Raw genomic sequence first — 70,460 nt, forward strand, 5'->3', positions numbered from 1 at the left:
CAAGGCTTACCAGTCCCACGAATTCCTGATGGCATATCTTTCCCTCTTTAGCCTTCCTGTGGCCGAAGTCTGAACTTCTTCCCGAGTTCTGGATTTTATGTATGTAATGAGCCTCTCATCAGATTTGCTTCCCCCGCAACCAACTGGTCCCTCGTGGGAGTACAGAACTATGATTTTGGGGCCTGCTCTTGCCTCGTGATATTATCACGTCTCATTCACACACTTGACCCCTCCCACTCAACCTCTCAGTACTTACGGTCACTTTTCCTGTGTGGATCTCTGTGGACATAGAATTTTTATGAGTAAAATGCGCCGCGGTTCAGAGGGCCCTCTCCTGGGTCCTCCCTAGGTCTCTCTGGGAGCTTGTTTCTTTTTCCCCTTTTGCTTATGGCTCCCATCTCAATTTGTTGTTCGGAATCCAATCGGGTCTGCCAGTTCTCCTACACCGTCAGGCCGCTTAATCAGCAGGGTACCCCCTGATTGGAGAAGGGAAACCGTAAATCCAAAATCAGATCACATTGAGGTCACCAAATTTGTTATAAATGAATCAATCAATTTAATAATTGAAGAGAATTTATTAAATAATCAAAGTATAAGTTTTGAAAAAGCCACAAGCAAAACGGTGCTGGCGATTGACACTGAGTGAACCAAATTTGGACTCTATTGCTCCTGTGGTTCACCCCTCTAGGATCCTGTTTTATACATTTTCTGGCAGAGCCGGGTACAGGGGGGATCTTCTCACTCCTCTGTTGATCTTATCCTTTTAGCATATTCATGTGTTTTTCTTTTCTTGCTGCTGGTCTGACAAAAAGTTTCCTGGAATGGGTGAATAATTCATCTTACTGGAATTCTGTTCTGGAATAAACATCTTTGGCAATAAATACTATCTTATTGTTGATGCATAGCGAATGCATATCACTGGGGCCTTGCCAGACAGAATAAAAATCTTTTGGAATAAACATCTTTGGAGACAGCTTATCCTTGCTTGTTATCTGAATCCCTCTTCCCTTATCACCTGGTGCAAATCGCTTTCTCCCCATCACTGGCTTTGGTTACACAAATGCTGTAGTTCTTAATTTTTTTGCACAAATTATTTTGCAACATATATTACAAACCTTACACCTTTGAACCTTTTTGTGTTTTTTTTCCTCAATCTGGCAAAAAAAACCCCAAAACATATATAGGGGACCGCTTTCTTTCCTTTTTTTTTTTTTATTTTTAATCCCATTTCTCAGTGGATTATACTGAGAAACTGTTAGTTCCTGTCCTCAAAAAGGGGTTCCAATCCTTTTCCCCTGGGACCCTGTCCCAGCCACCCGGGGGCGTTTCTCTCATGCCTTTAATCTTTCATTTTCTCTTTTTCCTGGCCACTTTTCTCACGAAAGAACGAAACCACAGTCCTCAAGACTCCAAATCACTTCACCAGTCTGGGCATACTCTGACAGGGTCTCATTTCCACTTCTTGCAAACCCCTCTGTACCCACACCCTGAAAAAATACTCTCAATCCTTCTTTTCTTTTTCTGGATCTTCGTGCACAAGATTTTATGGAGCAAAAAATCCTGCAGATTTAGGGAGGTTTTTTCCCTTTGCTTTATTTTCTCCTTTCTTGTCTCTTTGGGTGTTTGACCTGCAATCTCTAATTCATACCAGGAAAAACAGAGTGAGGCCGCCAAAATCAGGCAGGGGGTCCCTCCTGCTCTGGGTCACCTGGGGTTTCAGAGACAAGGTATATCCCAGCAAAGAGCTCGCAAATTGTGAAAAACAAGGTTCACTTTCTCAGAAGAATTTATAAGTTTAATAAAAAATACAAAATTAACGATTAGGAGATGTCTCCTCTCAGGTCTCCGAAGCCCTGGCTAGGTTTAGAGTGGAGCTCCACAGCAGGAGTGGGGAGATGCCAAGGTGCAGAGAGTGCCTAGAACAGGACTTTGGGGTTCACAACTCCAAGACAAATGAAGCAAGTTGCAACTGGGACCGGAAAAAGGAGTAGGGAGAGGCTCTCGATGTGAGGTTCCAACCACGAATTTATTGCAGTCAAAGAGTTCAGGGACAGAGAGCACGGATCACAGGGGGACAGGGTTTTTTAAACAGGAGTGGTACAACATGGGAACCAATAACAGCTCAGTGGGGCAGGATCCTAAGGGGTGGTCTAGAAGGTTGCAACCAATGAGGGGATACAAACGGGAGGGAGCAAAGCTGATGAACCAACAAGATGTCAAGGAACGTGGAAACTTCTAGAACAAGGGGAAGGGGTAAGCATCGACTGAAAGGTGAGGGGCTGGAACAACCAGGGATTGACACTGAGAGGCTGTTGTGGTTTGAAAGCAAAGCGAGTGAGAGACTCCAAGTCAAAAATACAATTTAGTAAGAAGAAAGGTAAAAAGGTAAAAAGGTAAAAAGGTAAAAAGGTAAAATAAAATAAAATAAAATAAAATAAAATAAAATAAAATAAATGCAATAATACAAAAGACCACTGACAGAGTCAGAATACAACCTGAGCAGGGTGGTGGAGGCAGTCCAGATGAGATGGTCTTCCTGAAGCAGTGATCCTGTAGAAAGGTCTGGTAGCTCTGGTCCTCTGGGAATCCAGTAGGTAAGGGCTGCTTGTCCTGTCCCAAATCCCAGATTATATCCAGGTGAGAATGCTTGGCTCCTCCCCCTGAGCAGAGCATCTCACAGTGGGATGTGTTGGGAAAGATGAATCAGGGAAACCTTATAAATATGATTGCTTAGCAAAAGATTCTGAAAATGTGAAACCTGTAATCGAAATGAAAGCTTACTTTGAGTTGTAGGATACCAAGTCTTAGTTACTATATAACCTAAAGACAATAGCCTAGCCAGCTGAAGGAGAATCCCTTTGGATTGAACAATACCTTTCTGCTGGCTAAGGGATCCAAAGGTCAGTGTAGCAAAACAGAAAAGTCTAAAGAGTAGTTTTTAGAGTTTAAAATATAACACATGGTAATGTAGTAGTTCTTATAGGCTGTATGTAGATTCTATAGGGTTTTGTGTCTTGTAATGGTTGGTCACTGTAAATTAGAATATTCATCACAAAAGGAGATAGAATGGATTGGAACCAGAACCTCACTCTCTGGTCCCTGCGCTCTTGGCTTTCCCTCTGCCCCTCTTCTCTTCTCTTCTCTTCTCTTCTCTTCTCTTCTCTTCTCTTCTCTTCTCTTCTCTTCTCTTCTCTTCTCTTCTCTTCTCTTCTCTTCTCTTCTCTTCTCTTCTCTTCTCTTCTCTTCTCTTCTCTTCTCTTCTCTTCTCTTCTCTTCTCTTCTCTTCTCTTCTCTTCTCTCCTCTCCTCTCCTCTCCTCTCCTCTCCTCTCCTCTCCTCTCCTCTCCTCTCCTCTCCTCTCCTCTCCTCTCCTCTCCTCTCCTCTCCTCTCCTCTCCTCTCCTCTCCTCTCCTCTCCTCTCCTCTCCTCTCCTCTCCTCTCCTCTCCTCTCCTCTCCTCTCCTCTCCTCTCCTCTCCTCTCCTCTCCTCTCCTCTCCTCTCCTCTCCTCTCCTCTCCTCTCCTCTCCTCTCCTCTCCTCTCCTCTCCTCTCCTCTCCTCTCCTCTCCTCTCCTCTCCTCTCCTCTCCTCTCCTCTCCTCTCCTCTCCTCTCCTCTCCTCTCCTCTCCTCTCCTCTCCTCTCCTCTCCTCTCCTCTCCTCTCCTCTCCTCTCCTCTCCTCTCCTCTCCTCTCCTCTCCTCTCCTCTCCTCTCCTCTCCTCTCCTCTCCTCTCCTCTCCTCTCCTCTCCTCTCCTCTCCTCTCCTCTCCTCTCCTCTCCTCTCCTCTCCTCTCCTCTCCTCTTCCCCTACGCTCTTGTCTTGGCTCTCCTACCTTTCGCCCCTCTTCTCTTCTCTCTTCCCCCTGCACTCTGACCCCTGCCACGTTTCTCTAGCTCTCTCCCCTCTTCTTGCCAGCATACCCTCTTGCTCTCTCTCCCTCTCTCTCTCGGACTTCCCTTCAGCCGAGGCTGGTGGCTGAAGGGAAGGCCCTTTCTACCCACGACCCTTGCAATAAAACCACATATTCTAGAATATCTCAGGTTTGCAGAATACCTTGTCCCTGATATCGGATACTTGTACAGGGATGATGAGTTGTGAAGTGGGTCCTTGATGGCCCATTAAACAGAGATAGCTCCTGGAGGGAGTTACCTGTGAGTCATGGGCCAGGCGTTGATGGGCCATTAGCAGAAAACAGCCCAAAGGAAGGGGGCCTGGGAAGACACTGCCTCACTTGGTTTAACAGTTCATGAAGATGGTGATAGAATAAATACTTTGTGTACATCCTTCACTAAAACCCAGGACATAATCCGCCCCTTATTCTATTACCGTCTACATCATATCCAAATCAATACATTCTTACAAAGATATGCATACACATAGAGAATAAAATGTTACACACTGTTCTCACTTAAAATTAAGTCTCCCTGTGGTACACAATGGGTTTCCCCATCTTTCTGCATTACCCACCAAGTGTGACCAGGTCCTTGAGCAAAGACAATCCCACGGATGGGTCTGCCTTTTTCTGAGGTAGGATTAATCCAAACAGTCTTCCCTAAAATACCTTTCATATGTACTGCAGGGACTTTATCTCTATCCACTGTGTGCAAGGGTTCAGACTGGGCAGGACCACCTCGATGGATAGACCCTCGGGTGTTGACCATCCAGGTAGCTTTGGCTAAGTTCATTTCCCAATTCTTGAAGGTCTCCCTGCCAAGTGCCTTCAGGGCAGTCTTTAGTAGTCCATTGCACCGTTCAACTTTTCCAGCAGCTGGTGCGTGATAAGGAATGTGATATATCCATTCAATACCATGTTCTCTAGCCCAGGTGTTTATAAGGCTGTTTTTGAAATGGGTCCCATTGTCCGACTCAATTCTCTCAGGGATGCTGTGTCTCCACAGGACTTGTTTTTCCAGGCCCAGGATGGTGTTCCGGGCAGTGGCATGAGGCACAGGGTAGGTTTCCAGCCATCCAGTGGTGGCTTCCACCATGGTCAGCACGTAGCGCTTTCCTTGGCGGGTTTGGGGAAGGGTGATGTAGTCAATTTGCCAGGCTTCCCCATACCTGTACTTCAGCCATTGTCTACCATACCACAGAGGCTTCACTCGCTTGGCCTGTTTGATTGCAGTGCAGGTCACACAGGTGTGGATGACCTGTGAGATGCTGTCCATAGTAAGGTCCACCCCTCGGTCACGGGCCCATTGGTATGTCGCATCTCTTATCTGATGACCTGAGGCATCATGGGCCCAACGAGCTAGGAACAGTTCTCCTTTGTGCTGCCAGTCTAGATCCACCTGTGATACTTTCACCTTGGCAGCTTTGTCCACCTGCTCATTGTTGCGATGCTCCTCATTAGCCCGGCTCTTGGGTACGTGCGCGTCCATGTGTCGAACCTTCATGGTCAGTCTCTCTACTCGGGCAGCGATGTCCTGCCAAATGTCAGCGGCCTAGATGGGTTTTCCTCTGCACTGCCAGTTGGCCTTTTTCCAGCGATTCAGCCATCCCCACAGAGCATTAGCTACCATCCACGAGTCAGTGTAGAGATAGAGCCTCGGCCATTTCTCTCATTCAGCAATATCCAAAGCCAGCTGGACAGCTTTAAGCTCTGCAACCTGGACTCGACCCACCTTGTCCCTCGGTAGCCTGTACAACTCGTTGTGTGGGGCTCCAAACTGCAGCCTTCCATTTCCGGTTAGCGCCTACAATTAGGCAGGAGCCATCAGTGAAGAGAGCATTTCGTCTTTCAGTCTCCGGTAGCTCATTATATGGTGGGGCTTCCTTGGCATGTGTTACTTGCTTTTCTTCTTCTTCAAACGTAAATCCAAAAGTCTCACCTTCTGGCCAGTTTGTTATAACTTCTGGAATCCCAGGGCGATTTGGGTTTCCAATACGGGCGCACTGTGTGATGAGAGCAATCCATTTGCTCCATGTGGTGTCAGTGGCGTGATGTGTGGAGGGAACCTTTCCCTTAAACATCCACCCCAGCACTGGTAATTGGGGTGCCAGAAGCAGCTGTGTTTCAGTGCCAATCACTTCTGAGGCAGCTTGAACTCCTTCATAGGCGGCCAAGATCTCTTTCTCTGTGGGAGTGTAGTTCGGAGCCTCTGTAACTTCGGCTCCAGAATCCCAATGGTCGGCCTCGAGTCTCCCCAGGCACCTTCTGCCACAGGCTCCAGGACAGACCGTTGTTCCTGGCTGCAGAGTAGAGCACATTCTTCACATCTGGTCCCATCCTGACTAGGCCAAGGGCTACTGCATGAGTGATCTCCTGCTAGATCTGGGCAAAGGCTTGTTGCTGTTCAGGGCCCCAGTGGAAATCGGTCTTCTTGTGGGTAACCAGATAGAGAGGGCTCACAATCTGACTGTACTCAGGAATGTGCATCCTCCAGAAGCCTATGGCACCTAGGAAAGCTTGTGTTTTCTTCTTGTTGGCAGGTGGGAACATGGCAGTGATCTTGTTTATTATCTCTGTGGGGATTTGGCGATGTCCATCTTGCCACTTGACTCCCAGGAACTGGATTTCTTGAGCCAGTCCCTTAACTTTACTTTGTTTAATGGCAAAACCAGCTTTCAGCAGAATTTGGATAATTTTCTCTCCTTTCTCGAAGACCTCCCCTGCGGTGTTCCCCCACACAATGATGTCATTGATGTACTGCAGATGTTCCAGAGCCTCACCCTTCTCCAGTGCAGCCTGGATCAGCCCATGGCAGATGGTGGGGCTGTGTTTCCACCCCTGGGGCAGTCGGTTCCAGGTGTACTGCACGCCCCTCCAGGTGAAAGACAAACAGGCCTGCACTGTGCTGCCAAAGGGATGGAGAAGAAGGCATTGGCAATGTCAATGGTCGCATACCACTTTGCTGCCTTGGACTCCAGCTCATATTGAAGCTCTAACATGTCTGGTACAGCAGCGCTCAGTGGTGGCGTGACTTCATTCAGAGCACGGTAATCCACCGTCAGTCTCCATTCTCCACTGGACTTAGGCACAGGCCATATTGGGCTGTTGAAAGGTGAATGAGTCTTACTGACCACCCCTTGGCTCTCCAGTTTACGAATCATCTCATGTATGGGAATCACAGAGTCTCTGCTAGTGCGGTATTGGTGGCAGTGTACTGTTGTTGTGGCAGTTGGTACCTATTGTTCTTCAACTCTGAGAAGTCCCACCAGAGGGGTCATCTGAGAGACCAGGCAAAGTGTTCAACTGTCTGATGTTTTCTTTCTCAACTGCGGCTATCCCAAAAGCCCAGCGATATCCCTTCGGGTCTTTGAAATATCCATTCCTGAGATAGTCTATGCCGAGAATGCATGAGGCCACTGGACCAGTTGCGATGGGGTGTTTTTGCCACTTGTTCCTAGTTAAACTCACTTCAGCCTCTAATACAGTCAGTTCCTGGGACCCTCCTGTCACCCCAGAAATAGAGATGGATTCTGTTCCCACATACCTTGATGGCATCATGGTACATTGGGCCCCAGTGTCACCCAACACCGTATATTCTTGTGGGTCAGATGTGCCAGGCCATTGGATCCACACAGTCCAGTAGATCCGATTATTCCTTCCCTCTACCTGGCTAGAGGCAGGGCCCCTCTATTTCTGGTCATGGCATATATTGTTCTCTTTCTGTACGTATGTTTCTGAGGTCCCTTCAAGAGGATCAGTCATATCATTATTCCTGTACCGTCTGCAGCTCTGTGCACAAGAGACTGGGGCAACCTTGATTCTAGATGGGCTTCTTGTGGTAGGTGTTTCTCTTTTCAGTTCACGTACCCGGGCTGCTAAGGAGGAGGTGGGTTTTCTATCTCACTTCTTCATGTCTTCTCCATGCTCTCGAAGAAAAGACCAGAAGTTACTTTGTGGTGTGAATCCTCTCTCCCTGGCTGGGGGACGCCTGCTCCTAATGGCAGAGACTCTCATTGGCTCTGGTGAAATATGATAAATTTCTTCCTTAAGGTTTTTTTTTCAGTTTTTGATGGCCTTCTTCAATCAAGCTCAGGACTTGCTCAGGCAGTTGCGTTTCCACAGATGAGACATGGGTACGAACTGGGGCGGTGACAGTGTCCTCGTAAATTCTTAATTTATTAGCCAAGACACCCACCTTGTCTTCACCTTCCCTCTATTGCAGTGTTGCCAGGTAACATGAGTGCATCTCTGGTCCAAGCCGTGCAAGTCTCAGCCACATCCATGATGTGCACTGGACATCATCTGGGTTTTTAGGAAATCTCTCGTTTTCTGAAAAAATTATCTCCAGCACAGCCAATTCCCTCAGCCATGGGATACCTTGTTCTATTGTGCTCCATTTTCCTTGGTGCACTTGGAGGTCTTCTTTACAAAGGTATCTGTCTTTCACACTTGTTAGCAGTCGCTGCCAGAAGCTGAGAGGTTCTTGGGTTTTCCCAATCCCCTGGTCAATGACCACATCCCGGGACAGTGATCCCAGTTGCCTGACCTCAGTTCTATCCAGAATGGTGTCATTGGCTGCAGCGTCCCAGATGCGGAGCAGCCAGGTCAGGATGGACTTGTTGGTCTGGCAGGTGAATTCCCTTTGCAGGTCACGCAGCTCACCCAGGGATAGAGAGCAAGTAATAATCTTTATCTCTGTCTCCTCTGCTGGCTGCGAAGGTCCTGCTGCATCCTCGTCAGTCACTACACAGACTGATTTTCTCCTTGACTTCTTTTTCTGAGTGGTGGCAACTGCTACTGGTTTAGGTTGTTCCAGTTCAGTGATGGTTTGTGTGGAGATGCTGACAGCACCTTTGGTTCCTTTCTCCTCTGTGACAGTCTGCATAGATGTGGACATTGTTGCCTCACTTTTGGCTTCTTTTTCCTCTGTGATGGTCTGCGTAGATGAGAACACTGTTGCCCTGCCTTTGGTTCCTTTTTCCTCTGTGACAGTCTGTGTAGACACGGACACTGTTGAATCACTTTTGGCTTCTTTCTCCTCTGTGATGGTCTGTGTAGATGAGGACACTGTTGCCTTACCTTTGGTTCCCTTCTCCTCTGTGACAGTCTGTGTAGATGCTGATGCTGTTGCTTTGCTTCTCTTTCCCTCTTCCTCTTCTTTAAGGACATGCTGTATCACACCAGGTAGTATTCTGATCTTAAGCATGGTGCAGAAAAAACAAAGGGCTGTGCAAAGAAGACAAAGCAGGACTAACAATAACATAATACTGTCCTTGGCATCCAGAGGGTACTCAATATTTTCAAAAACTGCTGTGTGATGCCTGAAAATCTGGAAAAAATCATTCTTTACTCCTCCCCACAGGGGCTGAGTGAGATTGTTGAGGCCCTAGATGTAGCATCCTAAACCAGAAAACGAATCCAAAACTGGGTATATATTCTGAATGCTGTTTATTGCCTTGGAGTTTATCAAGCAATGGACATAATAGACCAATAAGGCAATTTTAGTACCATACCTTGGTCTACATAGGAGTGTTAAAAATGAAATTTGGGGTGTTTGTCCTATGATGTAGCAATGGAGGGCCATCTCCGTGGCTTTCCTTCCTCCCAGACCACCTTGGAAAAACGGGGAGCCCGTTCCCATGGAGAAGCTCCCGAGCGCCGCACCCCCCCCGTCCCGGGTCGGGGACGGGGCGGGGAGGCCGCGGCAGAGCCGGCTCTGCCACCGACAGAGAGAGAGGAAAGGGGCCGGCCGCCCCGTCTTCCCCCCCCGGTTCGCTGCAGAAAAGCCCCATCCGCGGCCGGGAGCCGGTGGGAAAAAAACCCAAAAGTCTGCGAAGCCTCCCGCACCGGCCGTCCAGCCTGCGGAGCCGCCCGCCTGGCTCCCGCCTCAGTAAAGCTCCAGCCGCGAGGCAGTCGGCCGTCTGGCACGGGGAGGTCCCAACCCCCGCCGCCGCCGCCGGAGCGGAGGGCAGAGGAGCCGGCCGCTTTCCCCCCCAGGCTCAGCACAAAGAGTTCCAGCCGAGCAGAAGCCTGACTGCAGTCAGCCCCGTGCCGGAGCGCAGAAAAGCCCCGGCCGTCCAGCCCGCAAAGCCGCCCGCAGTCAGGCGCCGCCGGTCCAGCGCGGAGAAACCCCAGCCGCCCCCACCCGCAGCCGCGGAGCAGCCTTTCCACAAGCCCCAGCCGTTCCCTGTGCCGGAGCACGGAAAAGCCTCTCCCCAAGCCCCAGCTGTTCCCCGTGCCGGAGCAGAGAAAAGAGCCCCAGCCGCCCCGTCCAGCCCGCAGCCGCCACGCGGTCAGCCGCCTCGGCCAAATAAAGCGTTCCCCGAGCCGGCCGGACCGCTGCCCCACTTCAAGAGAAGAACCCCACACCCACCACGTTCCACCCCCCCACAACACTGCTGCCGCTGTGAAGCAGCATGAGATTGAGACGCCATTTCTGCGGCAAAGACTACCCCATGGCCGCAAAGAGCTCCAAGCCCCCGCCCCGGTGATCCCGCATGCAAATTAAGAACTCCGAAAGCGTCCCGGGATGAAATCTAACATAAAAAAACCCTTATCAAATAAAAACCAAGTAAAATTAAAACGGATAAGAACTAATACTCAGCCGTGTGGACCCTAGAGAATCAGAAGAGCTAATTTCTCCAGTTTTGCTTACTAGCCGTAAGTTAAAAAGACCAAACCAGAGATGAGACCACAGGAGAAAACAAAGAACTGACAGGACTCTGGGGTTGCTTCCCAGGCGAGGGCCAGTCCTCCAGCTCTGTTGAATTGCATGCAGCAGAGCTGATAAAGCCCTCCTCCTCCACGGCGACCAAACCCCTCGGGCAAATATTAATAAGAGCTGATTAATAAAGGCGTTTATGGAGATTAATATTTTCTCCGCCCATTTTTATTCATAACAGGAGCATTAAGATCGGCAGATAGTGCCCCATGTGTATAAAAATATAGAGAGATAGGTATAAGACACATGTAAGCATGTTGAACATCATAGCAAACAGGCGTCTTCTTCAATACAAAACTGTAGTTCTGACTTTTCTCAGTGCCTCTGCCCCACGTTGGGCACCAAAAAATGTCGTGGTTTGAAAGCAAAACGAGTGGGAGGCTCCAAGTCAGAAATATAATTTAATAAGAAAAAAGGTAAAATAGGTAAAAATAAAATAAATGCGATAACACAAAGGACCACTGACAGAGTCAGAATACAACCTGAGCAGGATGGTGGAAGCAGTCCAGGTGACGTGCTCTTCCTGAAGCAGTGATCCTGTAGAAAGGTCTGGTAGCCCTGCTCCTCTGGGAATCCAGTGGGTCAGGGCTACTTGCACTGTCCCACATACCAGCTTCTCTCCAGGTGAGAATGCTTGGCTCCTCCCCCTGGGCAGAGCATCTCACAATAGGATGAGGAGTTGTGAAGTGGGTCCTTGATGGCCCATTAACAGAGATAACTCCTGGAGGGAGTTACCTGTGAGTCATGGGCCAGGCGTTAATGGGCCATTAGCAGAAGACACCCCAAAGGCCATTAGCAGAAAACACCCTTGGGAAAGCACTAGCCCACCTGGTTTCAACAGTTCATGAAGATGGTGATAGAATAAATACTTTGTGTACATCCTACACTGCAACCCAGGACAAAAAGCCAGGGCAGGGCTGTACATTCTGCTTTCCTTTACATATGTCACAGCAAACCCACCCAATCACTGCTTCCTTCCCTTCACCACTGTTTGTACGATTGTGTTCTCTGCATCTCTGAGCCTAAAGGCAAGGTGCAATTGCCTCCACAGAAGGCTGGAAGAGCAATAGGTTGCAGCACAAGTAGCTCTCGTTGAACTGCTTCCTTACGACTTGCCACTGTGTATTTGGCTGGACAGGGAGTCGCAGCCATGCTTTTCTTACAGCCTGTATGGTGCACACCAGCCCTCTGCTCTGTGGCTTTGTTCTTTGTCTTTTGCATCCTGTTGTGCTTCCATTCTCCCAGAGGTGAATCATCATCTACTGTGATGGCAGCGAAGTGCTCGTAAGCATTGTTTCTGCCAAAACAGCTCTGGGTCATGCATTTTCCCTCTTGAGAGCTAAGGAGCCCTGTACTCTGCCTGTCTTGTCTTCTGAATATAAACGGAAAGCTTCTCAGCTACATCTGTACCAGAGAACTGTGACAGGACTGCTGCCCACACAAGCCCAGTGCTCCGTGGCTTTGTTCTTCCCCTGTTGTATCCTGGTGCCATTTCATTATCACAGAGGCAAATCATCATCTCCTTCTCACAGAAAACCCTCTGCCAGCAGCAAAGCGCTCCTAGGTTTTACTTCTGCCAAAACACCTCTGGGTCATGCACTTCCCCTCTAAGAGCTACCTAGCCCTGTATTCTGCCTCTCTTGTCATCTGACTCTGAACAGAAAGCTCCTCAGCTACATCTCTGGCAGAGAGCTGTGCCAGGACTGCTGTGCACACAAGCCTGGTTCTCTGTGGTTTCATTCTTTGCCTTACGTCACCTGGACAGAACTGAAGCCCAGCCATGTGACACTGTTTTACACCACAACGACACAGAGATTCAGAAGGCTGAAAATGACTCCTTTAGTTTTGGGATGTGTCTCCCTTTTATACTATTTTACACAGACCAATTTGATTGGTGAAACAAAGGCAAACCTCTTCAATCACATTGGTCAGACCAGAGGGACATCAAGAAGTTCCTCCTAGGAAAAGGAATGAATAACAAAGTTACAGTTCCAAAAACATTTCTCCTGTTGACAGAAAATTCCCTGGGAAAAGAATTTCAGAAAAGCAAAAGACCTCAGGCATGGAACCAGGGCTACATCTCACCCTTTTCTGTTTAGGAAAAGAAAAAGAAAAGAAAAATGCAAAGTGTTCAGTGTCTGCTAGTGGAGGGACCATCTGAATTATCAGTCACTTCATCTGCATCCAGGTCATCACTTGGAGATTCCTCCGCTTGATGACTTTCATTCTGGTGGCAGTTTTCAGGTTGCCTATTGGCTGGATTCTGCCTTTGCGGTTGCAGGTCAGGATGAACACACTTCACAGGTACCCAGCACACCCCAGTATCCGTGGAGACACACACATACCCATGACCCGAAGTGATAAGGTCATAGGGACCTTCCCACTGTTTGGTGGCCAAATTTCATACCTGAACCTTCACATGAGGCTGAAGTGTCTCGTCTGAAGCCTGTAATGAAAGGTGATGGTTCAACATAAGAGGATTATTTGAATTCTGTGGCACCATAAGGGGATCGATCATATACAAAACTTTTTCCAACTGACTGTGCGGGGTTTCACCCTGCTTTCCCCACTTTTGTTTTTGAAGAACGCACTTTAAAGTATTGTGAGCACATTCTACAACAGCTTGACCAGTCGGGAAATGTGGAATACTAAACTTGTGTGACACCCCCCACAACTGCAGGAACTGCTGCACCTTCTGCGAAGTGTAAGCAGGACCATTGTCAGTGTTCACAGCAGAAGGTATGCCTAGAATGGCAAAGGCCTGCCTCCAGTGGGCAATGACACTGTGGGGCTTTTCTCCCGTGTGAGCAAAAGCCCACATTGCAGAGGAGAAGGTGTCTACAGTGAGATGCACATACTTGAGCCAGCCAAACTCAGCAACTTGGGTGACATCTGCCTGCCAAAGCTCCAAGGCCCTAAGGCCTCTGGGGTTTTCCCCTGCTGGTAAAGGGGCAGCCAGCGCAAACATGATTTGAAAATGTCACGGGCCTCAGTTAGTGTCAACTGAAACTGCTTCTGCAAAGTATGTGCATTCTGATGAAAGAATTCATGCAATGCCTTGGCTTGTGCAAGTTTATCAGGATGAGGTGCCACCCATGTGGGGTTAGCCAATTTGTCAGCCCTGACATTACGTGCTGCTATGAAACCTGGCAGATTGGAATGGCTTCTGACGTGCTGAGTGTAGTATGGGTGAACTCGGGCCTGAATGGCACACCACAAAGTTTTCAGCAAATGAAGCAAAGTAGCATTGCTGACTTTTTCCAAAAGTGAATGAGCCAGTCATTGGGCTATGTCTGCCACATAGGCAGAACTCGTGACCAAACTGAAAGGTTCCTGGGAAAATCGCTCCAATGCCATGACAGCAGCCCTCAATTCAACCAACTGGGCTGAGCCAGTCTCATGACCTTCCAGCTCCTGCCACTCAGATCCATCCTGCCAAGTAACAATGGCTTTTCTTGTCCTTCCCGAACCGTCAGTAAAGATGGTGGGTCCTTGCACCCACTCCCGACTATTTTGGGGCTGCAAAGAAAAATCAGTTAATTTCGGTACCTGCAGTAGCTTGTGGCTGGGCATATGATAAGTGATCTGCCCTGACAAGTTTTATAGAGCACTTTGCAGAGCAACACTGTTTGCAAAGCTCCAGTCAAAGTGGATCAATGCAATTTTCCTGGCGAGCAGAAACAGCTTGCTGAACCTCCTCCAGTGCTCGTTGTGCCTCAGGGGTCAATGCACGAGGTGACTTCAAATCAGAGTCCCCCTTTAACAGATCAAACAGTAGAGGCAGTTGTGTCGTGGTCAGTCCCAAATATGGACGTAACCAAGTAATGACACCCACCAATTTCTGTGCATCATTCAGTGTCTTAACCGAATGCACAAATTGCACCTCTTGGTGTTGAATCGTTTGTTCCAAAATTTTGACTCCCAAATACTTCCAAGGAGGTTGCTGTTGAACCTTCTCTGGAGCCACCTGCAGCCCAAAGGAATGCAAAGCATTGAGCAGCTGAGGCTGTATCCTCAGCAGCCAGTCCTGAATGGATGCTGCCACCAGGATATCACCCATGTAATGATAGAAATGGGCATCAGGAAATTGCTTATGAACTCCAGACAAGGCCAAGGTCACCTACCATTGGCAAATGGCCAGAGAATTGCACATGCCTTGTGTCAAGACTGTGCAGGTTCAGCATTGTTAATTGCTGGCACTGTGAAGGCAAATTACAGTTTATCATCAGGAATCAAAGGAATTGTAAAGAAACAATCCTTCAGATCCATGATGAGAACCAGCCAATCTGCAGGAAGCATGGTGGGTGATGGCATACCAGGTTGCAGTGTCCCCATTCTTTCCATCACAGCATTGGCTTTCTGGAGGTCGTGTAACAACCTCCATTTCCCAGATTTCTTTTTGATGCAAAAGATGGGAGTGTTCCAGGGACTGATAGAAAACTCAAGATGACCCTGGCCCAATTGCTCCTGAACCAGTTCTCAAAGGGCAACTAGTTTTTCTTCAGGGAGGGGCCATTGGTTCTCCCAGATGGGTTTGTCCACCAGCCACCATAAAGGAGGCATAGGACAGGGTGTGCCCTTCATCACAGTGGCCCCCATCAAAAATCTATCCAAATCCCTACCCCCCAAGCCACTAGTACATCCTGCCCCCAGAGGCTGGCAATAGCTACAGTGATTTAAGGCTGAACCATAGTCAACTGTCCTTCTGAGTTTGTGATCAGCACCGGCCGCTGGCTCACAAAGCATCGTGCTGTACCACCCAATCCTGTGACAGGTGACTCCACAGGATCCAGAGGCCAGTGCAGCAGCCATGCAGAGAAAGAGAGAATGGTCAGATCTGTGCCCGTGTCTATAAGACCTCAAAGGTGAATCTCTGACGGGGTGGCACCAAGGAGGCACAGTGTACACCACATCTCAGGATGTGTGTGGCTCATGATTGCAGTCCAGTGAACTTGAGGCAGCCCGGTAGATCCGAAGCAGCCGTCCCCTTGACCCTGGTTCTCTGTCCTAGAAACAGAAGACTTAAAAGGCACAAAGTTGAGCAATGTGCGATTTCTCGGGAATAGTGATGGGGGAGTGGGTCTCGAGTTTTCTTTTTGCCTGAGATTTCAAGGTGATGGTTTGAGTGGGTCTTTTTCCCCCCTGACCTCTGCTCTCTCTGACCTCTGAAGGATTTGACTCTGTGCTTGGCATGAGAATGAAGTGGAGTCTCAAGGTCTTGGTTTTCTTGGTTTCTCTCGTTGTTTATTATTTCTTATCTTACAAGTCCTTTGTGTCCAGCCAAGATGTTCACAGCAGCTCGGACATGATGTGACTCCCCCCGTGATGGGAGGTAACTCTGCCTTTATACAGATAACTACGTACTTATTATTTACTATTTTCATATCCATGCCTAGTAACTATACTAGAAGGGTCATTACTACTTTGACCCAATCCTGTCAAACTACCTTGTGCCCACATCACGGCAGAAGACGGATGCCAAAGGAGAACAAGAAGAACTCAGGGTTCCACCCTAATTCCTAATTCCTCCATCTTGTCACCTTGCACCTACATTCTAAAAATCCCAAAACTACAAAACTTTCTACCTGGTGATTAACTACTACTATCTGTTACACATTTGTGACTTGTAATTCCTCTCTGTGTTGGATGTTTTTCTCATGGACCAAAATCAAAGACTGTGTCTTCCTGGGCTCTGTGCCAGGCAAACCCCCCTGCACAGACCCCAGACCTTCTTTCTCAGGTCTCAGGCCTCTCTACTGAGGTCTGTGACTTTCCTGGGGCACCCAGAGGTATGTCCTGGACTCCAACAGGTGAGGGTGGAAAGCATAGCACAAATCTGTCCTGTATAACCTGCATCAATAAGTCCCAGATGCACAATGATACCCTGAAGGGTGGCACTAGACCTCCCCATGAAGGAGGCACTTTTGCCCTCACCCAGGGGTCCAAAGGCATCCAGGGGGACTTTGTGCACTTTGCAAGAGTCTAAGACCACTGTTGCTGCCGTGCAGACATTGACTCTGGCTGAGCCATGGGTGCTGGCTGCAGGCTGGCCAAGCAAGCCATTGGCATCAGGACCTGGGGAAGTGTTTGTGTCTGCACATGTTTCCCCCGAGCACTCAGCTTCCCATTTCCCAAACCTGGCAAAGGCTGGCCATTGGTATCGAGTTTCGCCATGCAGGCCTCTGCATAGTGGTATGGCTTTCCACACCAACCACACAACAATGAGAGAGTTTTCCCTTTCTGCTTTTGTTGTCCCTGCTTTTTGTTGGCTTGTGCATTCACCTGCTTCTGCTGCTTGCCCTTCAGCCCTTTTGAGGATGATGGTAGAGCAGTAGCCAAGGCATCCATCTTACAATCTGTGGTGTCTGTATTAGCACAAGCCTGGGCCATGTCTGGTAAGGAAGGGTCTCCAGGGATGGCCTCAATCACCCTCCTGCAATCCACATTGGCATTGCTTCTTGCAAGCTGTTTGAGGAATAGTGCTCTCAAACTGGAATCTTCAACCTGTTTCTCAAAAGATACAGAAAATTTCTCAACAAACTGCAAAAAAGATTCTTAAGTCTCTTGGACTATAGCGACAAACCTCTGTTTTGAGCAGCTAACTCTATGGTTTTCACCAGTGCTGCTATGCCTGTTTTCTGGTACTAATCCATCACGTTGGGACTACCAGATGTCTCAATAGGAGATGAAATAAAGATGTTTGACTCTAGTCAGAAGGCAGTAGAAAATCAGAAGGCTTTATTTACAATTCATTCAGCCCTTATATAACATGCTGTGCTAAGAAGGCACGTTATTGGTCCATAGGACTGACACCTCTGCCATTGGCTAAGTAACAGAAATAGCAAACAACACTTGTTATGGGAAAGGAATATTGTTTACACAAGGTTGTTTTGGGAAAAAGAGAACTGTTGAAAAGTTTCTCTTGGGAAGAGCTAGCAATTCTCAGGCTCAGAAAATATCGGGTCCACATAGGAGGGCTCTGCAGAGAGACTTGGAACGGTTGGATGGATGGGCAGAGTCCAAAGGGGAGATGTTTAATAAGTCCAAGTGATGAGTCCTGCCTTTTGGCCACAAGAACCCCCTGCAATGCTAAAGGCTGGGGACACTGTGGCTGGACAGTGCCCAGGCAGAAAGGGACCTGGGGGTGCTGGTGACAGCCATGAACATGAGCCAGCAGAGTGCCCTGGTGGCCAAGAAGGCCAAGGGCACCTGGCCTGGATCAGGAATGGTGTGGCCAGCAGGAGCAGGGAGGTCATTCTTCCCCTGTACTGGGCCCTGGTGAGGCCACACCTTGAGTGCTGTGCCCAGCTCTGGCCCCTCAGTTTAGGAAGGACATTGAGTGCTGTGTCCAGTTCTGGCCCCTCAGTTTAGGAAGGACATTGAGTGCTGTGTCCAGCTCTGGCCCCTCAGTTTAGGAAGGACATTGAGACACTTGAGTGTGTCCAGAGGAGACAACGAGGCTGGTGAGGGGCTGGGAACACAAACCCTGTGAGGAAGGCCTGAGGGAGCTGGGTTGTTCAGCCTCGAGAAGACTCAGGGATGACCTTGTCACTCTCTACAACTCCCTGAAAGTTGGTCATGCTCAGGTGGGGGTTGGTCTCTTTCTCCAGGCAGCAACTGACAGAATGAGAGGACATAGTCACAAGCTGTACCAAGGGAAATAGAGTTTGGATATTAGGAATAAGTTTTTTATGGAAAGGGCGATAAAGTACTGGAATGGTGTTGGAGTCCAGGGTGTTGTGGTGTGTTCCTAATCCCCTTTATTTCCCTCACAATTGGTTCAGCCCTTAATGTTCCTGCCATCCCTCCTGCCCATCAAGTTTACCCAACCCTCTGTTCCAGACCCTTCCCTGTCAATCCCTAAATATGCCAACCCCTGACCTGTCCATCAGAGTTTTCCCATGCCCTTCTATCCAGAACGTTCTCTGCTCCTTGGTGTCTGATTGGCACTTTGGTTCTGTATCCTCCCCTTTGTGTATCCCATTGGTCACGATTTTCTGTACCTCCCCTTGTATTCCCACCCACAAGGATCCCACTGGTTGCTGTTATGTTCCGCCCATTGTACCACTCCTTGTTTAAAAGCTGCTGCACAGCCATATCTGTTGCTCTTTTCTCCCTGCCTTTCCTTTAGTAATAAGCCTGCTGAACCTCATAGAAAGCCCCTCTCGCACTCCTTTGCTCAGGTCTTTGTCAGTGTCTCCTTGTCTGGCTGGGGGTAGAACACCCCAAAGGTTCAGCTTCAGCACTGCTAGTGCTCGCTGTTCCCCACACCTGCTAGTTTGCTCCTGGCATTAGCCAGAGCCTGGGAAAACCCAAAGGAGCAAACTGACACAAGGCACAGGGAAAACCCATCAACCTGCCCTGGGGCCTCCGAGACCCCTTCTGGGACCCCAGGACAGCATTGCCTTTGACCTTAGTCCATGGGAAAAACTGCCAACATTTGTGGCTTAAATGAGAACAACAACAATTTAAATCAGTTTGTCACAGGCTGAAAATTTTGTAGTTTTGGGTTTTTAGAATGGAAGTAGATAGAAGCAAGACAGAGAATTTTGGGCGGTGTCTTAAGCTCTTCTTCTACTCCATCCTCTGCTGCGACAGTGGCACAAAGACATTGGTAAAGTGTATGTGATGTAAAAATTTCGGTGTCTAGAATTGGTAGTAATTATTGGTACAAAACTGTAATTATAGTACGCTTCAAGAGTTAATTGGATTAGAAATCTTCAAGAGACTTTGAACATCAGGTGTCGTGTTCTTGGCAGCGATGTCTTTCAGCGCATTAAGCCTGGTGTAGGGCGGTGCACAGGACTTTTGAGATAAAAATTTAATAAACACCTTTTAAGACCAAAGCTGCAAGTTCCACTCATCTTTTAACTCTGGCACAGGACTCTGAAATGGAAAAGAACGCCTAATTAGGGGGATCTTGGACTCGAAATACAAGAGAATGGTCTGCCCAGGGAAGTGGTAGAGTCAGCATGACTGGATGTGTTTAAAAAAAGACTGGATGTGGCACTCGGTGCCATGGTTTAGTTGAGGTGTTAGGGCTAGGTTGGAATCGATGACCTTGGAGGTCTCTGCAACCAAGTGACTCCGTAATTCTGTGACCCTGGGCTGCTGCTCCCTCTGCAGTCTCAGGGCAGGGGGGACATGGGGGAAACTGGGCACAAAACCTCATCAGACCCTCCTGCCCCAGTGGGGCCCCCTCAGCTTTCAGTCAGCCCCAAGCTGGGGCACAACTGACCACAGGTCCCACCTGTGCTGGGGGAAGGGACTCCTGTCCCCAAAAAAAAAGTGCAAAGAAAAAAGACCAAACGCTGGAGAAGCTGGTAAAGAAATGCAGCCCCAGGGAAGCTGTTTCTGGGGTTTCAACTATTAATTTTGGCAGGGATTCTTGGGCTGGGCTGGGCCTGGCCAGGTGCCCGGGGCCAGCAAAACCCTCTGTCCCTCTGCTCCTCCCCTGGGCAGGGAACAGAGCACATCAGGAAAGGCTCGAGGGTCTCAATAAAGGCACTGAGAGGTCTCTCACCCATCATGGGCATAACAGACCAGGACCAGGAAGATTAATTGAATTTATTGTCAAACATATCAGAGAGCAAAAGAAAGAAGTACAGCAAATTCTAGAAATTCACCTTCCCTACAGTGTTCTTTCCTTCCTGGACTCCACCTGATCCTCAATTACCTCCCTTCCCTCCACTCCACACAGCGGCACAGAGGGATGGGGAGTTGTTTTCCTTTGAAAGACAGGTGTCTCCTAAGGAAGGCAGAAGCTTCCTTGGCAATGAAAAATGTAAACACTGCCTCTCTGAATTATTATAATTTTGAAATGAAGGAGTTCTCAGGTAATGATATGTGAACAGGAAGAACATACAATAGTTTGTATAAGAAAGTATGTTATACCACAATATACATTAAAAAATTAGTGTTATAATATTAAATAACAGTAAAAATATTACTATAAAATATTCTTTTTTTTTTTTTTTTAAATAGTATGTACAAGAAAGCAGACCCTCAGTGCAGCATTAACAATGAACAGAACATAAACCCAGTCCCGGCCACTCTCGGCCACGCCACTTTCCCTTCGCTGCAGTTCCAGGCACAGCCGGCAGGGGCGCTGGTGGCTCCCAATGGAGCCGGGTATGGAATGAGGGCGATCCACATACTGCAGGGAGCACCGGGGGCAGGATGGATTGCAGAGACTTTTCCTCTCCACACCCCGCCCGGCCTCGGCAGTGGGGAGGAACAGGCACTGAGGTGACCCTGAGAGTGAGTGCAAGGCACAGGGGGCACCTGAGGAAGGACAGCCCTATGCCGGGCTAAGAGGTGAAGCTGGGACTGCCCAGCGTGGAGAAGGTCCTTTCTCCAGCCCCTGTCACAGGGGAGCTCGGGCCTTGCTGCACAGATACGGCCGCTCATCTGAGCAGTTGTGACTCCCGAATGCATTGTCAGCCAGGCACAGACACTCGGAATCGCCAAGGACATGAAACCTGCAAGGAGGAGCAGAGGCAGCGCTGGTTGCCAGGGGAACACCTTGTGCCCCTGTCCCCCCGTGCCCTGCCCGGCTCCCCGGCACTCACCAGGAGTTGAAGTCGCTGCCGTTCCCCAACTGCAGGCGCTGGCCCCGCCTGCGCAGCCCGAGCCAGTAATCGACGTTCCCGCGGAGGCGGGAGAGCAAACCCTGCCCAGGAGAGAGGAGTGGGAGCTGCCCCGGCCCCTCGGGGGGACACGTGCCCGGGGCTCCTTCCCTGCAAGGCCCCGGGACGGGGCTGCACCCCCAGCCCTGCCAGCAGCCAGCCCGGCCCAGGAGCACCCCCAGGCTCCCCTCAGCCGCCCCGCACCGCCCGCAGCCCCTCACTCACCATGGCCTCCTCATCCTTGACAACGGCCAGGGAGGCCCCGAGCTCGGAGCACCGTTCCTGAGCCTGCTCCCAGGTGCCGGCATCCCTTGACAAGTAGTAGCAGAGCCCGTTGTAGCCAACCCAGCCGGAGGGACAGCCCAGAACACACTGGGGAGCCGCAGGTGGAACTGGAAGCTGTGGTGCTGGAGGGGGAAGAGGAGAAGCTCTGAGGATTCCCCTGTGCAGGGAGCAGGGAGCCCGCTCTGCCCCGAGGGGCTGGGCCCAGGCTGCTGCCCCTCCCTTACCTGACTGCACAGCCAAGGCCACCACCAAAGCCAGCACCAGGGACACGAGGAGCACAATCAGCACCAAGGTGAGCACGGGATGAGACCTGAACCACTTGCCTGCAGCAGGAAAGAGCTGCTGGCTGGGAGAACCAGAGGCGGCCCTCCAATCTGCTCCCCCAGTGCCCAGGGAGCACAGGAGGGAGCCCTCAGCCAGTGTGCCCCTCACTCAGCTGGCAGCCAGGGAGCCAAGAGCCTGGCACACAGGCAGGGACACAGGGCTGGGGACAGCCAGGGACACAGGGCTGGGGACAGGCTGCAGCTGCAGAACTGCACAGCCTTGGGGGCAGCTGGGGCTCTTGGTCGCAGCCACCGATGGGGCCGAGCAGAGCACGAGGCCTCTTCCAGACATCAGGAAACAGCCCCACACCTGCCAGCCCTGTCCTTGGCAGGTGACACCGTCCCCTCCCCAGAGGCCACAGGGGTGGCCCTGCACTCACCCAGGAATATTCTGATTTTATTCACTGTTCCTGATTCGTCCTCCAGAGGCTTGTTCAGGAGCCCAGGAACGCAGGAGATTTCACTCTCCTCCAGCTCACAGCTGGCATCTCTCTGCCTGGAACCAACAGCCCCTTGGTCCCGAGACATCAGGAGTGCTGGAAAAGCCATTCGGAGATGGGCCTCGGGAACAGCTCCCCACCCGCGCTGACGGCACACTGAAAGGGACACGGGGAGAGGTCACCGCCGGTCCCGGCCCTGCGGGACACCGAGGCTCAGGAAGGCGCTGCCAGCTCAGTCCCGCCCTGTCCCCGCTCCGCCGACGCCGCGGCAGCTCCTGCGGAGACAAGCGCAGCCTCCAGGAGCTCTCCGGTGGCCGCAGCCCCGGCCCCTGGGGCTCTGCAGCCGCTGCAGCCCAGCTCCGTGCCGGGACAGGCGGGGACAGCGCCTGCGAGCTGCCGGCTGCAGCGGGGACGGGACAGCTGCGGCTCGGAGTCCGCCTGCCCGGGGGGAAGAAGCAGCAGCAGCAGCAGCAGCAGCAGCAGCAGCCCCGGGCCGCTCACCATTGTCCCCCGCATTGGCCCGGGCCGGCGGCTCGGAGCCCGGGGACACCGAGCGCGGGCACGGCCGCTTTGGCTCCTGCCCGGGCACTGCCGGCGGCTCCATTGCAGGGAAGTGTCCCGGGCACGGAGCAGCCGCCTCTGTCCCAGCGACAGCCGCCGGGATGAGCCATCGCTGCTGCTGCAGGCCCGGCTCGTCCCCAGGGATCCGGGCAAGGAGGAGAGCGCGGGCAGCCGCTCCCTCCGCCACCTCAGCCAAGGGGGGACACGGGGGAACCCGGCACAAGGAACTCGCGAGAACCGGCTCCTGCCCCTCACCGCGCCCCCCCGGCCCGCAGCGAGCCCCGAGCTCGGGCACAACCCACCGCGGGTCCCACCTGTGCCGGGGCCCACGCTCCGTCCTGGCCTTGGAGGGGCCAGCGTGGAGCAGGCACTGAGCTGCTCCATGGAGCTTCCAACCCCTCTTCGATCTGTCAGGATGCAACCCAATGTTATGGATTAACACAGTTTGGTTTTTAGTTGAAAAAGAATATGAAATAGTGCTCTGGCAGGACCTTAGAGTTCTTTGAAAAAGTCAGGGACTTAGCAGGGGCCAGTTTTTGGATTGGCATGTGGTTTGAACACAAAACCCCAAAATGTTACCTTTGTTAATACCCATATAAAAATGAGACTGGGTTGGAAGGCCCTCTCTTCCTCCCAGCTGGCTACCAGGTGTCGTCCTTGCATTTCTTGGTTTCAAGTGTTTGAGTCTTTGCAGCAGCTTCTCACGCTGCTTCATGTAAACAATATTGTATTCTTAGAATTTATCTGTATGTTTTGCATTCTTGTTCTCTGAAAGAGAACTTGACTGGTGGTCATAGTGACCAATGGAGTCAGGAGGTTGTAACCTCCTTGGGGCAATCTTGGCCCTCTGTACAAAATGTATATAAGCTTTTGGAGTCAGATAATAAAAGAGCATTCCATGTTTCACCAAGCTGCTGCATGCTGTCCTCTGTGAAGGTCCACACCACGTCGCAACGTATTGTCCCTCTAAAGGCTGGGGTAACATCTGGTGACCCCGGAAGTGTGAGAACGGGGCCCCCTGTCACATCTGGTGACCCTGAACGTGTGGGAAGAGGGTCTCCTGTCGCATCTGGTGACCTCTCTGTGTCTGGACTGCAGCTGGTCACATTTGCTGACCCTTTGTGTCTGAACGGCACATCTGGACACTGTCCGTGTCTGAACGGACTCCTGACGTGGGAGAACAGGTCACACCGGTGACCTCCGACTGCGAGAGAACTGCACGTCAGTGGACCTCTGTGCCCAGAGAGAGACTGTACCTGCTCTGCCTGAGGTATCGTGGTAAGAGATAATGATCTCTAAACCCTCCTCAGATGAGGAAACCCTCATGGTGGACCTTTGCCTTGAGGTCCTGAGGAGAGAAGAAGTCTCCTTTCCTGGAGATGCTCTCCAGAAATTGTTATATTATGCTAGAACTCATGGGTTTTTTTGCAGCCTTGAAGAAGTTTTTTCTACAGCAGAGTGGAAGTCTTTGGGCGACTATCTGCTCCAGGTTTTCTTTGCAGATCGCAGTGTAAAACTATTGGAACTGATAGCCACCTGGAGCAGGCTGGAGAAGGTGTTGCCTAAATTGCAGCTTTCCAGCTCTGAGGACAGCTCCAGCCCCATCGGGTTGGGTGCCAGGGAAGACGGTGGAGTCATTCCTCCTGTTCCTGCCCCTCGGAGACGGGCGGGACAGCCGACCCCCCTTCCTCGCAGCAGCATGGTGGGAAGCCTGCCTGCACTCAGCACACCAGCTGAGGCGGGCACGGGGTCCTCTGTAGAGCACACCCCTTCCCCACCCACACCTTATCAGCGCTGGAGTGTGGAAAACCTCGGGGCTTGTGAAAGCCCCGCGGGACCAGAGAGATCAGTGCTCCCGAGTTCCGTGCCGAAAAAACGGCGGCGGAGGCGAAAGATCGCCTCCCCCACTTCCCCCCCCGTGTTTTCCTGGCCTTGGAGGCGCCGGGAGCGCTCTTGGATCGGTGGGGCGGGGTGTTTTTTGCGGACTGCCCGCATTGTGGATTTTCCATAAAATATTCCTTGCAGCAGGATGGCGCAAGGCTGCGCCGTCCCGGGGCGCCAGGCAGGGTGGCCCTGTGCCCCCGTGGCGGGGACTTGCAGGGCACACACAGGCCCGTGCAGTTTGGCCACAAGCCAAGTGCGCCAGAGCGGGGGTGGGGGCCTGCCCAGCCTGTGAGGGGCGGGACAGCTCTGAGAAGCAGCGGGGCCCGCCTGGGGCGGGCAATGCAGCCTGCCCAGCCCCCGCGGGGAGGGGGCGGCCCCAAGGAGTGAAGGGGCCAGCCCAGGGTCACCCCGCACGTCCCCGGAGCGAGAAGAAACCCCCCGCAGCGGCCGGTGCCGCCCTTGAGAAAGGGTGGGCCGGGCAGCGCGGCAGCAGCGGCTCCGCTTGGGAATGCAGGGCCGGGACACCCTCTCAGCCCCCCCGCTCCTCCCCGTGCCGATCGGGGCACTCCCCCCACGCCTGTGGGGGCAGCGCTTGGCAGGCGGAACACGCCTCCTGCAGCGCTGCCATCTCCCCCTGTGCCGGGTCAGGGCCACACGGAGCGGGCCCCAGCCGCCGGTCCGAAAGCGGCGCTGAGGGACACGCCCCTCCCAGCGCTGCGATTCTGCCCCGCGCCGAGCAGGAGCAGCGTGGCGGAGGCAGCTGCGGCTGATCTGTTCATTTTAAAGGGACAGTGCAATCACAAGCAGGTGTTCCCCCGCTGCAGAGGATCCCGGGATGCCGGATCCTCCTCAGTCTCGGGTGATGTCCCAACCGTGGCTGATGCTGTGGGTGGCCGTGGGTCAGCACAGCGCCCCCTGCAGGGCAGGGATGGATTCCCCAGCTCTGTGGGTGCGGTGAGAAAAGCTCTCACCACTGTCCCTCTGGAACACATGGGACAGGAATCAGAGGTGGGTGATGCCTCATCTAATGCTCAGGCCGGCAAGACTAATGCTAAGACCAACAAGAAACAAAGAAAGAGAGTGCAAAAAAGAGGAATCACTCCTTTGTTTCTTTGTGGAAGGTGTGGACGGCCGAATCACATGGCAGATGTTTGCAAGGCAATCCATGTGAAAGGCCAACCTCTGTCAAAAGGGCAGTGGGGTGCAAAGAGGAAGTGTGCTCGGACAGAAGACTCTTCCCAGTCCCCACAGCCAATGGAGGTTTGTTGGCAAAGTTCAGTCCCACACCCACCTCTCCCTGTCAGTGTCCCTGAAGGGACCAAAATTGTTTAATTTGTGTTTGAGTTTTCTGTTCACAGGACAAAGAGTCGGTGGTGAGAAGGCAGTTGCTCTGAAGTATTGAGCTGCCTGGATTTCACTGGACTGTTGCTCTGATAAGAGACTGTCCTGGAACAATTTGGAACGGACATTGCGATTTTTTCCTTTGCTGTTTGGCAGCTGGAATGGACTGTCTTTCAAGATCCATTCATCACCCTTCGTGACTTGTTTGGGAGCTGATGGACCAGGATCATCTGGAAATTTCAACCAGTCCTGGGACGTTCCTGTGTTCTGCATCAAAACAGAACTCTGGGGACTGGAGGTTTTTATAACACCTCCAAAAAGCCAATCCTCGATTGTGAATCCGAATGATTGTTTTCTGTGATTCATTTGTATCCTGCAGGTATCACTGGCTGATGGATGTCCAATTCCTTGCATGTTCTGGAATGGGTCATTTTTGCCCCATCTGCCACAAGGCGGCAAAATATTGTTTGAAAAAATAAACAAACAATCTATTTTTTTTTTGTTTGAGCTAATTATTGCTCGATTTCAGCCGCAAAAATGGCAATCATTTTTGTATGAGCTCATTGCTCGATTGATAAATGCAGGCAACAATGCTTGTGAATTTGATGGGTGCAGATTTTTGTAAAATTCATACTCTCAGTATTATGGGAGGAATTTGATTGGCGCTTTGCAAGCAGTGTTTTTCTGCCAAATGCTCTGGAGCCATGAGCTGTTGCGAGTGGCAAGAATCCTTTGGATTTCCTTTTTGTGGCCCAAAAATATTCAGAAATTTAGTGCAAGGGCCCACTGTCTTTACAGACGATTTGGGAGGATGAGGTAGGCCAGTGTTCCTTGGAAGGATGATTTTGAGGGCAAAGTTTTGGAAGCCCCTGAGGATGGGCAGCCCATTTGGTTGTATCGGGGCTGCTGTCAGGGCATTTCCACAGTTTTCCCAGAAACTTTTTCATTTAGTCACGGATTTAATTTCTGTGGTCGACATGGCACACAGATGGGTTGTTCAATTTAAAGGGAGTCAGCAATGTTGTTTGTTCCATTTGCTGAAGAACCTTTTGTTGTGCCACAGAGGCCTGGTTCTTCAAAAACAAAACTGGGGAATGCAGGGTGAAACCCCACAAATTTAATTGGCAAAGGCTTTGCATGCCATGGAGCACCTTACAGGTGCCACAGAATTTCACTAACCCTGCAATGTGAAAAGCAAGAAACTGTGACTGAATGAAGGTCAACAGAGGAGGAGCCACTGGTCCTCCCATGGGAACAGAAATTGAACTGTAGTTCATTTTCTTTTTTCCTTTTTTCTTTTTTTAAGGTAAAAAGGGTGAGATGTCGTCCCTGCATTTCTTGGTTTCAAGTGTTTGAGTCTTTGCAGCAGCTTCTCACGCTGCTTCATGTAAACAATATTGTATTCTTAGAAACTATCTGTATGTTTTGCATTCTTGTTCTCTGAGAGAGAACTTGACTGATGGTCATATTGACCAATGGAGTCAGGAGGTTGTAACCTCTTTGGGCCAATCTTGGCCCTCTGTACAAAACGTATATAAGCTTTTGGAGTCAGATAATAAAAGAGCATTCCATGTTTCACCAAGCTGCTGCATGCTGTCCTCTGTGAAGGTCCGCTCCCACGTCGCAACGTGTTGCCCCTCTAAGGGCAGGGGTAACAACCAGGTAACATCGTGGGCAGACGAGGAGGGCCCAGCTTAGGTCCCGCTGCCCACGGGGTGGGTGGCCCAGCCGGCTGAGCCCCTTTTCCCCCGGCTGCGAGGGGGGCAGAGGGGAGGCTGCAGCTCAGGGGCCGTGGCACAGGGGGCCTGGCCATGGCTGAACCCGGTAACAGCTAGCAGCACGAGAGGGGAGGAAAGCCCGGGCTGCTAACATCTAAGGAGTTTTAAGCTCACCTCGGCAGCTGCCGGCCAGGGCTGGGGGAGGATGTTCTCCCCCCACCTTCCTTCTTCGGGCCCCAGGGAGCAGCTCTGAGCGGCCCAGGCCATGAGATCATCGAGGGGTGGAAAAGAAGGCACCCACCAGTCTCCCCCACCGGCATGGCTCTCAAATCTCGACGGCTGCTGCCCGGCAGAGATCACATAAACCACCGCAGGCCTGGGCAAGTGTTAACTCTTTCCTGCCAGCAGATGGAACTGGAACAGCACCAGCCCTTCCCGGAGTGAGAACAGACAAAGTAATTGAAGTATAAAAAGACACAGCATGAAATTAAAGTCAGTGAAAAGAGAGTGAAAAGACTATTTAGAACAAAGGAAGAGAAGTAGCCTAATTTGGCTAGGTGTCTCTAATAAACTGTGGAGAATGGACTATTTTCTTTTCCTGTAAGATAGGAATGCTGTTCGGGGGAGATGTAAAGTTCTAGTTAAAAAATTATATAAAGCTCTTTGCTCTTAAGGAGAAAGAGATTGTTTAGTTATTGAGACAAAGATGATTTTAAAGACAGAAGAAGAGAATCTTTGTTTTATACTAGAGAGGGCATCCTTAAACAGTAACCCTAATAAGCAGACAGTGACCCATATGCATTATTGGGAAAGCTGTTAATGGGTAGGACTTCACAGTCTGCAGGAGTTCCTTTCAGGCTGCTGCAGGTTTGTGGCATGGAAGCCACCAGAGGACTGTTCCTCTTCTGGCAATGTATCCGTAGGACTCTGAGAGGGACTCCTCTCCCCAAAGAACTGATGAAAGACTATTTTAAATAGTGAAACTGACTGAAAGTTACAGGTTTTGTCTCTTTTATGTTATATGTGAGGAAGTAAACTGTTAGTAGAGTGGAGGAGTGCTTTGAAGTTTTCTTTTTGATTTTCATTTTTCTTCTTCTGGCGTGTGTTAATAAATCTGTTGGTTTTATCTTTATCCTTAAGCTTGAGCCTGCTTTGCCTCTCCTAATCCCACTTTACAATAGAAACAGAAAAAAACCACTAAATTTAGCAAACAAAAGCACTACATCCAGGCAGTGCCGGGCGTCCGTCGGCGCTCGGGGCCTGGGGGCCTTTGCAATCCCAACGGATTGATGGAGTCCAGGCCGGCAGTGCCGGCACAGCTTTACCCTACTTCTGCAATTCCTTCAGCAATTCAGTCAAGGGGTGACTCCCCTTGGGTGCCATTTCAGAGCCTTGAATCGAGGGGAAAACGGAGGTTCCCACTCAATTTACATCCCTAAATGATGCGTAAGGAGAGTTTCCCATCTATCCCAAATAAAAAGTGAATCAAGGGGGATTTTCCCTTGATTGAGCCTTCGAAAATGAGGGGAAATGCAGTTTCCTCCACAATTTCCCTCAAGAAAGACCATTCTGGAGGCTTTTGGAAATATTTTGTCAGTCAAGGTCCCTTCAAATGGAGTGTCCCCCTCCATGGAACTCTTAGAATGGCACATTAAGAGGCTGCTCTCAAGGGACGCCCTTTAAAACCAGGCACAGCGATGTTTGCCCTCAATTTGAAACTTATGATGATGAAAATGGGGCTCTTTCCCTCAATTCAAACCCATGGAACAGCACCATAAAGGTATTCGCCTTCCATTTCAACATGAATATAATGGAAAGCAGTGATTGCCCACCAAGGGAGGCAGAAAAAATTATGAAAAAGGTGTTTTCCTTCAGTTGAGACCCGTCAAATCGTAGGTGAAGACGGACCAACCCCATTTCAAATATAATTACAGAAAATTTCCCCCCCTCAATTCAAATTCCTTTTCTTCTTGTAACCCCCTTTTTGGGGGATGGAGGAGCACTGGGGAGGGGCTGGGGGCAGTTCCCCCTCCTCACTGGGCACACCTGGGGCTGCTGCACGGTGCAGAGTGGGGAAGAGTTCCCTCCCAGTCCCCTCCCAGTATCCCTCTCACTGGCCAGCACCGGGAGGGATGGGGAGAGCTCTGGGAAGGAACTGGGAGCACTATTCCTTCCCAGGGCTCCTCAGATCCCTCCCGCTGCTCCTTCTTGTTCACTCCCGCTGCTCCCACTCTCCCTCCCAGCTCCCTCATGGTATTCCCTGTGCTCCCAGTTCCCTCCCCGTGTTCCCGGCATCTCTTCCAGGGCTCCCAGCAGCAAAACACGGCGGGCACTGCGTGGTCTGGTCTGGGAGAGGCGAGACTTGAGGTGTCAGGAGAGAAAACCCGCCTTGGGTAAAGCATTCCCTGCAGAGACTCCTGCAGGAAGCGTCTCCCCCTCTTTTGGCCGCAGAGGGAGCCGAGTCTCCGGCGTTGACTCCAAACCGTTCAGGCTCCAAGCCCGACTGCCAGAAATTGTCTTGGCCCCAGTTCCCAGCACAGCAGTCAGAGCTCACACGGCTGAGGGGGGCAGTGCAGATTAAATCATTCCTGCTCCTGGCTGCCGTTTGATCTCTGACCTACACACTGTCACAGAGGGGCAAAACCCGCACAGAGGATGGATTTGTCTTGCTGGCACAAGAAGAGAAGGAGAAATCTGACAGGAATATTCTTCATCGTTGTGCCCAGGCTTTGTCAAACTCTCCAGCTCCTGCACTTGGGGAAATAACAAGTGGCTTATAAGAAGTGACTTTTCTGTCAGTGAGGATGTTATTATGGATTCATCTTGCAGTGGAAAACAGTCTCCATGCCCTACTGCTCTTTGCATCCCCCAAAGAGTTTGGAGGCTGCTGCCCAGCGAGCTCCTGAGTTGTATCTTCCCTGTCAATCTGATCACCCCCTTGTTTAATTGTAAAAATTAAATAAAATCCACTGAGCGTTGGCCTAGGGTCTCAGGACTTGCATATCTCTTCCATAAAAAAGGGGAAAAAGATTGTTTCTCCCAAACCACAGAGTTAAAACGTTCAAGTTATCTACATATATTTTTAGAAGGAAAATAGGAAAAGTAGAATATCAATTAGTGTGCCAGTGGTGCTCCAGTCTATTTCTGTTCTCTTCTTTCACTTCTGACATCTCCAACAATACTCTAAAAAATTGAAAGATTATATATATATATATAAGAACATTGAATTTCAGGTGTACGAGGAGCAATCTGGCTGCAGGCTTGTGCCACTCCACTGCCTCAGTTCCAGCAAAGGAGCTCATCCCCTCCACAGTTACAAGCCACATCCCAAAGTACTCAGCACCAGCTTTGAGCTTTTTTAAAACTGAACTGTAAGAAAAGCTGCTGGGGAGGGCCGTGCTCCAGGCACATCTGTGGGATTCCATCTGTGCAGCTCCCTAAGCTCAACTCGTGTCTTTTCCTCTCCTTGCTGGGCTCATGCATTTCTTGAGGGGATGGATGGCCCTGCACTGCTCAGAGCATGTATTGACCATCAGACAAACAGCTTCTGTCAGTGTGGAGAGAAGGCCTTGGCACTAGATCAGTTCCAGCCAGGTTTATTACCAAGAGCCAAAGGGAAATCCAGAGCAAGAAGGAGTGAACATGTGCCGGCTACAGGCTTAAGTATGAGGTTCAGCAGCCAAACACCTTGAGGTATGGGGGCAGAGTAAAAGGCAGGTAAGGTCAGTGTCCCATGGGGAAAACAGGGCCTGTCAGTGTCACTGGGTCCCACCATCAATGCAGACATGGGGGAAAGGAGAAAGCAAAGGGCCAGGGGCATTAGGAATGGGGGGAAACCAGGGCAAACAATTGTGTACTGAGCACCATTGGGAAGTCTCCTCTCTCAGGCTGGGTAGGTGACTATGGTCTGTACTGCCAAGGCCAGACCCAAGGTACTATGTCAAGGGGCTGCAGGGACTCCACAGTGGAGTCACCATCCCTGGATGTATTTAAAGACAGGCTGGATGTGGCACTCGGTGCCATGGTTTAGTTAAGCTGTTAGGGCAGGGTTGGACTGGACGACCTTGGAGATCTCTTGGAACCCAGTGATTCTGTGATTCTGTGACCTTGGGCAGCCGCTCCCTCTGCAATCTCGGGGCAGGGGGGACACGGGGGAACCCGGCACAAGGAACTCGCCAGAACCGGCCCCTGCCCCTCACCGGGGCCCCTCTGCCCGCAGCGAGCCCCGAGCTGGGGCACAACCCACCGCGGGTCCAGCTGTGCCGGGGATGTACCCGAAGGGAGGAGAAGAGCTGTGGAGTGGGACGGGGCAGGCGACTAGAGACGGGGCCACGGGATGGGGTGGGCGGTGCGATGGGAAGAGCCGGCGGGCTCCAGGTAGATGCGGAGCCGAGAGAGGAAGAAAAATACAGTGCTTGGTGCCCGCACTCGGCGCCTGCGGGGCTTTGGGCTCTGAGGCACGTTCAGCTTCCTCCCGGGCCGGCCCCGAGCCGGGCACGGACACCTCCCGCCCGAGCAGCGGCGCCGAGCCCGGGGCCGCACGGCCGGCAAGTGTCCCGGGCACGGAGCAGCCGCCTCTGTCCCAGCGACAGCCCCCGGGATGAGCCATCGCTGCTGCTGCGGGCCCGGCTCGTCCCCAGGGATCCGGGCAAGGAGGAGAGCGCGGGCAGCCGCTCCCTCCGCCACCTCAGCCAAGGGGGGACACGGGGGAACCCGGCACAAGGAACTCGCCAGAACCGGCCCCTGCCCCTCACCGCGGCCCCCCCGGCCCGCAGCGAGCCCCGAGCTGGGGCACAACCCACCGCGGGTCCCACCTGTGCTGGAGCCACGTCCGAGAGGCGCCGCCACCGCTCCGGTCTGGATATAGCCCACCTCCGCCGCAGCACTTTTAAAGACGAAGCGACTTCTGGTAGTCTTGACCAATCAGGGGCGGGAAAGCAGCGAGGGGCGGGGCTTGGCCCGCGGTCCGGGGATTGGGCGGGACGTGAAGGGAAAATGCGGCGTTAACGCGGGTGAATCACCGCACGGGAACGCACCACTGTCAGGGGAACAGAAAGAGCCCCCACGCGGCACCGACTGGCGCCAACGCCGCCAGCTGCCCCCATGGCTGTGCATTTCCCCTGGTGCAGCCTGTCCCCAGCCCTGTGTCCCTGCCTGTGTGCCAGGCTCTTGGCTCCCTGGCTGCCAGCTGAGTGAGGGGCACACTGGCTGAGGGACTGACAGTGGGAGAACGGCAGCGACTTCAGCTCCTGGTGAGTGCCGGGGAGCCGGGCAGGGCACGGGGAACAGGGGCACAAGGTGTTCCCCTGGCGACCAGCGCTGCCTCTGCTCCTCCTTGCAGGCATCCTGTCCTTGGCGATTCCGAGTGTGCGTGCCTGGCTGACAATGCATTCGGGAGTCAGAGCTGCTCAAATGAGCGGCCGTATCTGTGCAGCAAGGCCCGAGCTCCCCTGTGACAGGGGCTGGAGAAAGGACCTTCTCCACGCTGGGCAGTCCCAGCTTCACCTCTTAGCCCAGTACAGGGCTGTCTGTAGGAAAGCACACCACACCTGTGCAGATGCTTCTATACTTAAGGAAAAAGTTTCAGTTTACCTTCGAACTAATATGGAAGTTAAGCTACAATTTTCCACGCCTGTCTCATTTTAACTGGCCTGGTGCCTGCACTGGAGCACTGGTTGAATCTTTAGAATGTTTCTCAACTCCTGTAGCTGTTTCTATTGGCTGTTTGCTAATAGAACCCTCCTGGATCGTTCAGTACTTAAGGACGAGCGCTGAGGTCCCTTGGGCTATTTTAGGGTGTCTTAACAAGGTGTCAGAGGTTTCTCTGATACCCGTGCTCAGCTTTTCTTTTCTTTTCTTTTTTTTTATTTTTTTTTTTATTATTTTTTTCCTGTATTTCTGTTATTTTATATTTTATTGAAACCTTTGCTTTAGAAAACACCCCTGAAGAGCCATCTCGTGAAATTATTTTAAGCCATTTCTCAGCAAGGGCTGGTCTCTCAGAGGAGATGGACCTTAAGGAGTTTATAACATTTAACCCTACACTAGAGTTCCTCATGTGGCACTTGAACCACGACTCTGTATAATAAGAAGATCTGTAAGCTTGCCCTCTGCTTACGTGGGCCAGATTTTCCCTTGGTTTTCATTTTTTTAATTTGGGCTCGTGCTGTTTTTTCTGTTGTTAAAGAAAACCCAGTTTTAGGGGTGCAGCGCCACCGAGGGGGTATTGCACCAAATCCTCATACTGGTGAGAGAGTATCTTGGCCAGAACACTGAGTCTGGAACGCAGAGCTGAGTCCCAAGGACCCCAGATTTCCCCACGGAGGAGAAAACTACCGAGACTGGCAGAGCCGGAGTCTGCAGGCAGAGATACACTGTGTGTCCACAGAGGAATGGGGGAAAAAACCAAGGGAGCTGGGGAAAGCCTCAGAAGGCTGTTCGGGTGAGTGAAACAAGTCCCCAGTTTTCTAGTAGTCAGTGAGACTTTTATTTTTATTTTGAGTATAATTTGGTAATTTGAGACTTTAATTTGAGAAGAAACAATTCAAAAGACTTATTAAAATGAGTCTATAAATACCCGAGAAGCAGAAGACAGAGTGGGGTGAAAGATGTGCAGTCTGGAGAAAAAAGAGAAACTTAGTAAGATCACAGAGAGAGGAAACTTGCAGGAGGAGTTGTTAACACACCTCCAAAAGCTGCAGAAAAAACCGGAACCAGTTAAAAAACCAAAGGCAGTTCCACCAGAAATTGAAGTAAATGGGAAAAAAAAGGCATGCTTTAATTCTGTAATTCTGAAAAACAGTCTGTTCCTCACACTGACCCTGAAAAGAGGACCAGGACCTGTCTGGAAAGCCCCGAACTGCTTTTCCCCCTCCTCCTCCTCCTTCTCCACCGTGCAAGAGAAGAAGCCGCCCTGGCCAGGCGGGCTCAGCTCCCGTCCCCTCCGCCCTCCAGTTCCGTCTTGTCCCTCTTGTTCTCCCTCTGGTAACAATCCCCAGAAAAGCAAGTTCGAAAAGCGCCGGGCAGAAATTTAAAAACCGCGCCGGAAAAGATTCCCTTGTGAGCAAAGCGTTCAGAGCCCGCAGCCACGGCGTGGGATTTTTGCCTTGGCGGGCGCTCCAGTCCAGCCCGGCCGGGCCGAGCTGTCACAGAGTCCCCTCCTGCCAGCGGCGGGACACACGGTCCCTGTCGTGGGCCGCGCTCACGGTGCCCGCCTCGGCCGCCTCCTCCCCGAGGGCAGCGGGAGGAGACGCGGGGCAGCCCAGAGCCGCCGGCCCCGGGCGCCCCACGCTGAGGCCGACACGGGCCGGGGCGGCTCTGGCCCGGAGCCCGCCGTGCCCAGCAGGGACAGACAGACACGGCCCGCGGGCAGAGCCGCGGCCACAGAGCCCAGCCGGAGCCGACAGTGAAACAGCGGCCGCGGCGCCGAGGGGCGGCGGGGAACGGGAGCGGCGGGGCCGGGCAGCCTCAGCCGCGATCCCCGCGCCGGCAGCGGAGCCGAGACCGCAGCGAGGATTTCTCGGCTCCTCGGACCCTCCGAACGACAGAAACCGAACGCAACAACTGCAAAGAGATGGGGCTGAAACGAGACAAACCAGCCTCGTTTGCAATTCAGTACCCGCAGCAAAGGAAAGAAACAACTCCCAAATAAAGAAGCAACAACCCACCACGCCATCTCAGCAGCGGCCAAGATACAAAATGGACTTTATCCAAGGGAAGGACATACATTAAAATCACCATAAAAATTCACAAAAAAAGCCGAAAATACTTAAAAAGAACAATCACTTCAAGCCATCTAACCAAACACTGCGAACTCCAACCCAACCTTTTTAAACTTTTTTACAGCTTTGAGAGAAAGTCCCACTTTACAAATTAATTTTTCATTGAATTTTCAAGAGAAAACTATCTAATAATTTTAAAATAAGTTTATCTATTTTGTCAATTATAACTATAACTTTTGTCAATTATGACTGTATATGTATATATATAACTATATATAATCCAAATCTACATCACAAGATAATTATTAAAATTAATTCCCCAATGTTTTCCTTTACAGGAAAAGATTTTGCAAAAATATTTTACTTGCCCATATATTATTTGAAAGAGTTAATTCAAAATTCGAAAGTTTTACAAAGTGCTCGTATAAATATTACAAAAGAAAATTCTCCAATTATTAGATTTATCTTTGAAATTAATTTTAAAACATTTTAAAATTTATGCACCCTGAAAAGCAATTTGTTTTTACAAATAGCTCAAGAAATACAGCAATATCCAGACACCAAAAAATAAAAATCAGATTTTAAGAAAATCTAAAAACCATATCTCAAATTTAAAAACTAACAGCTGTTCTGTATATTTTTCAAAGTTCATATTTCCTATTATCTAATTCTTTATGTATTACAGTTTTAATAGAAAAAGCAAAGACCTCTCTGCTCAATAAAAAGTTCCAATCAATTGTGAAATTCACTTAAAAATACTAGTCTTTTCCTTTTTCTCAGCAGCAAAATTACTTTGTTACACACATATCACACATATTAGTCACACACTGTCCTCCTAAATTTTATAGCAAATGGCAATGTAACAGCAAACCTTTAGCCATGCATCTTTCATCAACCTGCACCAGCACTGATAAGGGATGTTTCACATATCTCAAAATCAGGCAAAAACAGTCATGCCAAACTATCAAAAAATCAGCTATGCCATTAATAGGAACGAGGATTAAACCCTCAAAGTTAAAAGCAAACAAATGTCAAAGCAATATCAGCCATTTAACCAATTCAAACAAATTCATTTGTCTAACCACAGGCTTTTTAAAACAAATTCTGCCTCAGCACATGAGGGGAAAAAAGACCAAAAATACAATTAAGACATTTCTTGCAAGCATTTCTTATTCCTAAACATACAGTTCTCAAAATTATGCAGGCTTGTCAACATATAAGACATCAAATTTACTACAAATACAGTAAATTTTTCCACAAGACCAGTCTAATGTAGAAAAGCACAGAGATAACTTAAAACTCTTCTTAAAAGATAAAAATGGTGGAGTATGTGCTGTAATAGAAGGGTTGAACAAAACGCTCTATATATTCTTTCCTCAATCTTCATAATCTGCATAATCTCTCATATTCATAAAAATTCCAGAACAGGACAAATTTTGAAGCCTGTCCTTTGTGGCATGGGAGAGAGGTTTGTGTTTGTCTTCCCAGGTACAGACTGCAGGGGAGCTCCTGCAAAAGGTGTCAAGTCACAACGACAGGAGAAAGACAAGAACAGCAGAGAGCCCCAGACAGAGACCAAAACTCCAAACAAGATTCCTACACTTTGACACAACCCAGCAGTGCAGACATTAGAGCATTTTCAAAGCAGAGACTGAGTTTTTGTAAAGTTTATACTTATTTAAGAGTATTCTTTGTACTAAAAAAGTTTGATAAGTTATTGCTATCATGTTAATGTTATTATCTTATTCTTAAACTGTATGTAAAAAAAACCCCAACAGTTTACAAGTTTCATTTGTCCAGATCCTGTGCAGACAAGAGAATACAGTTCACTTGAAAAAATCCCCTCAAACAAAAGGTAAAATAAGATTTCATAAGCAATTAGAGACTAAATTTTATTCTTAAAATATAATAATTGAATGAATTAGTTAAAAAAGAAGAAAGAGTAACTAATTCAAAACTATTTAATCCATAAATACTACAGTTAAATTATAGACCAAATTATTAATCAATAGTAAGTTATTAGCAGAATCATAATTATCAACAAAGGTAGAAACTTTTTCAAGGTAACTATTATCCTTTTCTTTTTCTTTTTTTTTTTATTAATAAAGATAAATGAGATGTTGTAATGTACTTCCATACCCAAGTAAATGATTTTATATAAGAAAAAGTTTCTGTTTACCTCTAAACATGTCAGGAAATTAAACTAGAATTTTCCATAACCTTCTCACTGTAATTGCCCCAGTGCCAGCACAGGGCACTGACTGAGCTTTGGAATCACCTCAAAGCCTGTTCCCAGTTTCATTGGGTGAGGTGCCCAACAGCCCAACTGAACCATCAAGTACAAACCAGACTGCACAGAGGGGCTCAATCACTTTTTTGGACTGTCTTAGCCAGTGTGAGAGTGTTCTCTGCATTGTGTTTGACTGATATTTCTTTCTCGAATAATGCTCATTATTTTTGTTGTTATTAAAACCTTTTGACCTTTTGTTTTACAAAGCATATCCAGAAAAGTTTCTTGTTATTATTAAGCCACTCTAGGAATTTGCAGGTCAACCCTTCAATTTGATACATCTTCACTTTGCTTATTATTCCATTCTGGCCATGTGCAAGAATTCATCACGGACACGTTTTGTGAATGGCCATGTTGGCCAGCTTCCAGTCATCTGGAACCTCACCAGTCAGCCAGGACTGTCAGGAAATGATGGAGAGCAGCTTCACAAGCTCATCTGCCAGCTCCCTCCTTACCCTGGGATGGATCCCATCAGGGCCCAGAGATTTATGAATATCCAAGCAGCTCAGCACTTTTCTGACTGCCTCCTCCTGGATAATGGGGACAATCCTGCTCCCTGACACCATCCACCAGCCCAGGAGGACAGCTGTCCTGAGGACAAGCCCTGTTCCCACTAAAGACTGAGGCCAAGAAGGTGTTGGGCACCTCTGCCTTCTCCTCATCTGCAGTTACTGAGTTCCCTCCTGCATCCAAAAGTGAACAAAAGCTGATCTGACCCTTCCTTTTACCATTTATATATTTGTAAACACATTTTTTTATTACCCTTGACAAAAGTTTCCAAATCAACTTCAAACTGAGCTTTGGCCTCCCTAATTGTTTCCCTACATATCCTAAACACCCCATTCAATACTTCCTGACAAACCTGACCCTCCTTCCAAAGATGATATGTCCTGCTTTTATCCCTAAGTCCTTCCAAAACCTCTTTGCCCATCCAGGCTGGACGTTTCCCTCACTGACTCATCTTTCAGCACACAGGGACAGTCTGTTCCTGTGCCCTCAGGATCTCTGGTTTGAAGCATGCCCACCTTTCCTGGACTCCTTTGTTTTCCAGGGCTGCTTCCCAAGGAGCTCTCTGAAGAAGTCTCCTAAACAGGCCAAAGTTTGCCCTGCAGAAGTCAAATGTAACAGTCTTATTGATGTTCCTGCTGATATCACCAAATATGGAGAACACCATAATTTCATGATCACTGTTAAAAATGGGCAGGAGACAATATTCTCTCCTTAAAATGCCTTTATTGATCAGCTCTCAAGGGGTAGCTCGAGGGATGGTCTGAGCCGTCACTGCTCTTCCTGGTCCACCGTTGAGGAGAAGCGGCAATTTGGCTTTGCAGCTTCTGTCACTGCAGAGCCGGGAGTCCACCCTCGCAGGTGTTCCCGGAGCTCACTCAGGCCAACCCGATCCAGGGCTATCCCTCCCCTTCTTGGGCACCTTTTAAGTTACAGCGAGATACAAAAAAACTGTCTGCCGACACTTTAGGGCATAGCCAGTTCAGTACTGTCTTTTGCGGGTCTGGATCTTGCATCGGTTTGTCTCAGCTGGGGACTTTTGGTGCCAATTACGTCCTGGCTCACAGCGAGGGTTCATGGGTGTTTCACTGATTTCCACAGCAGACGCCAGCAGGAGATGCCGACGGGGGGCACGCAGCGGCTGTGCTGGCGGTGCTGGTGTCGGGTGTGGCTGTGACCCCGCAATGCCGCTGAGAACACGGGTTTGTCGCGGTGCCGAAGGGCAAAGAGCGAAGCGGCCATGCCCCGGCCCCCTCCGGGGAGCGCAGGTGTGGAGAACAAGACCCCTCGCCCCACCCGAGGCGGTGGCAGTGACTCGAGCGGTGCCGCTGCCGTTTCCCTCTTGCGGGGAGCGGCCAGTGGTGCCTGCGAGGAGCGCGTGTGGCCAGCCCTCGTTCAAACTTCCCGCGACTGCCCCGAAGAGAAACCCCATCCCCCAGGGTGCCCAAAGAGCAAAGGTGCTTTTTGCCTCTGCAGAGAGACCACAGAGGTGACTCCCCACTGCCACACCACAGGGGCTTACAATTACAAACTATTTGCAACATTGATACACTTACTACACAACAATCAGGAGGATACAATTATTAGTTCTTAACACTGTAAACTTTCAACATGTAACCAGGAGTCTTTTAAACTTTATTCACTTCAGTGACTTTAGTTTCCCATGGCAACATCTCACTGCTCCTGGCAATGGTCCACCCTGTTCCTGGCACTGTTCTTCTGCCCACTAAAATGATGAACTGAGATAGATTTCTCCCAGATCCAAACTGCCACAGGTTGGAACCCACACTGCTTGTGGACTGCCAAAGGCCTCCTACAAACTGACTTCTAGAACCTGGGGGGGTGAGTTTAGTTCCAGATGCCAAACAGCCACCGTTCATGGCTAAGGCCTGCTCTGCGCCTGGCACTGGGCTTGTGCCTGTTAAAATTCCAAATGTAGCAGGATTTCTCCCAGATCCAAACTGCCACTAGTTGGAACCCTGGCTGCCATTGGAGTGCAAAATACATCAGTGCTTCAGACACGGCAGCAGGTGGCAGGAACTCTCTTCTTTCCGTTTCTGTGCTTGTGCTTTGTCTGTTTGCTCTGTGCAGAAGCACTCTCCCTTTTTCCAGAAAGCAAAGATGTCACTGCAGCAATTTTCCTGCCTTTTCCAGCACTGGATGAGATTCTGCTACAGTTTGAGTTTTCCATGTCTGCAGCAGCAGGAGCAAAGGCGTTGCTGGCTATTTGCTACTTTTCCAGGTCAGAGCTGTTCAGAACTAAGAGCTCTGCTTTGCAGAGAGAGCACTGGTTGCCGCTGCGAAGCACAAAGCCATGGAGAGGCCAGGGCGTGTGCAGGGAAGGACAAGGGAGCTGGGGGAGGATGTGGAATACAAGCCCGGTGAGGAGGTGCTGAGGGAGCTTTAGCCAGAGAAGCTGCAGGCTCAGGAGGGACATTCAGGCAGACCCGCAGAAATGCCGACAGGACAGGGCTCAGCACAAGGGCTGTTTGCTGCCAGACATCGCCTGCAGCTGCCGAGGGCTTCAGGCGCTGCAGTGGAGAATTTTGGGGGCTACAGGGGAGTCTCTGGAGGAATTGAGTGTCTGGGGGAGCTTCTGAGAGAAGAATTTTGGTTTTTTACATAACTTTTTTTGGGGAGAATTGTTTGGTTGGGGGGGGTTGATGAGGGTTTTGGAAATGATTAATAGTTCGGAGGCGGACTGGGGAGGATTTTTGGGTGAAAAGAGGAAGATTTGGGGATGTTGGGGATGCAAAGGGGATTGTGGGGGGTCCCAGGATGGGAATTAGGAGGTTCTTGGGACAGGATTTGGGGATATTTTGGAGGATTTGTGAATGTTTTGAAGGATTTTGGGACGCCAGATGCTTTGTGGAAGCCTCAGGAGAGATTTGAGTGCTTCCACAATGAAATTTTGGAGGAATCTGGGGATTGTTTTAAACGGCAGAGGCACCTGGGCATCAGCAGATGGAATTGAGGGGCTTTGAGGAGGTCACAGGAGGGAATTTAGGGCATTTTGGGTGGAATTCCAGCGATTTTGGGCTTTTTCAGAGCTCAGCACTGTCTGAGGCGCCAAAATGGCGGCCTGAGGGGACCTTGAAGGGTGAGGGAGGGAACAGAGATTCCGAGCGGCCTGGGAAGGCTCCAGGGGGTTTCAGGGATGGGCCCGAATTCATTTTGGGTCATTTTGGGTCGATTTCAATTGATTTTGGGGCTTCCTGGGTTTTTTTTTTAAGGGCCCGCAGACATCACCGCAGCCGGCTGGCGTCAGCGCCCCCTAGTGGCGCAGAGGCACCGCGCCTGTGCAGGCCACTCCCAGCGCCAGCTCTGATTGGCTGAGCATCGCTGGCCGCCCCCAGACATTCGCATTGATTCGTTGGCTGTCTTGACCACGCCCCCCGCTGCCATGGTAACGGCGGGAGGGCGGGAAATGCCGGTGCCCGCGGCTCTTAAAGGAGTGAGGGGAGCCCTCAAAGCACCGACGGTGCCGGGGCACCCACAGAAGGGTCTGGGGCCTTTTGGGGACCCCGGGACCCTATGGGGACCTCTCAACACCTCTGAGACCCCCAGAAACCCCCCAAAATCATCAAACTCCCCAAAAGAGACCCAAAAATCCCTCTGGGGAGCTCAAAAGAATTCCCACAAGCCCAACCCCCCTCCACTCCCCCTAAAATCCTCTGAGATTCCCCCAGGAACCCCAACCCTAACAGGGACTCCAAAACTCCCCTGGGGAGCCCCAGAATCCCACCCAGATCCTGGACCCCCCAAATCTTCTGGGACGCCCCAAAATCCTGGAACCCCAAAAAAGAGACTCTGAAACACCCCTGGGATCCCCTAAAATCCCTCCAAGACAAGAAATCCCTTTAAAATCCCCTTGCGGACCTCAAAAACTCTCTGGGAGCGCCACAAAAATCCCTCCAGCCCCATAGGAACTCCCCCAACTCCTGGGGAACCCTCAGAGCCCTCAGGGACCCCCAAATCCCCTCAAAGTCCCCTTAATTTTCCCTAGACCCCCCCCAATCTCCCCAGCTCCCGGGGGGCCCCAAATTCCCCCCAAAACTGCCCCAGGATCCACCAAAGCCCCTCCCAAATCCCCCAAAATCTCTCAATTCCTCCCAAATCTCTCCAACCCACCCCCCCTCAAGCCCTTAGCAGACCCCCAAAACCTCCCAGGACCCACAAAGTTCTCCCAAAAAGCCCACAAATCCCCCCAAATCTCTCAGTTGTCCCCCTCCCCCACTCCCCAAATCCCTTCAACCCCCTTCAGGACCCCCCAATCCCTCCCCGGACCCCCAAAATCCCCCTTGGGCCTGAGGAGGGCTCGGCCCCCGGGCTGGGCAGGGACCTCCTGCCAGTGCTGCACAGGCTCCACCAGAGCGGCCCTTGGCTGTGCTCAGGAAACTAAAACAACCCCTCTGGTTTAACCCCGCTGCACACCTCGTGGGGGATCCCTGTGCACCTTAGCAGTGACCAGAAACGTTCCTTTGTGCCTCGTGGGGGATCCCTGTGCACCTTAGCAGAGAGACCAGAAATGTTCCTTTGTGCCTCATGGGGGATCTCTGTGCACCTTAGCAGAGAGACCAGAAATGTTCCTTTGTGCCTCATGGGGGATCCCTTTACACCTTAGCAGAGAGCCCCAAGTATCCCTGTGTGCCTCACAAGGCCTCTGTGCACACCTTTGGAGAGACCTCCCAACAGCCTCGTGTGCCGCACAAAAGAATCCAGCCCCCTGCCCACCCTAGGAAGGACTCGGCTCCTCTCCAGGCCTGGAGGACAACCACTAGACCACCATGAAAATCACAAGGAACTCAAGCCCCTGGCCAGCCTTGCAGAGTCTCCAGACACCCGTGTGCCATAGAAGAGTCCCCAAATCCCCTGAGAACCTCATGAGGAAGCCCAGCCACAGGCACCACTTACAAAGGACCCAATGACGCATGTCTTACTGGAAACCCCCACACCCTGCCCGTGTGCCTCAGGACAGACCCCAGTCGTCTGCCAGCCTTACGGGGGTCCCCCATCACCTGCAGGCCACAGAAAATGCCAAAGGTCTGCCATTAACTCCAGCCAGCAGCGTGTTCCCTGACAGAAACCAATGCCCTTCTGGGAATGAGGAACACATGTCGTGGTGCCAGCTGCACCTGCAGGAGCAATGGGGAGTGTGAGCCCGTGCTGTGCCCCACTGCTGAGCCGGCAGCACGGTGGGTACGGCCAGGACGTTCTCTGTTTCCCCCAGAGCTGGGGCCTGCAGGCACCTTGCTGCCCCTTGGCACAGGCTGTGCCACCCAACAAAGCCCAGAAGGGTGGGAGGAGAGCCCGGGGGCAGCACAGCTCTCTGGGCAGTCCCTCCTTTGAGGGACAGGGACCAAACCCATCCCTGAGCAGCCACTGCTCCCCCCGCCCCTCCCTGCCCTGTGACAGCTCCTCCAGCCCAAGGGGACGGGGTCAGGCCCTGGCAGGCCCCAGTGCAGCCCCTGCCCAGCCGGAGTCAGGGCTGGCTCTGGCCCTGGGCTCACAGCAGGGCCCTGCTCAGGGCTGCTCCTGTGCCTTGGGCCTCTGGGCACTCAGGGCCATCTCCAGGAGCAGCTGCAGTGGGAGGGACCTTGGGGCACGAGTCCCCTTTCCCAGGGGCTGTGAATGAGCTCCAGAGGCCTCAAAGCTTAAGGCACTTCCAGCTTTGGCTGCTGCCAAGCTGTGCAAGGGTGGGTGCTGGGGGAAGAGCTGCAGCCACACAGCCCCAGCCAGGGCTGAGTCTGTCACAGAAAGTACTTCCTGTACCTGTGCCCATGCCTGGAATCGCCTTCCTTCCTGCAGCAGAGGCTGTCAATGATCAGCTGCTTCCTGTGGAAAATGCCACCTTCCACAGAACTTCTGTGTCCATCTCTTGAGGAAGGAAGGGAGACAGCTGGATCAGATCAAACTGTTCCCCAGTTGGGTGCTGCCATCTTCAGGAAGCAATATTTGGAAAAGACATAGACGAGGAAAATGCCCAGGTATTGGGCTGGGCCAGGACACTCCCTCTTCCAAACAGCCACCCTTTCTGATCTCCCCGGAGACTGGGAAATGTCAGGGCTCTCAGAGTGTGCCTGGCCCATGGTGCAGTTTGGGCTCCCTGTCAGCTGATGCCCAGTGCCTTCCTGCAGAGCTTGGGGAGAAGCTGCAGCCAGGCCAGGCTGGGAAACAGCCCTGCAGGGTGTGAAAGCAGCAGTGGGGCAGTGAGGCTGCCGTGGATCCCTTCCCTCTGTGCCAGGCACGGCATGTCCAGATGTGCAGGGAAAGGCCCCGGCTGCTGAGTGTCAGGAGAAGTCTCAGGGACGTGCACTCACCATGCCCTTTGTGTAGTTCGTCCACTATTTGTTTCAAGCGGTTGTTTGACTCAAGCGATTCCTTTTCTCCTCTGGATTTCTTCTTCTCTGTAAGAGGACCTTAACAGAAAATAATTCCATTTCCAATCGGATCCCACAAAACCAGGTCTCAGCCTGTGGGGCAGCAGGGACACACGACTCACCCCTGCGATGGGAGCTGGGCTTGTGGGCAGGAACCAGGAAAGGAGCTGGAGAAGTCCTGTCTGCAGACACATCTGTAACTCAACAGCCACAGGAGCTTCTGTCACCTGGTTCCTGCCAGGTTCTCAATGGTCATTCCTTGGTGGGACAGTGAGAACATACCTAGACGAGGCTCCAAGGGCTTCAAAACTTCATACCGCCAGGCTAGGGGAGAAGCCTTGCCAGGAACCTCAGCTAGAAGGGAGCAGAGATCAGAAGCATTTCCATGGTGTGCTGGGATCCCCTTCTGCCTTAGGGAACTGGGCAATGCCAGGGCATTGGCCAATGTAGGGCCATGGGAGCCAGATGTGAACGGACATGGCCAAAGCTGCCCAGGGGCCTGGGGAGCTCTGGGCTGGCTCCTGGTCCATCTCTGCAGGCCCTGTGCAGCATCCCTGAAGGGCAGGTGTCCCAAGCAACAGAGGTGGCAGCTCAAGCCTCAGCAGAGCTCAGGCCCAGGGCCACAGCAATTACCTCCTGTGACTGTGTCTGGCATTGCCTCCTTCCTGCAGCAGGGGCTGGCATTGAGCCACTGCTTCCTCCAGGAAATGCTTCCCTCTGCACAGTCTCTCATTTCTGGAGAATGGAAGAGGGACAGCTGGGTCAGAGGGAGCTGTTCCCCGTTGGGGAGATGGCATTTTCAGGTGGCAGTGCTTGTCAAAGACATGGTTAAGGATCAGGAATCCCTGTAAACTTTTTGGGTAGGACAGGACCCACTCTCATTGAAACACCTGCCCTTCATGATCTGCCTGGAGACCGGGAAATGTCAGGGATCTCAGGGTGTGCCTGGCCCGTGGTGCAGTTTGGGCTCCCTGTCAGCTGATGCCCAATGCCTTCCTGCAGAGCCTGGGGAGAAGCTGCAGCCAGGCCAGGCTGGGAAACAGCCCTGCAGGGTGTGAAAGCAGCAGTGGGGCAGTGAGGCTGCCATGCATCCCTTCCCTCTGTGCCGGGCACGGTGTGTGCAGGGAAAGGCCCCGGCTGCTGAGTGTCAGAAGAAGTCTCAGGGACATGCATCCACCTTGTCCTCCCTGGAAGATTATTCTTAACTCGTGCTTTTGTGAGCTTTTTTCTTTTTTTTCCAGATATTTTCAAATTGGTTAGAAGATTCTGTGAGAATGAAAAGCTTTGTTATGGCAAAGGAGTTGGTGTTTCCCTTTGCGTTTTGTGCAAAGAAGAGTTTGCAGTTATGAGGGGAACATCAGGGAAATCTTTTTGTGCTGGCACTGTACATTTGAGAGCAGGGACGTTTGCAACTTGGCTCTGCCCTCCAGGCGGTTTGAAGCTGTGTTGGTACATTTCCTCCTTTTGCCAGTCGACACCGCCATCGTGTGGTTTTTTTGGTGAGCGCTGACAGTGCCGAGGGAAAAGGCAAGCGCTATCCTGGTCCGGCCCCATTAGTGTGGGAGCAGGCCAGGGAAGAGCTCCGCTGTGCATCCTGGCTCTTGCAGACAGTCAGAATATATTCCTTCCTGCGGCGGGGAAAGGAGAGGTGTCGTTTCATTGTTGGCGGAGCACTTTATATGCTGCCGAAATAAGGCAATTGCAGCATGGCCTCCCCTTTTCAGAAAGCTTTTTGTGTGATCAGCTGCTCAACAGGTAATTGGCATGCACTGAGCTGTATCTACCTATCTGGAAATCTGCATTTTCTCTCCAGCTCTATGTACCATCCTGCCTTCTCAGTCTGCCAGATCCCAAACCCTCTCAAAAGATCCAGCAGCTGCTTGCAAAGAAAAATCCCCACAACAAACAGCCAGGGCTGGCATTCATAGTCCCTTTGCAGTCTGTAAGCTAGACAAAACAGACTAGTAATTCACACTTTCCTTCTCAAATACACGTATGGCATCAGCACATTTTCTCCAACTGGCAGAGTCCATCGTTAGAGCAAAGCGTTTCCAACTGCAGTTCAGACTGAGAGATGAGCCAGGACAGGAGGCATTTGCTGCCCTACTCTCTCCCCTGTGAAACCCAGTATCTGAAGTTTAATCACTTTCTGTGTTGCTGAGTCCAGGCAGTGGGAGATCACACAGATGGGAGTGCCAGAACAGAAGACGTTCTTAATGTACCTCCTTCTCTTAGCAGCATTTAAGTTGCCACAATGCACTGCGGGTCTGTATCTTCTTTTCTAGATAGACCTGCTGTCAGTTGTTTCACTGTCACATCCTTGTAGCACATGTCCAGAAGCTGCACCTATAGATAAAGTCTCTAGAAATAAAAGCCAGTGCAGAGCTTAAGTGGCCCCTGCCTCACATAAGCCACATCAAACTCACTTGTGCACTTTATCTTTCTTCCACTGCATCTGCCATTGTGTTGTTTGGATCTCGGAGCCTACAAGGTCAGCGCAGTTGTTTTCACAGAGGGCAGGAAGGGGAATGGCAACAGCACAGGTAGCTCTCATTGAACTGCCTCCTTACAGCTGCCACTGTGAATTTGGCTGGCAGGCCAGTGGTAGTCACCTGTGTCTTGCATCCAGCAGGCTGCGTGTCCCAGCCCGGGGCTCTGCGGCTTCACCCTTTGCCTTTTGCAGCCTGTTGTGCTTCCATTCTCCTGGAAGTGAATCATTGTCTATTTCACACACAGAACACTGTGACGGCAGCAAAGTGCTCCTAAAGCAATCCTTCTGTGCAGAAAGACACCTGGGCCATGCACTTTCCTTCTAAAGGCTGCGTGTCACATCATTCTGCCTTTCTTGTCTGAATCTAAACGGAAAGCGTCTCAGCTACATCTCATGTAGAGAACTGCCCATAGATATCAAGCTTGCCTCTGAAACTTGTATTTGCACCATATTCAAGGAGCAGTCCTCCTTCTTTTACAACGTGTAAAGCCCCACTAGGTCGCTGTGCTCTTTTCATGGTTCTTCTCTGCTTGAATACCACTGAGCAAATTACAGCTTTGAAAGGACTAAAGACATGGAGTCATCAGCACAAAAAAATGTGCCAAGACAAAAACATGTATTTCGTGTTCCCTTTTCGTCACCCAGATTGTGTTGCTGTGTTGAATGTCTTGGACATAGAACGATTAATCCGGCAAATGCTTCTCCCCTGCCACATTTTGCTGAGCCACAGGTACATGGACACTTTGGACACTGCAAAACAAAATGGATAGGAGTGTTAAAGCCAAGGAAAAACTGTGCACAACACACAGTGGTTGTGTGTAGAATACAGACTTTAAAACAGCAAAGTTGAATGCCATTGCTGCACTTCAGTTCTGTCTGGATCACCTAAGGTGACAAATGAAGTGACAGAGCACTGGGCTTGCTTGAGCAGTGTACAAAATTGCAAAAGTCCAGGAAAAGCTCGTTCCCAATCAGAGTCAGCTAAGCATACTCTTGCTGATAAAAAAACTAACACACAGCGGTTGAACTTGATCTCAAAACGTCGGCTGGTCTCTTTCTTACACCTTAAGTGTTGCAGAGTTCTGCAGAACAGACGTCGTTTTTAAGTTTTGTGTTCGCCAAACAGTACTGAAACAGCGCATGGCACACTGCCTCTCTTCCTCCTCAGAGAGGTGCACCCATCTACATTTTCCACTCTTGCAGCTCTGTTGCCAGCTTTCAGCAGCTGCTCTTACAGCAAAAGGCTCTAGCAGTAAAAGCCAGTGCAGGACTGCACATTCTGCTTTCCTTTACATATGTCACAGCAAACTCACCCAATCACTGCGTCCTTCTCTTCTCCCTTCTCCTTCGTACAATTGTGTTCTCTGCATCTCTGAGCCTAAAGGCAAGGTGCAATTGCCTCCACAGAAGGCTGGAAGAGCAATAGGTTGCAGCACAAGTAGCTCTCATTGAACTGCTTCCTTACGACTTGCCACTGTGTATTTGACTGGACAGGGAGTCGCAGCCACGCTTTTCTTACAGCCTGTATGGTGCACACCAGCCCTCTGCTCTGTGGCTTTGTTCTTTGTCTTTTGCATCCTGTTGAGCTTCCATTCTCCCAGAGGTGAATTGTCATCTACTGTGATGGCAGCAAAGTGCTCGTAAGCATTGTTTCTGCCAAAACAGCTCTGGGTCATGCATTTTCCCTCTGAGAGCTAAGGAGCCCTGTACTCTGCCTGACTTGTCTTCTGAATATAAATGGAAAGCTCCTCAGCTACATCTGTACCAGAGAACTGTGACAGGACTGCTGCCCACACAAGCCCAGTGCTCCGTGGCTTTGTTCTTCCCCTGTTGTATCCTGGTGCCATTTCATTATCACAGAGGCAAATCATCATCTCCTTCTCCCAGAAAACCCTCTGCCAGCAGCAAAGCGCTCCTAGGTTTTACTTCTGCCAAAACACCTCTGGGTCATGCATTTCCCCTCTAAGAGCTACCTAGCCCTGTATTCTGCCTCTCTTGTCATCTGACTCTGAACAGAAAGCTCCTCAGCTACATCTCTGGCAGAGAGCTGTGCCAGGACTGCTGTGCACACAAGCCTGATTCTCTGTGGTTTCATTCTTTGCCTTATGTCACCTGGACAGAACTGAAGCCCAGCCATTTGACGCTGTTTTACACCACAACGACATAGAGATTCAGAAGGCTGAAAATGACTCCTTTAGTTTTGGGATGTGTCTCCCTTTTATACTATTTTACACAGACCAATTTGATTGGTGAAACAAAGGCAAACCTCTTCAATCACATTGGTCAGACCAGAGAGATATCAAGAAGAAGTCCCTCCTAGGAAAAGGAATGAATAACAAAGTTACAGTTCCAAAAACATTTCTCCTGTTGACAGAAAATTCCCTGGGAAAAGAATTTCAGAAAACCAAAAGACCTCAGGCATGGAACCAGGGCTACATCTCACCTCTGTTTAGGAAAAGAAAAAGAAAAGAAAAATGCAAAGTGTTCAGTGTCTGCTAGTGGAGGGACCATCTGAATTATCAGCCACTTCATCTGCATCCAGGTCATCACTTGGAGATTCCTCCGCTTGATGACTTTCATTCTGGTGGCGGTTTTCAGGTTGCCTGTTGGCTGGATTCTGCCTTTGCAGTCACAGGTCAGGATGAACACACTTCACAGGTACCCAGCACATCCCAGTATCCGTGGAGACACACACATACCCATGACCTGAAACAATAAGGTCATAGGGACCTTCCCACTGCTTGGTGGTTAAATTTCGTACCTGAATCTTCACATGAGGCTGAAGTGTCTCGTCTGAAGCCTGTAATGAAAGGTGATGGTTCAACATAAGAGGATTATTTGAATTCTGTGGCACCATAAGGGGATTGATCATATACAAAACTTTTTCCAACTGACTGTGCGGGGTTTCACCCTGCTTTCCCCACTTGTTTTTGAGGAACTCACTTCAAAATATTGTGAGCACATTCTACAACAGCTTGACCAGTTGGAGAATGTGGAATACTAAACTTGTGTGACACCCCCCACAACTGCAGGAACTGCTGCACCTTCTGCGAAGTGTAAGCAGGACCATTGTCAGTGTTCACAGCAGAAGGTATGCCTAGAATGGCAAAGGCCTGCCTCCAGTGGGCAATGACACTGTGGGGCTTTTCTCCCGTGTGAGCAGAAGTCCACATTGCAGAGGAGAAGGTGTCTACAGTGAGATGCACATACTTGAGCCAGCCAAACTCAGCAACTTGGGTGACATCTGCCTGCCAAAGCTCCAAGGCCCTAAGGCCTCTGGGGTTTTCCCCTGCTGGTAAAGGGGCAGCCAGCGCAAACATGATTTGAAAATGTCACGGGCCTCAGTTAGTGTCAACTGAAACTGCTTCTGCAAAGTATGTGCATTCTGATGAAAGAATTCATGCAATGCCTTGGCTTGTGCAAGTTTATCAGGATGAGGTGCCACCCATGTGGGGTTAGCCAGTTTGTCAGCCCTGACATTACGTGCTGCTATGAAACCTGGCAGATTGGAATGGCTTCTGACGTGCTGAATGTAGTATGGGTGAACTCGGGCCTGAATGGCACACCACAAAGTTTTCAGCAAATGAAGCAAAGTAGCATTGCTGACTTTTTCCAAAAGTGAATGAGCCAATCATATTTCTGCCACATAGGCAGAACCCGTGACCAAACTGAAAGGTTCTTGGGAAAATCGCTCCAATGCCATGACATCAGCCCTCAATTCAACCAACTGGGCTGAGCCAGTCTCATGACCTTCCAGCTCCTGCTACTCAGATCCATCCTGCCAAGTAACAATGGCTTTTCTTGTCCTTCCCGAACCGTCAGTAAAGACAGTGGGTCCTTGCACCCACTCCCGACTATTTTGGGGCTGCAAAGAAAAATCAGTTAATTTCAGTATCTGCAGTAGCTTGTGGCTGGGCAGATGATAAGTGATCTGCCCTGACAAGTTTTCTAGAGCACTTTGCAGAGCAACACTTGTTTGCAAAACTCCAGTCAAAGTGGATCAATGCAATTTTCCTGGCAAGCAGAAACAGCTTGCTGAACCTCCTCCAGTGTTCATTGTGCCTCAGGGGTCAATGCACGAGGTGACTTCAAATCAGAGTCCCCCTTTAACAGATCAAACAGTAGAGGCAGTTGTATCGGGGTCAGTCCCAAATATGGACGTAACCAAGTAATGACACCCACCAATTTCTGTGCATCATTCAGTGTCTTAACCGAATGCACAAATTGCACCTCTTGGTGTTGAATCGTTTGTTCCAAAATTTTGACTCCCAAATACTTCCAAGGAGGTTGCTGTTGAACCTTCTCTGGAGCCACCTGCAGCCCAAAGGAATGCAAAGCATTGAGCAGCTGAGGCTGTATTCTCAGCAGCCAGTCCTGAGTGGATGCTGCCACCAGGATATCATCCATGTAATGATAGAAATGGGCATCAGGAAATTGCTTATGAACTCCAGACAAGGCCAAGGTCACCTACCATTGGCAAATGGCCAGAGAATTGCACATGCCTTGTGTCAAGACTGTCTGTGCAGGTTCAGCATTGTTAATTGCTGGCACTGTGAAGGCAAATTACAGTTTACCATCAGGATGCAAAGGAATTATAAAGAAACAATCCTTCAGATCCATGATGAGAACCAGCCAATCTGCAGGAAGCATGGTGGGTGATGGCATACCAAGTTGCAGTGTCCCCATTCTTTCCATCACAGCATTGACTTTCTGGAGATCTTGTAACAACCTCCATTTCCCAGATTTCTTTTTGATGCAAAAGACAGGAGTGTTCCAGGGACTGGTAGAAAGCTCAAGATGACCCTGGCCCAACTACACTTGAACCAGTTCTCAAAGAAGGGCAACTAGTTTTTCTTCAGGAAGGGGCCACTGGTTCTCCCAGATGGGTTTGTCCATCAGCCACCATAAAGGAGGCATAGGACAGGGTGTGCCCTTCATCACAGTGGCCCCCATCAAAAATCTATCCCAATCCCTACCCTCCGAGCCACCAGTACATCCTGCCCCCAGAGGCTGGCAATAGCTACAGTGATTTAAGGCTGAACCATAGCCAACTGTCTCTCTGAGTTTGTGATCAGCACAGGCCACTGGCTCACAAAGCATCGTGCTGTACCACCCAATCCTGTGACAGGTGACTCCACAGGATCCAGAGGCCACTGCAGCGGCTACGCAGAGAAAGAGAGAATGGTCAGATCTGTGCCCGTGTCTATCAGACCTCAAAGGTGAATCTCTGACGGGGTGGCACCAGGGACGCACAGTGTACACCACATCTCAGGACGTGTGTGGCTCATGATTTCAGTCCAGTGAACTTGAGGTATCCTGGTAGATCCGAAGCAGCCGTCCCCTTGACACTGGTTCTCTGTCCTAGAAACAGAAGAATTAAAAGTCACAAAGTTGAGCAATGTGCGATTTCTCGGGAATAGTGATGGGGGAGTGGGTCTCGAGTTTTAGTTTCTTTTTACCCAAGATTTCAAGCTGATGGTTTGAGTGGGTCTTTTTCCCCCCTGACCTCTGCTCTCTCTGACCTCTGAAGGCTTTGACTCTGTGCCTGGCATGAGAATGAAGTGGAGTCTCAAGGTCTTGGTTTTCTTGGTTTCTCTCGTTGTTTATTATTTCTTATCTTACAAGTCCTTTGTGTCCAGCCAAGATGTTCACAGCAGCTCGGACATGATGTGACTCCCCCCGTGATGGGAGGTCACTCTGCCTTTATACAGTTAGCTACGTACTTATTATTTACTATTTTCATATCCATGCCTAGTAACTATACTAGAAGGGTCATTAATACTTTGACCCAATCCTGTCAAACTACCTTGTGCCCACGTCACGGCAGAAGATGGATGCCAAGGGAGAACAAGAGGAACTTAGGGTTCCACCCTAATTCCTAGTTCCTCCATCTTGTCACCTTGCACCTACATTCTGAAAATCCCAAAACTACAAAGCTTTCTACCTAGTGATTAACTACACAGCTATCTGTTACACATTTGTGACTTGTAATTCCTCTCTGTGTTGGATGTTTTTCTCATGGACCAAAATCAAAGACTGTGTCTTCCTGGGCTCTGTGCCAGGCAAACCCCCCTGCACAGACCCCAGACATTCTTTCTCGGGTCCCAGGCCTCTCTACTGAGGTCTGTGACTTTCCTGGGGTGCCCAGAGGTATGTCCTGGACTCCAACAGGTGGGGGTGGAAAGCATAGCACAAATCTGTCCTGTATAACCTGCATCAATAAGTCCCAGATGCACAATGATACCCTGAAGGGTGGCACTAGACCTCTCCATCAAGAAGGCACTTTTGTCCTCACCCAGAGGTCCAAAGGCATCCAGGGGGACTTTGTGCACTTTGCAAGAGTCTAAGACGACGGTTGCTGCCGTGCAGACATTGACTGTGGCTGAGCCATGGGTGCTGGCTGCAGGCTGGCCAAGCAAGCCATTGGCATCAGGACCTGGGGAAATGTTTGTGTCTGCACGTTTCCCCCGAGCGCTTGGCTTCCCGAGACAAAAAAAAGATGTTTGACTCTAATCAAAAGGCAGTAGAAAATCAGAAGGCTTTATTTACAATTCATTCAGCCCTTATATAACACGCTGTGCTAAGAAGTCACGTTATTGGTCCATAGGACTGACACATCTCCCATTGGCTAAGTCACAGAAATAGCAAACGACACTTGTTATGGGAAAGGAATATTGTTTACACAATTGTTTACACAAGGTTGTTTTGGGAAAAAGAGAACTGTTGAAAAGTTTCCCTTGGGAAGAGCTAGCAATTCTCAGGCTCAGAAAATATCGGGTCCACATAGGAGGGCTCTGCAGAGAGACCTGGAACGGTTGGATGGATGGGCAGAGTCCAGAGAGATGAAGTTTAAGAAGTCCAAGTGCTGAGTCCTGCATTTTGGACACAAGAACCCCCTGCAATGCTCTAGGCTGGGGACCATGTGGCTGGACAGTGCCCAGGCAGAAAGGGACCGGAGGGTACTGGTGACAGCCATGAACACGAGCCAGCAGAGTGCCCTGGTGGCCAAGAAGGCCAAGGGCACCTGGCCTGGATCAGGAATGGTGTGGCCAGCAGGAGCAGGGAGGTTATTCTTCCCCTGCACTGGGCCCTGGTGAGGCCACACCTTGAGTGCTGTGTACAGTTCTGTCCCCTCAGTTTAGGAAGGACATTGAGTGCTGTGTCCAGCTCCGGCCCCTCAGTTTAGGAAGGACATTGAGACACTTTAGGGCATCCAAGGGAGGCCACGAGGCTGGTGAGGGGCTGGGAACACAAACCCTGTGAGGAAGGACTGAGGGAGCTGGGGTTGTTCAGCCTGGAGAAAAGGAGACTCAGGGGTGACCTTATAATTCCCTACAACTCCCTGAAATGTGGTTGTGGTCAGGTGGGGGTTGGTCTCTTTCTCCAGGCAGCAACTGACAGAAGGAGAGGATACAGTCTCCAGCTGCACCAAGGGAAATATAGGTTGGATACTATGAAAATGTTTTTTAGGAAAAAGGGTGGTAAAGCACTGGAATAGTCTGCATGGGGAAGTGGTGGATTCACCATCCCTGGATGTATTTTAAAAAAGACTGGATGTGGCACCCAGTGCCATGGTTTAGTTGAGGTATTAGTGTTGGGTTGGACCCGATGATCGTGGAGGTCTCTTGCAATCCTGTGATTCTGTGATTTTTGATTCTGTGACCATGGGCAGCCGCTCTCTCTGCAATCTCAGGGCAGGGGGGACACGGGGGAACCCGGCACAAGGAACTCGCCAGAACCGGCCCCTGCCCCTCACCGCGGCCCCCCCGGCCCGCAGCGAGCCCCGAGCTGGGGCACAACCCACCGCGGGTCCCACCTGTGCCGGAGCCGCCTCCGAGCTCCGGGGGCCGCCGCCACTGTGGAACGACACAATTTCGCTCCCGCCACCGCTCCAGTCGCGAACAGACACACTGGGGGGGGGGCGCTGCCGCCGCGCTGGAACGCCCGGGTGGGTGTGGTGAGGGGGGTTCGGGGCGTTTTGACCAATCAGCAGCCAAGCACGGCGCGGAGAGGAGGAGACAGCTGGGAAGGGAGGAGACGGAGAGACGAGAGCGGTCAACTGAGTCGGTGCCTCAGCTCCCAGGGCACCCGGTCGATGCCGTACAGGAGGGTTCCGTGGGTGCCTCAGCTCTCGGATACCCCGATCGGTGCTGCACGGGGAGCTCCGTCGGTACCTCGGGTCTCGGGGCAGCCCCATCAGCGACGCATGAGGGGCTCCGTCGGTGCCTGAGCTCCCGGGGCAGTCGGCTCGGTGCTTTACAGGAAAGGTCTGTCGCTTCCTCAGCTCCCGGGCCGCCCCGATCCGTTCCGCACGGGGGGCTCCGTCGCTTCCTCAGCTCCCGGGCCGCCCCGATCGGTGCCGCACGGGGTCTCCGTCGCTGCCTTCTTGGTAGCTTTTGATGTTGTAGAAACTTTTTTTTTGGTTTCGGTTTTCTCCTCTGACATCCTGTAGATCAGGTCAATATATTTTATTCTTTCTTGTGGCTTCATCTTCTTGTTTCACACTTCCCTGATAACCAGTAGTGAACAAGTTCTTCTCTAATTCTCCTCCGGGGCTCTGGTTTGGGTCACGGTTATGTTATCACTTAGAGAGGTCAGTCAGCAGCTGTGGGAAACAACTTTATTGCTTTATACACTTTTCTCGGCTACGTGGAGGTATTTTAACATTTTATATTTCCCTAAGGCCTATAGTACAATGCATTTATCATGCTATTATTTCTATAAGCTATAAGGTGTATACCTCAACATTTCATATCCATCACACTGCTATTCCTATGGGCTATACAGTGCATACTTACAGTGAGAAATTTGGGCACATTAGTAAGCGGCTAAAAGGGCTTGTAAATTGCGCTGTATTTACAATTAAAAACAACATGTGAAAACCAACGTACAAATGTGAAAGCCAAAATTATAGGATCATTTTTTACATGGTGATAGGTCTCTCGTTTAGTGAGGTAGGTGAAAATAAGGTCCCAGTGCAGAGGCTGCTCTCACAAGCACAGGCTTGCCCCAGGGCAGAAGCAGCAGCTCTGGGCTGGGTTATGGCGGGGGCAGCAAAATTCCCTTCCCTAAGCAGCAGCTCTGACCGTCCTCCTTCAAAAAATACAGCATTAACAGCAAACAGAACACAAATCCAGTCCCAGCCTGAGTTATGGCAGTGGCAGCGAATTCCCTTCCCCAAGCAGCAGCTCCGACCGTCCTCCTCTGAAGCCCAGAGAGAGACAGAGAGAGAGAGAGAGAGAGAGAGAGAGAGAGAGAGAGCCACCAGCTGAGAGACCATTCTTCACAGTCAGGTGTCTGATGGCAAAAGTGGGATTCCTCCTCAGCACGTGTCAGCTGTTCTCCTTCCTCTTCCAAGGACAGTCCAAAAGTCTCAGCTTCAGGGCAGATTGTGATGATTTCCAAGAGCCCAGGGCGATTTGGATTTCCCATTTGAGCCGAGTGTGGAATGAGGGTGATCCACGGACTGCAGGGAGCACCGGGGGCAGGATGGATTGCAGAGACTTTTCCTCTCGACACCCCGCCCGGCCTCGGCAGTGGGGAGGAACAGGCACTGAGGTGACCCTGAGAGTGAGTGCAGGGCACAGGGGGCACCTGAGGAAGGACAGCCCTGTGCCGGGCTAAGAGGTGAAGCTGGGACTGCCCAGCGTGGAGAAGGTCCCTTCTCCAGCCCCTGTCACAGGGGAGTATTGGGAAGGATGGGACAGGAAGGACTTATGGATATGATTGTCTGGTAAGAAATACTGCAGATGTAAAACCTGTGAGTGAAATAGAATTGAAAGCCAGCTTTGAGATGTAGGCATGGCAGGCAGGAAAACAGTGATTAGCTGGAGATGAAGGGTTGAAGGACGGAAAACAAAAGGACTCAGGAATGTAGCTTTTCCACCCTGCCAAGGCATCAGAGAACAAGTGCATAAGAAAGTAATCTTTAGAATATAGGATGATATGGTAATATAGTAGTTCTTATGGGCTGCATGCAAAGTTTGTAGGTTTTGTATCTTGCACTGGTTGGTCACTGTAAATTAGAATATTTATCACAAAAAGATCCATAATGTATTGTAACAAGGTGATCGCCCTCTTTTTCTTTCCCCTGGTGCTCATGCCTCTTCCGCCCTCTTTTCCCTGCTCTCTTACTCTCTTACCCCGCTTCTACCCCTTAGTTCTCTTCTACCCTCCCTCTCTCTATCCCCTTTTTCTTTTGGGGCTTTGCCTCAGCCGAGGCTGGTGGCTGAAAGCAGGCCCTCTTTGCCCACGACCCTTGTAATAATAAAGCCACGTGTTTCTAGAATATCTCAATTCTGCAGAGTTCCTTGTCCCTGCCATCCACGGATGTTACTACAGGGGAGCTCGGGCCTTGCTGCACAGATACGGCCGCTCATTTGAGCAGTTCTGACTCCAGAATTTATGGTCAGCCAGGTAAACACACTCGGAATCGCCAAGGACAGGAACCCTGCAAGAAGGAGCAGAGGCAGCGCTGGTTGCCAGGGGAACACCTTGTGCCCCTGTCCCCCCGTGCCCTGCCCGGCTCCCCGGCACTCACCAGGAGCTGAAGTCGCTGCCGTCCCCCCAGTGCAGGCGCTGGCCCCGCCTGCGCAGCCCGAGCCAGTAATCGACGTTCCCGCGGAGGCGGAAGAGCAAATCCTGCCCAGGAGAGAGGAGTGGGAGCTGCCCCGGCCCCTCGGGGGGACACGTGCCCGGGGCTCCTTCCCTGCAAGGCCCCGGGACGGGGCTGCACCCCCAGCCCTGCCAGCACCCAGCCCGGCCCAGGAGCACCCCCAGGCTCCCCTCAGCCGCCCCACACCGCCCGCAGCCCCTCACTCACCGTGGCCTCCTCATCCTTGACAACGGCCAGGGAGGCCCCGAGCTCGGAGCACCGTTCCTGAGCCTGCTCCCAGGTGCCGGCATCCCTTGACAAGTAGTAGCAGAGCCCGTTGTAGCCGACCCAGCCAGAGGGACAGCCCAGAACACCCTGGGGAGCCGCAGGTGGAACTGGAAGCTGTGGTGCTGGAGGGGGAAGAGGAGAAGCTCTGAGGATTCCCCTGTGCAGGGAGCAGGGAGCCCGCTCTGCCCCGAGGGGCTGGGCCCAGGCTGCTGCCCCTCCCTTACCTGACTGCACAGCCAAGGCCACCACCAAAGCCAGCACAAGGTATACAATCAGGATCAGCACCAAGGTGAGCACGGGATGGCACCTGAACCACTTGTCTGCAGCAGGAAAGAGCTGCTGGCTGGGAGAACCAGAGGCGGCCCTCCAATCTGCTCCCTCAATGCCCAGGGAGCACAGGAGGGAGCCCTCAGCCAGTGTGCCCCTCACTCAGCTGGCAGCCAGCGAGCCAAGAGCCTGGCACACAGGCAGGGACACAGGGCTGGGGACAGCCAGGGACACAGGGCTGGGGACAGGCTGCAGCTGCAGAACTGCACAGCCTTGGGGGCAGCTGGGGCTCTTGGTCGCAGCCACTGATGGGGCCGAGCAGAGCACGAGGCCTCTTCCAGACATCGGGAAACAGCCCCACACCTGCCAGCCCTGTCCTTGGCAGGTGACACTGTCCCCTCCCCAGAGGCCACAGGGGTGGCCCTGCACTCACCCGGGAATCTTCTGAGGTTCCTTCTGTGCCCACAGCCGGTTGCTGATGTGCCCTGGGGACCCAGGGGCTCCCCCACACTCCCATCACTGGTGCACAATCCACTCTCCACATCTTCACTCCCTGCAGGCTCACAGGTGCCATGCCCCTGCTCACAAGTGGCTTCTTGTGCCCCAGGCAAGTGTGTAACCTCGGCTGCTGGTCCCTCCTGGAGATGTGGGAGCCCCTTCACAACCCCATGAATGGAGCAGAATTCACTCTCCCCCAGCGCACATCCGGAATCTGTTTCCTGGGAACAACGAGCGACTCGCTCCCGAGACATCAGGAGTGCTGAAAAAGCCTTTCGGAGATGGGCCTCGGGAACAGCTCCCCACCCGCGCTGACGGCACACTGAAAGGGACACGGGGAGAGGTCAGCGCCGGTCCCGGCCCTGCGGGACACCGAGGCTCAGGAAGGCGCTGCCAGCTCAGTCCCGCCCTGTCCCCGCTCCGCCGACGCCGCGGCAGCTCCTGCGGAGACAAGCGCAGCCTCCGGGAGCTCTCCGGTGGCCGCAGCTGTCCCGGCCCCTGGGGCTCTGCAGCCGCTGCAGCCCAGCTCCGTGCCGGGACAGGCGGGGACAGCGCCTGCGAGCTGCCGGCTGCAGCGGGGACGGGACAGCTGCGGCTCGGAGTCCGCCTGCCCGGGGGGAAGAAGCAGCAGCAGCAGCAGCAGCCCCGGGCCGCTCACCATTGTCCCCCGCATTGGCCCGGGCCGGCGGCTCGGAGCCCGGGGACACCGAGCGCGGGCACGGCCGCTTTGGCTCCTGCCCGGGCACTGCCGGCGGCTCCATTGCAGGGAAGTGTCCCGGGCACGGAGCAGCCGCCTCTGTCCCAGCGACAGCCCCCGGGATGAGCCATCGCTGCTGCTGCGGGCCCGGCTCGTCCCCAGGGATCCAGGCAAGGAGGAGAGCGCGGGCAGCCGCTCCCTCCGCCACCTCAGCCAAGGGGGGACACGGGGGAACCCGGCACAAGGAACTCGCCAGAACCGGCCCCTGCCCCTCACCGCGGCCCCCCCGGCCCGCAGCGAGCCCCGAGCTGGGGCACAACCCGCCGCGGGTCCCACCTGTGCCGGCGCCGCCTCCGAGCTCCGGGGGCCGCCGCCCCTGTCCGGACTTGAGTGACCTGAAAGTGCCGCTGGAAGTGGAACCGATGTGGGGCCGGAGCAGTTTTTGGTCGTATTGAAATCGGGTGCTGGAAATCTGCGTGGGGCGGGACTTTGCGCGTGGCCCATGGCGATTCCCAAGAATCGCTCTCGTGCAGCTGCGTTTTGGCACAGGCTTCTCCGGCGTGTTCGAGCGTGTTTTTCGGGACTGGATACGCCGCGGCCCTGGTCCCCTCCCCCCACCCCTCCGCGGGGCCTTTGCCGTTCAGGAAGATCAAATGAATCCCAATTGTCTGCGATTTCCAGAACCTGCAGTTTTCCCCCTCTTTTCCTGGACCCATTTGACAGTTCTCCCTTTCCTCCCACAGAGCTGTGTTATAAATGCAAAGGCAAATATCGGATAAATAAAAGACAATTTATTAATAACAAAGTATCGAGCACAAGAAAAATGAGAAAACCACAAAAATAGGAAATGGTCAGCGCCGCGCTGGGTGGATAGGGGTCCGCACCGGGGTACAAGACTCCCCAATCCACGCCGATGCAGCTTTCAGTCCAGCATTTTTATAGGGTTTTTCTGCCCTTAGGCAGTCCAGGTGTCCAGGATGGGCTGAATAGTCCGAATTTCTTTTCGATGGCCTTCCCGGATCTCGTCAGGTCTCATTGTCTCATTCCGGGAAAAACTCTTTCTTATGTCAATTTCATGTGTTAGTCTTATGCTGATTTCATTTTGCTTGTTGCGCCGGAGAGCTGACGGGATTGCCATCGGGTTGATGAGATTGGCATCGTTGTCACGAAGGAATTTCTTCCTCGCATTGGCAAGGAAGTGATTCTTATCGAGGTTGGCCAGTGTCTTTGTCTAGCTTGATGAGGTTCATCCTGTCTTTGCAACTGAGACTGGCAGGCTGGGGGGGAAACTATTAGCCCTATACTGGATTTCACAATTTTATTAACCTTATTCCCTATTACACATCAGGTTATTATTTTATACCCGAATTTTTACCCAAAATTTATCACAGCTGGAAAGCAAAACGCCCGCTTGCCCCACGGCCATCCCCGCCGCCTTCCGCCGCTCCGGCCTCGTCCCTCTTTCTCTCCCCTTGGCTTTGCTCCACTTGCTCCCTCCTCCTCTCCCTGCCAGCTCGCAGCAAAGACATTTCACCCCCTGGCAGCACCTGCCTCCTCTCACTCGGCCCCGTTTTGCCCCCTCGGAACTCCTGGAGCCGCTCAGAGCCCTCGGGCATCCAGGGCGTGTTTTGGGCCCGGGTGAGGCACAGCTGGTGATGGGCCCGCCAGGGCAGGGACTGTGTTGGACTTGTGGTGTGTAAATAGAGATGGGCTGGTGGGGGACGTGCTGGTTGGAGGCCTCCTGGGGCACCGTGATCATGAAATTACAGTGTTCTCCATATTTCATGATATCAGCAGGAACATCAATAAAACTTTTCCATCAGATTTCCACAGGGCAGACTTAGGCCTGTTTAGGAGACTTCTGCAGAGAGTTCCTTGGGAAGCAGCCCTGGAAAACAGAGGAGTCCAGGAAAGGTGGGCATGCTCCAAACCAGAGATCCTGAGGGCACAGGAACAGACTGTCCCTGTGTGCTGAAAGATGAGTCAGTGAGGCAAATGTCCACCCTGGATGGGCAAAGAGGTTTTGGAGGAACTTAGGAATAAAAGGAGGATGTGTCATCTTTGGAAGGAGGGTCAGGTTTGTCAGGAAGTATTTAAGGAGGTGTTTTGGCTATGTAGGAAAAAAGTTCTGGAGGCCAAAGCTCAGTTCGAACTTAATTTGGCAACTTTTGTAAAGGATAATAAAAATGTTTTTACAAATATATTTGTGGTAAAAGGAAGGGTCAGACCAGCTTTTGTTCTCTTTTGGATGCAGGAGGGAACTCAGTAACTGCAGATGAGGAGAAGGCAGAGGTGCCCAACACCTTCTTTGCCTCAGTCTTTAGTGGGAACAGGGCTTGTCCTCAGGACAGCTGTCCTCCTGGGCTGGTGGATGGTGTCAGGGAGCAGAATGGTCCCCCTGTTATCCAGGAGGAGGCAGTCAGAGAACTGCTGAGCTGCTTGGATATTCATAAATCTCTGGGCCCAGATGGGATCCATGCCAGGGTGAGGAGGGAGCTGGCAGAGGAGCTTGTGAAGCTGCTCTGCATCATTTCCCCACAGTCCTGGCTGACTGGTGAGGTTCCAGGTGACTGGAAGCTGGGCAATGTGACACCCATGGACAAAATGGGTCAGTGATAAAATCTTGCATATGGCCAGAATGGAATAATCTACGTGAAGGTTTATCAAGTCTAATGGTTGACATGCACATTCCTAGCGTTGCTTAATAAAAGTGAGACAATTTCTCTGGATGCATTTTGCAAAACAAAAGATTTTAATAATGACAAAAATAATAAGCATTATCATACAAAGAAATATCAGTCGAACACAGTGCAGAGAACACTCTCACACTGGCTAAGGCAGCCCAAAAAAGTGATTGGGCCCCTCTGTGCAGTCTGGTTTGTACTTGATGTTTCAGTTGGGCTATTGGGCACCTCACCCAATGAAACTGGGAACAGGCTTTGAGGTGCATTCCAAAGCTCAGTCAGTGCCCTGGGGATATTACAATGAGAAGGCTACAGACAATTCTAGTTTGAGTTCCTTACATGTTTAGAGGTACACTCAAACTGTTTTCCTTACTTAAAGGAATCTGCTTGGGTGTGGAAGTGCATTACAACGTCTCACTCTATCTTTATTAATAAAAAAAGAAAAAGAAATGGAAAAGAGTTACCTTAAAAAAATATAGCTGGGTTAATAATTATAATTGTGTTAATAACTTATTATTGATTAATAAATTGGTTTTATAATTTAACTCTCATATTTATGGATTGAATAGTTTCGAATTTGTTACTATTTCTTATATTTAAACTATTATTTCAATTATTAATTTTTTAAGATTCAAATTTAGTCTCTAATTGCTTATGAATCTTATTTTACCTTTTGTTTGGGGGGATTTTTTCAACTCGTTTCAATTCGTTTGTCTGCACAGGATTTGGGCTAATGAAATTTGTAAACTGTTTTTTGTTTACATACAGTTTAAGAACAAGATAATAACATTGATATGATAGCAATAATTTATAAAAGGTTTTAAGTACAAAGAATACTCTTTAACTAGTATAAACTTTGCAAAACCTCACTCTCAGCTTTGAAGATGCTCTAATGTCTGCACTGCTGGGTTGTGTCAAAGTGTAGGAAACTTGTTTGGAGTTTCAGTCTCTGTCTGGGGCTCTCTGCTGTTCTTGTCTTTCTCCTGTCGTTGTGACTTGACACCTTTTGCAGGAGCTCCCCTGCAGTCTGTACCTGGGAAGACAAACACAAACCTCTCTCCCATGCCACAAAGGACAGGCTTCAAAATTTGTCCTGTTCTGGAATTTCCATGAATATGAGAGATTATGCAGATTATGAAGATTGAGGAAAGAACATATAGAGGGTTTTGTTCAACCCTTCTATTACAGCACATACTCCCCCATTTTTATCTATTAAGGAGAGTTTAAAGTTATCTCTGTGCTTTTCTACAGTAGACAGGTCTTGTGGAAAAATTTACTGTATTTGTAGTAAATTTGATGTCTTATATGTTGAAAAAATTGTGTAATTTGGAGAACTGTATGTTTAGGAATGAGAGATGCTTGCAAGAAATGTTTTAATTGTTGGTCTTTTTTCCCTCATGCGCTGAGGGAGAATTTGCTTTAAAAAGCCTGTGGTTAGACAAATGAATTTGCTTGAATTGCTTAAATGGCTGATATTGCTTTGACATTTGTTTGCTTTTAACTTTGAGGGTTTAATCCTCGTTCCTATTAATGGCATAGCTGATTTTTTGATAGTTTGGCATGACTGTTTTTGCCTGATTTTGAGATATGTGAAACATCCCTTATCAGTGCTGGTGTAGGTTGATGAAAGATGCATGGCTAAAGGTTTGCTGTTACATTGCCATTTGCTATAAAATTTAGGAGGACAGTGTGTGATCTAATATGTGTGATATGTGTGTAACAAAGTAATTTTGCTGCTGAGAAAAAAGAAAAGACTAGTATTTTTAAGTGAATTTCACAATTGATTGGAACTTTTTCTTGAGCAGAGAGGTCTTTGCTTTTTCTATTAAACCTGTAATATATAAAGAATTAGTTAATAGGAAATATGAACTTTGAAAAATGTGCAGAACAGCTGTTAGTTTTTAAATTTGAGATATAGTTTTTAGACTTTCTTAAAATCTGATTTTTATTTTTTAGTGTCTGGATTTTGCTGTATTTCTTGAGCTATTCATAAAAACAAATTGTTTCTAGGGGTGCGTGAATTTTAAAAGGATTTTTAATTAATTTCAACGATGAATCTAATAATTGGAGATTTTTATTTTGTAATATTTATCAGGGCACTTTGCAAAACTTTTGAATTTTGAATTAGCTCTTTCAAATAATATATGGTCAAGTAAAATATTTTTGCAAGATCTTTTCCTGTCAAGGAAAGCATTTGGGAAATAATTTTAATAATTAGTTTGTGATATAGATTTTTGGGCAAGTTATAATTGAAAAAACTTAATTTAAAAATTATTAGATTTTTTTCTTACTTTCAATGAAAGATTAATTTATAAAGTGGGACTTTCTCTCAAAGCTGTAAAAACATTTTAAAAGGGTAGGTTGGAGTTTGCAGTGTTTAATTAGATGGCTTGTAGTAATTTTTCTTTTATGATATTGTTATAAATGATGTCAAACAACCACCTCTATTGAGTTAGCAGGAATTTAATTGAATAACAATTTTATATTAATGAATACAATTTAGTAAATTGCATTCATTAATGCTCCAGTATATATGTTTGGCAGTAATTAATTAAGTATGATTAAGGTTTGGATAAAGCATAAGCAAAACCGACTGGTGAGGGTTTCTCACCCTACCTCAGGTACAAAACAGAGCAATTCAAACTAAACTTATATACCATATGCTAATACATATTCATCAATGTTTCCCGTAAATTCCCTCCTATTTCTGATTCTAAAATCTATGTCACTTTTACTCCATGGTGCATGTTTCACTTGTTGCCGGGGGTTCTTTTGTCTTCTTTTGGTGATCTTTGATGAAGGCTCACACTCTTCCTCCACTCTTTCTCGTTGTCCCCTGGATGACCTTACAGGTTGCCAATGTGCACTAAGTGTTGTGTTATGTGAGTAAGCATTCTGTACTAAAAAAATTAGCCTTGTAAAACTACAGCTTCAGATCTTATGATCAGCTTTGTCCATCCCAAGGCTGATTCTGTCTTGGGACAATACTTATCTCAAAACTACATCCTGTATCCTATTTTTTCATGTAACATCTGCAAAAAAGGCCTATCTGCTTTTTGACACTAATTTCCTTTATTACTTTGTAACAATTATTTCCTAAAATATTGATATAATTACAATTTGGTTAGCACAAATAATTTCCATTTTTCACAATTTCCACCATTTATCTTTTTAATCAAATTGATTCATGTTTTTTATTAGAAAGCTGAATCTCAGTTTCTTTTATATTCCCAATAATCCAAGTTCTCGCATTCTCTCACTTCAGCTTCTAATTTTTCTAACATTTCCCATGCTGTGTCAAGCTTCGCACACTCTCAGATTTGGTTAACATTTCCTGTGCTAGATTAGTCTCTTTGTGTTCAGTCAAAATCGTTTTGGTTCCATTCTTTTGAATGCCAGTAGGTCTTGCTTTTAAAATCATCAAAGAATTCGGTTTCTCTTTTGCTGTTAATTCTGGATCAATGGACATTGCTGTAATTTGCATTCCTTGAATTACTGAGTGGATTAGTCTAATAAGGCATGGAATCATACAATGTAGGAACAATAATCCTAATACAGAACATAATGTCATAAATTCCAGCTGATGACACTGTGGGCGGGCGGATCGGCTTTTGGGTGTCACCAGCCGGGGCGGGGGCACCAGCGAGGGGCTGGTCTTGGCTCCCGGCCGGGAAGAGCCGCGCCGGCGGCATTTCCTCACCGCCATCCCTGTCCCGTGAGCGGGAGGATTTCGGCACCGGAGCCACCGCGGCCCGGCCCACCCGCGGGGCCTTTGCAGCTCAGGCAGCTCAGAAGAATGTCAAAGGTGGACGATATCCAGCTATTTCTCTCCTCTTTTCCTGGACCCATTTGACAGTTCTCCCTTTCCCCCCACAGCGCTGGAAAGCAAAACGCCCGCCTGCCCCACGGCCATCCCCGCCGCCTTCCACCGCTCCGGCCTCGTCCCTCTTTCTCTCCCCTTGGCTTTGCTCCACTTGCTCCCTCCTCCTCTCCCTGCCAGCTCGCAGCAAAGACATTTCACCCCCTGGCAGCACCTGCCTCCTCTCCCTCGGCCCCGTTTTGCCCCCTCGGAACTCCTGGAGCCGCCGGCCCGCGGAGCCGGACCCGCCCTGGGGCCGGGAAATGCTGGAGGGAATTGTGGCCGGGATTCCTGGGGTGGCCTGGGCCTGGCCAGCTGCCCGGGGCCAGCAAAACCCTCTGTCCCTCTGCTCCTCCCCTGGGCAGGGAACAGAGCACACCGGGAAAGGCTCGAGGGTCGGGAACAGGCCGGGCAGAGATCACTCACCGGGCACCGCAATAACAGACACCACTGGGGGATGATGTGAGTTTATTATCACACAAAGCAGAGCAAGAGCAGGAGCGGTAAAGCAGCAGGGACGGGCTCCAGCCCAGGAAGCAGGACTTTGTCCCCGGGCTCTGGCAGCTGCCCCGGGGGGATAAAGGATCCCCCGGGCCCCCGAGCAGCGGCTCTGCCCCCCCACAATGGGGACGTGTCCAGAGCCCACGCTCCGTCCCGGCCTTGGAGGGGCCAGCGTGGAGCAGGCGCTGAGCTGCTCCATGGAGCTTCCAGCCCCTCTGGGATCCGTCGGGGCGCGGCCCAGGCAGTGCCGGGCGTCCGTCGGCGCTCGGGGCCTGGGGGCCTTTGCGATCCCGACGGATCGATGGAGTCCAGGCCGGCAGCGCCGGCACAGCTTTACCCTCCTTCTGCAATTCCTTCAGCAATTCAGTCACGGGGAAACTGCCCTCGGGTGCCATTTCAGAGCCTTGGATCGAGGGGAAAACAGAGGTTCCCTCTCGATTTACATCCCTAAATGATGCATAGGGAGGGTTTCCCCTCAATGTAAACTCGATTAAAAAATGAACCAAGGGTGATTTTTCCTCCATTTGGCCTCCTAAAATGAGGGGAAATGCAGTTTCCTCCTCCATTTCCCTCAAGAAAGAACATTCTGGGGGCTTTTGGACATCTCTTTCATCTGTCAAGGTCCCTTCAAATGGAGTGTCCCCCTGGATGGAACTCTTAGAATGGCACATTAAGAGGCTCCTCTCAAGGGAAGCCCTTTAAAACCAGGGACAGCGGTGTTTGCCCTCAGTTTGAACCGTATGATTATGAAAATGGGGTGATTTCCCTCAATTCAAACCCATGGAACAGCACCACAGAGGTATTCTCCTTCCATTTCAACATGAAAATAATGAAAAGCAGTGATTGCCTGCCCAGTGAGACACCCACAATTATGAAAAAGGTGTTTTCCTTCAGTTGAGACCAGTCAAATCATAGGTGAAGAGGAATCCTCCCCAGCTGTAACAAAGTTACAGAAAACATTTCCCCCCTCAATTAAAATCCATTTTCTTCACACAACTCCCCTTTTTTTGGGAGCCCTGGGGAGGGACTGGGAGCAGTTCCCCCTCCTCACTGGGCACACCTGGGGCTGCTGCACGGTGCAGAGTGGGGAGGAGTTCCCTCCCAGTCCCCTCCCAGTATCCCTCTCACTGGCCAGCACCGGGAGGGATGGGGAGAGCTCTGGGAAGGAACTGGGAGCACTATTCCTTCCCAGGGCTCCTCAGATCCCTCCCGCTGCTCCTTCTTGTTCACTCCCGCTGCTCCCACTCTCCCTCCCAGCTCCCTCATGGTATTCCCTGTGCTCCCACTTCCCTGCCCGTGTTCCCGGCATCTCTTCCAGGGCTCCCAGCGGCAAAACACGGCGGGCACTGCGTGGTCTGGTCTGGGAGAGGCGAGACTTGAGGTGTCAGGAGAGAAAACCCGCCTTGGGCAAAGCATTCCCTGCAGAGACTCCTGCAGGAAGCGTCTCCCCCTCTTTTGGCCGCAGAGGGAGCCGAGTCTCCGGTGTTGACTCCAAACCGTTCAGGCTCCAAGCCCGACTGCCAGAAATTGTCTTGGCCCCAGTTCCCAGCACAGCAGTCAGAGCTCACACGGCTGACGGGGGCAGTGCAGATTAAATCCTTCCTGCTCCTGGCTGCCGTTTGATCTCTGACCTACACACTGTCACAGAGGGGCAAAACCCGCACAGAGGATGGATTTGTCTTGCTGGCACAAGAAGAGAAGGAGAAATCTGACAGGAATATTCTTCATCATTGTTAAAAATGGGCAAGAGACAATGTTCTCTCCTTAAAATGCCTTTATTGATCAGCTCTCAAGGGGTAGCTCGAGGGATGGTCTGAGCCGTCACTGCTCTTCCTGGTCCACCGTTGAGGAGAAGCGGCAATTTGGCTTTGCCGCTTCTGTCACTGCAGAGCCGGGAGTCCGTCCTCGCAGGTGTTCCCGGAGCTCTCTCAGGCCAACCCGATCCAGGGGTATCCCCCCCTTCTTGGGCACCTTTTAAGTTACAGCGAGATACAAAAAAACTGTCTGCCGACACTTCAGGGCATAGCCAGTTCAGTACTGTCTTTTGTGGGTCTGGATCTTGCATCGGTTTGTCTCAGCTGGGGACTTTTGGTGCCAATTACATCCTGGCTCACAGCGAGGGTTCATGGGTGTTTCACTGATTTCCACAGCAGACGCCAGCAGGAGATGCCGACGGGGGGCACGTGGTGGCTGTGCTGGGGTGGTGGTGTCGGGTGTGGCTGTGACCCCGCGCTGCCGCTGAGAACACGCGCTTGTCGCGGTGCCGAAGGGCGAAGAGCGAAGTGGCTGTGCCCCGGCCCCCTCCGGGGAGCGCAGGTGTGGAGAACAAGACCCCTCGCCCCACCCGAGGCGGTGGCAGTGACTCGAGCGGTGCCGCTGCCGGTTCCCTCTTGCGGGGAGTGGCCAGTGGTGCCTGCGAGGAGCGCGTGTGGCCAGCCCTCGTTCAAACTTCCCGCGACTGCCCCGAAGAGAAACCCCATCCCCCAGGGTGCCCAAAGAGCAAAGGTGCTTTTGCCTCTGCAGAGAGACCACAGAGGTGACTCCCCACTGCGACACCACAGGGGCTTACAATTACAAACTATTCGTAACATTGATACACTTAATACACAACAATCAGGAGGATACAATTATTAGTTCTTAACACTGTACACTTTCAACATGTAACCAGGAGTCTTTTTAACTTTATTCACTTCAGTGACTTTAGTTTCCCATGGCAACATCTCACTGCTCCTGGCAATGGTCCACCCTGTTCCTGGCACTGGGCTTCTGCCCACTAAAATGATGAACTGAGATAGATTTCTCCCAGATCCAAACTGCCAGAGGTTGGAACCCACGCTGCTTGTGGACTGCCAAAGGCCTCCTACAAACTGACTTCTAGAACCTGGGGGGGTGAGTTTAGTTCCAGATGCGAAACAGCCACTGTTCATGGCTAAGGCCTGCCCTGCGCCTGGCACTGGGCTTGTGCCAGCTAAAATGACGAACGGAGCAGGATTTCTCCCAGATCCAAACTGCCACTAGTTGGAACCCTGGCTGCCATTGGAGTGCAAAATGCATCGGTGCTTCAGACATGGCAGCAGGTGGCAGGAACTCTCTTCTTTCCTTTTCTGTGCTTGTGCTTTGTCTGTTTGCTCTGTGCAGAAGCACTCTCCCTTTTCCCAGAAAGCAAAGATGTCACTGCAGCAATTTTCCTGCCTGTTCCCGTACTAGATAAGATTCTGCTACAGTTTGAGTTTTCCATGTCTGCAGCAGCAAGAGCAAAGGCATTGCTGGCTATTTGCTACTTTTCCAAGTCAGAGCTGTTCAGAACTAAGAGCTCTGCTTTGCAGAGAGAGCACTGGTTGCCGCTGCGAAGCACAAAGCCATGGAGAGGCCAGGGCGTGTGCAGGGAAGGACAAGGGAGCTGGGAGAGGATGTGGAATACAAGCCCGGTGAGGAGGTGCTGAGGGAGCTTTAGCCAGAGAAGCTGCAGGCTCAGGAGGGACATTCAGGCAGACCCGCAGAAATGCCGACAGGACAGGGCTCAGCACAAGGGCTGTTTGCTGCCAGACATCGCCTGCAGCTGCCGAGGGCTTCAGGCGCTGCAGTGGAGAATTTTGGGGGCTACAGGGGAGTCTCTGGAGGAATTGAGTGCCTGGGGGAGCCTTTGAGAGAAGAATTTTGGTTTTTTACATAACTTTTTTTGGGGAGAATTGTTTGTTTTGGGGGTTTTAATGAGGGTTTTGGAAATGATTAATAGTCTGGAGGTCCCTGGGTGGACTGGGGAGGATTTTTGGGTGAAAAGAGGAAGATTTGGGGATGCTGGGGACAAAAAGGGGATTGTGGGGGGTCCCAGGATGGGAATTAGGAGGTTCTTGGGACAGGATTTGGGGATATTTTGGAGGATTTGTGAATGT

The 70,460-nt window shown here is 50.7% G+C and overlaps 2 protein-coding genes across 2 annotated transcripts; both read right to left on the reverse strand.

The window, feature by feature from the left end:
* Positions 1 to 21,082: 21,082 nt before the first annotated feature.
* Positions 21,083 to 55,015, reverse strand: LOC310911956 (uncharacterized protein). The gene is made up of 6 exons (XM_083866051.1): positions 54,996 to 55,015; positions 32,037 to 32,047; positions 22,227 to 22,442; positions 21,748 to 21,846; positions 21,464 to 21,645; positions 21,083 to 21,282 (listed from the first exon to the last, which is right to left on the reverse strand). The coding sequence occupies exons 3-6, from the start codon at positions 22,393 to 22,395 to the stop codon at positions 21,178 to 21,180; spliced, it is 555 nt and encodes a 184-aa protein (XP_083722177.1). The 5' UTR covers positions 22,396 to 22,442; positions 32,037 to 32,047; positions 54,996 to 55,015; the 3' UTR covers positions 21,083 to 21,177.
* Positions 55,016 to 57,514: 2,499 nt separating this feature from the next.
* Positions 57,515 to 59,152, reverse strand: LOC310911958 (uncharacterized protein; the record flags this gene model as incomplete). The annotated part of the gene is made up of 5 exons (XM_083866053.1): positions 57,515 to 57,629; positions 57,720 to 57,820; positions 58,002 to 58,183; positions 58,286 to 58,381; positions 58,762 to 59,152. Coding segments are annotated over 5 exons (885 nt in total), but the record flags the coding sequence as incomplete, so codon positions are not given.
* Between the last annotated feature and the right edge of the window lie 11,308 nt (positions 59,153 to 70,460).

The sequence above is a fragment of the Zosterops lateralis genome (assembly GCF_965231275.1).
Source record: "Zosterops lateralis genome assembly, chromosome: 8".
Lineage (NCBI taxonomy): Eukaryota > Metazoa > Chordata > Aves > Passeriformes > Zosteropidae > Zosterops > Zosterops lateralis.

Coding starts and splice junctions, on each gene's coding strand:
- LOC310911956 (XM_083866051.1), bottom strand. CDS start 22,395: ATGGCTTTTCCAGCACTCCTGATGTCTCGGGACCAAGGGGCTGTTGGT. Junction 21,847..22,226: donor TAAAATCAGAATATTCCTGG/GTGAGTGCAGGG, acceptor TTCCTGCTGCAG/GCAAGTGGTTCAGGTCTCAT. Junction 21,283..21,463: donor TCAAGGATGAGGAGGCCATG/GTGAGTGAGGGG, acceptor TCTCCTGGGCAG/GGTTTGCTCTCCCGCCTCCG.